Source organism: Triticum aestivum, chromosome 3A (genome assembly GCF_018294505.1).
Source record: "Triticum aestivum cultivar Chinese Spring chromosome 3A, IWGSC CS RefSeq v2.1, whole genome shotgun sequence".
NCBI lineage: Eukaryota > Viridiplantae > Streptophyta > Magnoliopsida > Poales > Poaceae > Triticum > Triticum aestivum.
Genome location: NC_057800.1, coordinates 109421074 through 109493162, shown reverse-complemented (window position 1 = coordinate 109493162; position 72089 = coordinate 109421074). Strand labels below are relative to the sequence as shown.

General features: G+C 46.3%; 3 protein-coding genes across 4 annotated transcripts; 1 reads left to right on the top strand and 2 right to left on the bottom strand.

The window, feature by feature from the left end:
• Positions 1-1127: 1127 nt before the first annotated feature.
• LOC123058074 (acetylajmalan esterase) lies at positions 1128-3003 on the bottom strand. The gene is made up of 5 exons (XM_044480902.1): positions 2649-3003; positions 2343-2549; positions 2106-2254; positions 1747-2020; positions 1128-1652 (listed from the first exon to the last, which is right to left on the bottom strand). The coding sequence occupies exons 1-5, from the start codon at positions 2899-2901 to the stop codon at positions 1417-1419; spliced, it is 1119 nt and encodes a 372-aa protein (XP_044336837.1). The 5' UTR covers positions 2902-3003; the 3' UTR covers positions 1128-1416.
• A 23128-nt stretch (positions 3004-26131) lies between these two features.
• On the top strand, positions 26132-29476 carry LOC123060561 (receptor-like protein kinase HERK 1). Its single transcript, XM_044483324.1, has 2 exons — positions 26132-26480; positions 26607-29476. Exon 2 carries the CDS (start codon positions 26626-26628, stop codon positions 29350-29352), a length of 2727 nt encoding a protein of 908 aa, XP_044339259.1. The 5' UTR covers positions 26132-26480; positions 26607-26625; the 3' UTR covers positions 29353-29476.
• Positions 29477-29499: 23 nt separating this feature from the next.
• Positions 29500-32853, bottom strand: LOC123060562 (serine/arginine-rich splicing factor RS2Z32). 2 transcript variants are annotated; one of them, XM_044483325.1, is made up of 7 exons: positions 32659-32853; positions 32079-32195; positions 31389-31428; positions 31194-31289; positions 30885-31111; positions 30721-30810; positions 29500-30178 (listed from the first exon to the last, which is right to left on the bottom strand). In XM_044483325.1, exons 2-7 carry the CDS (start codon positions 32192-32194, stop codon positions 29746-29748), a joined length of 1002 nt encoding a protein of 333 aa, XP_044339260.1. In that variant the 5' UTR covers position 32195; positions 32659-32853; the 3' UTR covers positions 29500-29745. The 2 variants fall into 2 exon arrangements, with proteins under 2 accessions (XP_044339260.1, XP_044339261.1); XM_044483326.1 differs by lacking the exon at positions 32659-32853 and having other exon boundaries at positions 31389-31666; positions 32079-32191.
• Between the last annotated feature and the right edge of the window lie 39236 nt (positions 32854-72089).

Genomic DNA, 72089 nt, shown 5'->3' with positions numbered 1-72089 from the left:
TCATGGTAAAGACGATCAAAAACATTTTTGTGCATCCGGAAGCTTTGGTAAAAATTGTCAACGAAGAGAACATCGAGGGTAAAGTAGTCGTCCATCAGCGTCAAATGGTCGTGCACCCGGTTGCGGTTGAGCACTCGATGACCCTTGAAATTAAAAACATGCTCCTTTGCACGCTTCACGTTTGCAATCACCGCATGCATCATCACCGTCTCATCCGTTTATCTTCCTCGTCGAACGAGTCAAACGACTCAACATAGTGCTCGCAGATGCACTCCATATCCAAATCCATTGCTTGAAAGAAGAAGGGACAAAAAATGTTGCTCGGACAATTCACTGAACAGTTGCCAGGTATGATGAGCATCGTAGGAGCGGATGGTACCTAAGCGGCGGTCGGAGGAGAGGTGTGGAACGTCGGCGGTGGAGAAGCAGCATGCAGCCTAGGTGTACCGCTAGAGGTGACAAACTCTCGTACCGACAGGGGTGTGGCGTGGCGGCCGGCGTGGTGGAGCGAAGGCGGAGACAAGAGAGAAAAACCGAAGGAGAGAAAATAGGAGGATGGAGACGTAGGGTTCGGGAGGGGCTTTGGGTGGGTCAGGGGTGTTGGAGTCCTACGTGGCTGCTGCCTGGACTACCCCCCCCCCCCCCCCCCCAACCCATCCACACACACACTTTGTCTCGAGTTTGCCGAGAAATATACATCCGGACCACTCGTTGGACCGATACAGCTTCGTGTTGGATGACGAAGCATGTCCGGACCACGCAATCCGGACGGTTTGAGGGAACATGTGAACGATAAAATAAGATTTGAAATTTGGCTAAGATTTAAGATTTGTAACCCGTGCAAATGTCTACAGCTGTGAATGATAAGCAGAATTGCTAATTTTCGTCCGGATGAAATCAATTTGCTTTCATTCGTTTTTCTGTCCGCCTGGTCCTTGTGTCAAGATTCGTGTTTGAGGAAATCAAGAAGAGGGATGCTGCGAGATTGTGTTCAAGAAGAGGGATGTTTGTGATTTGAAATCCTTTTGTTAAGATTCGCGCAGTCCAGAAGTTACGGACGGTTTGAGGGTTCGCTTTGAAGATACCCTAACGGGGGAAACTAAAGAGAAAATAAAGAAGAGGGAACCTGTGAACGATAAATTAAGATTTGAAATTCGTTTAAGATTTAAGATTTGTAACCTGTGCATATGTCTACATCTGTGAATTAAAAATTACATGGCCCTATTTTCAAGGATATCTGGAAGAGGGATGCTGCGAGATTGTGTTCAAGAAGAAAATTGATCGTAACCGAAATTGAAGCTGACATTTGCAAGCCGCAAGCAAACCGAGCGAAGGCAACTCATCGATGACGACGCTAGACAAGTTGTGCTAGATCCTAGAACAACGCGCGCGAGCCGCGAGCTCCATGAGTTATCATCAGCAGCTCCATATGCCCTGCACGCTTTGGGCAGGCTGGGCGAAGCCTTCCATGAGGATCGACAGCGCCATGGCCCTGTAGGCCTGCTGGGTGAGGTGGATGCCGTCCCAGCTCACGTGGCGTGCCGGGTCGGCGCACGTGCTCGCCCCGATCCCGCCGCACATCATGTCCATGTCGAAGTTGTGCTCCCCGCCGGCGCCGCAGCACGCCTTCAGCAGCGACCCCTCGTCGAACCCTGCCATGAAAGAAACACAAGGCGGCACATGCCATGCAGGTCAGCTCCCGGCTCTCGTTGAGGTTCCTGGCGCCTTGGAGCTTTGGTCGATTACCTAGGACGGCGGCGTGGTCGAGGAGGTGCAGGAAGGCGCCGTAGTAGTCGGCGTAGACGACGGAGATGTCGGCGTTGACCTTGCGGAGGTCGCCGATGGCCGCCTGGAGCTGCTCGTTGTGGTACGCGGCGAAGGCGTTGTAGCTCTTGAGGCAGCCCCGCTCGTCGTGGTCCGTGGAGCCGGCGGCGGAGAAGAGGGCGAGGTAGCTCGGCGAGCACCCGATCGGGAAGTTCCCCGGGATGATGATCTGGGTCGCCCCCAGCTCGATCACCTCCTGATTATAACCAATGAAATGCAAATGCCCGTACGGGTTAGATCGATTGATTAATCATTGGTTAATTTTAAGCTTTGCCGCTTGCCTTTGCGACGTCCATGATGCTCTTGACGACCAGTGGCACGTACGCCTTGACGGCCTCGACGGACCTCTTCTGAAAGAATGCGTAGTTGTAGTCGTTCCCGCCGATCTCCCCGACCAAGAACAAGGCTCCGCCCAGCTTCTTCGCGCAATCTGTAAACACGGCGAGTGACACAGCAGGAGTAAGCAGAGCAGAGCAATCTCCATGCTTCTGGTGCGATATGCATGGCGGCCTGCTCACCTTGCTGGCACGTGTCGTTGAGGTGCGATTTGAACCAGTCGAGCTGGGAGCTGAGCGGCGTGTTCCCCGGCGGCATGATGATCGCGTTCTGCAGGAGGTACGTGCGGTCCAGCGCCGTCGCGCCGGCCACCGCGAAGTTGACGCCGCCGCTGAAGTCGGCGCTCTTGTCCAGGTACGGGTTGACCAGCGGCAGGTCGAGCGCCATGGCTGCACGCGCCAGAGAAAAGAAAACTCGTCTCGTCACGCAGAGCATGAATGAATGAGGCTACCTCTGTCCCCCAAGGCAAGGCGAGAAGCTGAGCTCACCGAAGTAGTCGATGATGAGGAGGCCGTCGGAGCAGCGGCCGGTGGGCTTCCGGTACGTCTGGCCGTAGGGGTAGCTGCCGATGGAGGAGAAGAAGCCCACGGGGCCCTCGCGCAGGAGGTTGCCGGTGTCGGCGATGGAGTCCCCGAAGCTGTAGATGGCGTCGATGGAGCAGGCCGGCGCGGCCGAGTCCCACAGAGCCAGCAACAAGACCAAGGCCAGGAGGAGCTTGGCACGAGACGATGCAGCTGCCATGCTTAATTTGGTTGCCAGAACTTCTGAGGAAGATCTGGATGTGTTGTCAGGATTGGGAGATATGGAGATTGTTCTGTGTGATAGGTGGGATGATTTCTTATGTACTCACACGTTACAAGGAAAAAACATGCATGGATCGATGGTTTTTATTTTGCTAGAATATTTCTGCTCGCGGTAGGTTTTGGAGCAGCATGTTTGGTTCTTGTGCTAAGCTTCAGCTGAATCAGGTGGACTGCTTGTCTACTCTGGTTGACTGATGAGGCCAAGAGCTTGCTGGTGAGCAGTGGGTCAACCTAACAAACAAACCATTGAGATTTGCAAATATAGTTGTTGTTTTTTCAGGCGGACAGGGTGACATATATCCCTAGAGCCAAACTGGAATGAGAAAGTCCACAGTGCAACGAATGTGAAGTTGTGTAGTCCGGGCTACATGTAGCCCTTTATTTCAAAAAAATATCAAAAAAGATATTTCCAAGTTTCAAAAAAATATCTATGTAAACTTATACATATTCGTGATGGATCTGTAAATTTTCATTCAAAAATATTATGATTTGCAAGCTACACAAAAAAAAATCCGTCCGAACAACAACAAAAAAGTGGCCCATTTTCATGTACGTATTTGTCTTTTTGTCTACGCCACGTACGAAAGTTTATTGTTATGAATTTTTTTCTGAATGTGTTATACATCTATTTCTGTCTGTAGAAAAAAATTGTTCTCTGGAAAATGGTATTTTCAAAATGGGCTACATGTAGATGTAGCTCTTCCTACACTGGGCATTTTTAACATTACATCCCTGGACTATCAAAACCGCCTAGGATTCAACGCTTCCCTCCCCTGATCCTGGTTTTCTGAGTAGGCCAGGTTTAACTCGTTGATCATCCAGTCAGCTAGTCCACTAAGCACACACGTTAGCCTTTTATTGGCCAAATTTAGTCCAACAAATGAATGTATCTAAAAAATCGAAATAATTTTGCAAAATTAAGGTTAATATACTGATAATTCTGAGAAAGTTTCAGATATTTTTGCTGAACATATTTGAAAATACCCTGAAATTACAATTCCATGCCCTTAACCAGATTCTTTTGAATAAAACTGTAAAATCAATAATAATATAATGATCATTCTAGAAAATTTGAGATATTTTTGCCATAGATTTGAAAATACCTCGAAATTACAGTTCCAGTCCCTTTTTTGTCAAGAAAAGTCAAAAAATAAAAGTGTCCAGAAAAAAATATTGATCATTTTTGCAAATTTTCAGCCATTTTGACTGAATAGATTGAAAATACCCTGAAATTCCATTTTCTGCCCTATTTTACTATTTTTAGTTCATGTGCTAACATGGTTGCTGACTGGACGGTCAACGGGCTGAAATGTGGCATGCACTAGCCAAAACTAGGCTTAGGGAGGGAAGGGTTGAATCTAACCTGTTTTCAGAGTTATGGGTTGATTTTTATCCAGTTTTAGTGTTGAGGCTTGATTCTTAAAGATGTACATGAGTTTACGGTTGTAAAGTGGACTTCTCTCAACTGAAATTACTAGATTCGGAAAGGAAGAAAGGCCAGGTTATAGGTAGTACCAAAATAGTAATGCGAAGAAAATTGTACCTTGTTATTGGGAGGGGGTTAGGTATTTGTGGGCCATCAATTTTAGTGAATGAAGGCCCATATCATCTTGTAATGTGGCAAAAGGAGACCGGTAAGACCCTTCCAAATTCATAGATGTTTATAGCAAATGCAACCGTTCAGAGTGCTTAGGAACTAAACTATATAACGCATAGATACCTAATTTGTTGTAAATAAGTTTCCCTCATTTAATTAGTTGTAGGATCTCGGACGTCTCAGTGTTCAGGAGGAGGAGCTCCGCACGTGCCATGATGGAGAGACGAGGTTGGAGAAGAGACCGAGGGAAATATGCCCTAGAGGCAATAATAAAGTTGTTATTTATATTTCCTTATATCATGATAAATGTTTATTATGCATGCTAGAATTGTATTAACCGGAAACTTAGTACATGTGTGAATACATAGACAAACAGAGTGTCCCTAGTATGCCTCTACTTGACTAGCTCCTTAATCAAAGATGGTTAAGTTTTAACCATAGACATGTGTTGTCATTTGATGAACGGGATCACATCATTAGAGAATGATGTCATGGACACGATCCATCCGTTAGCTTAGCATAATGATCGTTTTTATTGATATTGCTTTTGTTGGGGAACGCAGCAGAATTTTAAAAAAAATTACGCATCACCAAGATCAATCTATGGAGTCATCTAGCAACGAGGGAGAGGGGAGTGCATCTACATACCCTTGTAGATCGCGAGCGGAAGCGTTCAAGAGAACGGGGTTGATGGAGTCGTACTCGTCGTGATCCACATCACCGATGACCGAGCGCCGAGCGGACGACACCTCCGCGTTCAACACACTTATGGTTGGGGAAGACGTCTCCTCCTTCTTGATCCAGCAAGGGAAAGGAGAGGTTGATGGAGATCCAGCAGCACGATGGCGTGGTGGTGGAAGCAAGGGTGATCTCGGCAGGGCTTCGCCAAGCTCCAACGAGAGGGAGAGGTGTTACGAGGGGAGGGGGAGGCGCCAGGGACTTGGGTGCGGCTGCCCTCCCTCCCCTCCACTATATATAGGGCCCCTAGGGGGGCGGCGGCCAAGGGGGGACTTTCCCCCCAAGTCAGGTGGGGCGCCCCACCCCTAGGGTTTCCAACCCTAGGCGCAGGGGGGGCCATGGGGGCGCACCAGCCCACCAGGGGCTGGTTCCCCTCCCACTTCAGCCCATGGGGCCCTCCGGGATAGGTGGCCCCACCCGTTGGACCCCCGGGACCCTTCTGGTGGTCCCGGTACAATACCGGTGACCCCTGAAACTTTCCCGGTGGCCGAAACTGGACTTCCTATATACAATTCTTCACCTCCGGACCATTCCGGAACTTCTCGTGACGTCCGGGATCTCATCCGGGACTCCGAACAACTTTCAGGTTACCGCATACTAATATCTCTACAACCCTAGCGTCACTGAACCTTAAGTGTGTAGACCCTACAGGTTCGGGAGACACGCAGACATGACCGAGCCGACTCTCCGGTCAATAACCAACAGCGGGATCTGGATACCCATGTTGGCTCCCACATGCTCCTCGATGATCTCATCGGATGAACCACGATGTCGAGGATTCAAGTAATCCCGTATATAATTCCCTTTGTCAATCGGTACGTTACTCGCCTGAGATTCGATCGTCGGTATCCCAATACCTCGTTCAATCTCGTTATCGGCAAGTCACTTTACTCGTACCATAATGCATGATCCCGTGACCAAACACTTGGTCACATTGAGCTCATTATGATGATGCATTACCGAGTGGGCCCAGAGATACCTCTCCGTCATACGGAGTGACATATCCCAGTCTCGATCCGTGTCAACCCAACAAATACTTTCGGGGATACCTGTAGTATACCTTTATAGTCACCCAGTTACGTTGTGACATTTGGTACACCCAAAGCACTCTTACGGCATCCGGGAGTTACACGATCTCATGGTCTAAGGAAATGATACTTAACATTGGAAAAGCTCTAGCAAATGAACTACACGATCTTGTGCTATGCTTAGGATTGGGTCTTGTCCATCACATCATTCTCCTAATGATGTGATCCCGTTATCAATGACATCCAATGTCCATAGTCAGGAAACCATGACTATCTGTTGATCAACGAGCTAGTTAACTAGAGGCTCACTAGGGACATGTTATGGTCTATGTATTCACACATGTATTATGATTTCCGGATAACACAATTATAGCATGAATAATAGACAATTATCATGAACAAGGAAATATAATAATAATCATTTTATTATTGCCTCTAGGGCATATTTCCAACAGTCTCCCACTTGCACTAGAGTCAATAATCTAGTTACATTATGATGAATCGAACACCCATAGAGTCCTTGTGTTGATCATGTTTTGCTCGCATAAGAGGTTTAGTCAACGGATCTGCGACATTCAGATCCGTATGTACTTTGCAAATATCTATGTCTCCATCTTGAACATTTTCACGAATGGAGTTGAAGCGACGCTTGATGTGCCTGATCTTCTTGTGAAACCTGGGCTCCTTGGCAAGGGCAATAGCTCCAGTGTTGTCACAGAAGAGAGTGATCAGCCCCGACGCATTGGGTATGACTCCTAGGTCGGTGATGAACTCCTTCATCCAGATTGCTTCATGCGCTGCCTCCGAGGCTGCCATGTACTCCGCTTCACATGTAGATCCCGCCACGACGCTTTGCTTGCAACTGCACCAGCTTACTGCCCCACCATTCAAAATATACACGTATCCGGTTTGTGACTTAGAGTCATCCAGATCTGTGTCGAAGCTAGCGTCGACATAACCCTTTACGACAAGCTCCTCGTCACCTTCATATACGAGAAACATATCCTTAGTCCTTTTCAGGTACTTCAGGACATTCTTGACCGTTGTCCAGTGTTCCATGCCGGGATTCTTTGGTACCTTCCTACCAAACTTACGGCAAGGTTTACATCAGGTCTGGTACACAGCATGGCATACATGATAGACCCTATGGCTGAGGCATAGGGGACGATACTCATCTTTTCTCTATCTTCTGTCGTGGTCGGACATTGAGCTGAGCTCAATTTCACACCTTGCAACACAGGCAAGAACCCCTTCTTGGACTGATCCATATTGAATTTCTTCAATATCTTATCAAGGTATGTGCTTTGTGAAAGACCTATGAGGCGTCTCGGTCTATCTCTGTAGATCTTGATGCCTAATATGTAAGCAGCTTCTCCAAGCTCCTTCATTGAAAAACACTTATTCAAGTAGGCCTTAATACTGTCCAAAAGTTCTATATCATTTCCCATCAAAAGTATGTCATCCACATATAATATGACAAATGCTACAGAGCTCCCACTCACTTTCTTGTAAACGCAGGCTTCTCCATAAGTCTGCATAAACCCAAATGCTTTGATCATTTCATTAAAGCGAATGTTCCAACTCCGAGATGCTTCCACCAGCCCATAGATGGAGCGCTGGAGCTTGCATACCTTGTTAGCATTCTTAGGATCGACAAAACCTTCCGACTGCATCATATACAATTCTTCCTTAAGAAAGCCGTTAAGGAATGCCGTTTTGACGTCCATTTGCCATATCTCATAATCATAGTATGCGGCAATTGCTAACATGATTCAGACGGACTTCAGCTTCGCTACGGGTGAGAAGGTCTCATCGTAGTCAACCCCTTGAACTTGTCGATAACCCTTAGCGACAAGTCAAGCCTTATAGATGGTAACATTGTTGGGGAACGTTGCAGAAAACAAAAATTTTCCCACTCGTTTCACCAAGATCATCTAGGAGTTCATCTAGCAACGAGTGATTAGATGCATCTACATACCTTTGTAGATCGCGAGCGGAAGCGTTCAAAAGAACGGTGATGATGTAGTCGTACTCGACGTGATCCAAATCACCGATGACCAGCGCCGAACGGACGGCACCTCCGCGTTCAACACACGTACGGAACAGCCACGTCTCCTCCTTCTTGATCCAGCAAGGGAGGGAGGAGAGTTTGAGGGAGATGGCACCAGCAGCAGCACGACGGCGTGGTGTTGATGGAGCTGCAGTACTCCGGCAGAGCTTCGCTAAGCACTATGGAGGTTGAGGAGGTGTTGGGGAGGGAGAAGGAGGCAACCAAAGGCCGAGGCGTTCAGGTATGAAGTCCCTCCTCTCCCCCACTATATATAGGGGTGCCAAGGGGGGGGGTGCGCAGCCTAGGAGATCCAATCTCCTATGGCCGGCGGCCAAGGGGAGGTTTCCCTCCCCCCCAAGGCACCTAGGAGGTGCCTTACCCTCCTAGGACTCTTGCCCCCTTAAACCCTAGGCGCATGGGCCTATGTGGGGCTGGTGCCCTTGGCCCATTAGGCCAAGGCGCACCCCCTTACAGCCCATGTGGCCCCCCGGGACAGGTGGACCCACCCGGTGGACCCCCGGGACCCTTCCGGTGGTCCCGGTACAATACCGATAACCCCGAAACTTGTCCCGATGCCCGAAACAGGACTTCCCATATATAAATCTTTACCTCCGGACCATTCCGAAACTCCTCGTGACGTCCGGGATCTCATCCGGGACTCCGAACAACATTCGGGTTACTGCATATACATATCCCTACAACCCTAGCGTAACCGAACCTTAAGTGTGTAGACCCTACGGGTTCGAGAGACAAGCAGACATGACCGAGACGACTCTCCGGTCAATAACCAACAGCGGGATCTGGATACCCATGTTGGCTCCCACATGCTCCACGATGATCTCATCGGATGAACCACGATGTCGAGGATTCAATCAACCCCGTACGCTATTCCCTTTGTCTATCGATATGTTACTTGCCCGAGATTCGATCGTCGGTATCCCAATACCTCGTTCAATCTCGTTACCGGCAAGTCACTTTACTCGTACCGTAATGCATGATCCCGTGACCAGACACTTGGTCACTCTGAGCTCATTATGATGATGCATTACCGAGTGGGCCCAATGATACCTCTCCGTCATACGGAGTGACAAATCCCAGTCTTGATCCATGTCACCCAACAGACACTTTCGGAGATACCCGTAGTCTACCTTTATAGTCACCCAGTTACGTTGTGACGTTTGGCATACCCAAAGCACTCTACGGTATCCGGGAGTTACACGATCTCATGGTCTAAGGAAAAGATACTTGACATTGGAAAACTCTAGCAAACGAACTATACGATCTTGTGCTATGTTTAGGATTGGGTCTTGTCCATCACATCATTCTCCTAATGATGTGATCTCGTTATCAATGACATCTAGTGTCCATAGTCAGGAAACCATGACTATCTGTTGATCAACGAGCTAGTCAACTAGAGGCTCACTAGGGACATGTCGGTGTCTGTTATTCACACATGTATTACGATTTCCGGATAACACAATTATAGCATGAATAAAGACAATTATCATGAACAAGGAAATATAATAATAATGCTTTTATTATTGCCTCTAGGGCATATTTCCAATAGTCTCCCACTTGCACTAGAGTCAATAATCTAGTTACATTGTGATGAATCGAACACCCATGAAATTCTGGTGTTGATCATGTTTTGCTCTAGGGAGAGGTTTAGTCAACGGATCTGCTACATTCAGGTCCGTATGCACTTTACAAATCTCTATGTCTCCATCTTGAACATTTTCACGAATGGAGTTGAAGCGACGCTTGATGTGCCTTGTCTTCTTGTGAAACCTGGGCTCCTTGGCAAGTGCAATAGCGCCAGTGTTGTCACAGAAAAGCTTGATCGGCCCCGACGCATTGGGTATGACTCCTAGGTCGGTGATGAACTCCTTCACCCATATTGCTTCATGTGCTGCCTCCGAGGCTGCCATGTACTCCGCTTCACATGTAGATCCCGCCACGACGCTTTGCTTGCAACTGCACCAGCTTACTGCCCCACCATTCAAAATATACACGTATCCGGTTTGTGACTTAGAGTCATCCAGATCTGTGTCGAAGCTAGCGTCGACGTAACCCTTTACGACGAGCTCTTCGTCACCTCCATAAATGAGAAACATTTCCTTAGTCCTTTTTAGGTACTTCAGGATATTCTTGACCGCTGTCCAGTGTTCCTTGCCGGGATTACTTTGGTACCTTCCTACCAAACTTACGGCAAGGTTTACATCAGGTCTGGTACACAGCATGGCATACATAATAGAACCTATGGCTGAGGCATAGGGGATGACGCTCATCTCTTCTATGTCTTCTGCCATGGTCGGACATTGAGCTGAGCTCAATTTCATACCTTGCAACACAGGCAAGAACCCCTTCTTGGATTGATCCATATTGAACTTCTTCAATATCTTATCAAGGTATGTGCGTTGTGAAAGACCTATGAGGCATCTCGATCTATCTCTATAGATTTTGATGCCTAATATATAAGCAGCTTCTCCAAGGTCCTTCATTGAAAAACTTTTATTCAAGTAGGCCTTGATGCTGTCCAAGAGTTCTATATCATTTCCCATCAAAAGTATGTCATCTACATATAATATGAGAAATGCTACAGAGCTCCCACTCACTTTCTTGTAAACGCAGGCTTCTCCATAAGTCTGTGTAAACCCAAACGCTTTGATCATCTCATCAAAGCGAATGTTCCAACTCCGAGATGCTTGCACCAGCCCATAAATCGAGCATTGGAGCTTGCACACTTTGTCAGCATTCTTAGGATCGACAAAACCTTCCGGCTGCATCATATACAATTCTTCCTTAAGGAAACCATTAAGGAATGCCGTTTTGACGTCCATTTGCCATATTTCGTAATCATAGAATGCGGCAATTGCTAACATGATTCGGACGGACTTCAGCTTCGCTACCGGTGAGAAAGTCTCATCGTAGTCAACCCCTTGAACTTGTCGATAACCCTTAGCGACAAGCCAAGCTTTATAGATGGTCACATTACCATCCGCGTCTGTCTTCCTCTTAAAGATCCATTTATTTTCTATGGCTCGCCGCTCAACGGGCAAGTCAGTCAAAGTCCATACTTTGTTTTCATACATGGATCCTATCTCGGATTTCATGGCTTCCAGCCATTTGTCGGAATCCGGTCCCGCCATCGCTTCTTCATAGTTCGAAGGTTCACCGTTGTCTAACAACATGATTTCCAAGACAGGGTTGCCGTACCACTCTGGTGCGGAACGTGTCCTTGTGGACCTTCGGATTTCAGTAGGGGCTTGATCAGAAGTATCTTGATCATTTTCATTAACTTCCTCTCTAGTCGGTGCAGGCACCTCAGGAACATTTTCTTGAGTTGCGCCATTTTCCGGTTCAAGAGGCAATACTTCATCAAGCTCTACTTTCCTCCCACTTACTTCTTTCGAGAGAAACTCTTTCTCCAGAAAGGACCCATTCTTGGCAACAAAGATCTTGCCTTCGGATCTGAGGTAGAAGGTGTACCCAATAGTTTCTTTTGGGTACCCTATGAAGACGCATTTTTCCGATTTGGGTTCGAGCTTTTCAGGTTGAAGTTTCTTGACATAAGCATCGCATCCCCAAACTTTTAGAAACGACAGCTTAGGTTTCTTCCCAAACCATAATTCATACGGTGTCGTCTCAACAGATTTCGACGGAGCCCTATTTAAAGTGAATGCGGCAGTCTCTAAAGCATAGCCCCAAAAAGAAAGCGGTAAATCGGTAAGAGACATCATAGATCGCACCATATCTAACAGAGTGCGATTATGACGTTCGGACACACCATTACGCTGAGGTGTTCCAGGCGGCGTGAGTTGTGAAACTATTCCACATTTTCTTAAGTGTGCCCCAAACTCGTGACTCAAGTACTCTCCTCCACGATCTGATCGTAGAAACTTGATTTTCCTGTCACGTTGATTTTCAACCTCACTCTGAAATTCCTTGAACTTTTCAAAGGTTTCAGACTTGTGTTTCATTAAGTAGATATACCCATACCTACTTAAATCATCAGTGAGGGTGAGAACATAACGATAGCCACCGCGAGCCTCAACACTCATCGGACCGCACACATCAGTATGTATGATTTCCAATAAGTCGGTTGCTCGCTCCATTGTTCCTGAGAACGGAGTCTTGGTCATTTTACCCATAAGGCATGGTTCGCACGTGTCAAATGATTCATAATCAAGAGACTCTAAAAGTCCATCAGCATGGAGCTTCTTCATGCGTTTAACACCTATGTGACCAAGGCGGCAGTGCCACAAGTATGTGGGACTATCATTATCAACCTTACTTCTTTTGGTACTCACATTATGAATATGTGTAGCATCACGTTCGAGATTCATAAGGAATAAACCATTCACCATAGGAGCATGACCATAAAACATATCTCTCATAAAAATGGAACAACCATTATTCTTAGATTTAAAAGAGTAGCCATCTCGAATTAAACGAGATCCCGATACAATGTTCATGCTCAAAGCTGGCACTAAATAACAATTATTAAGGTTTAAAACTAATCCCGAAGGGAGATGCAGAGGTAGCGTGCCGACGGCGATCACATTGACCTTGGAACCATTCCCGACGCGCATCGTCACCTCGTCCTTTGCCAGTTTCCGCTTATTCCGCAGCCCCTGCTTTGAGTTACAAATGTGAGCAACTGCACCGGTATCAAATACCCAGGAGCTACTACGGGCACTAGTAAGGTACACATCAATTACATGTATATCACATATACCTTTTGTTTTGCCGGCCTTCTTATCCGCTAAGTACTTAGGGCAGTTCCGCTTCCAGTGACCGCTTCCCTTGCAATAAAAGCACTCAGTCTCGGGCTTGGGTCCATTCTTTGGCTTCTTCCCAGCAGCTTGCTTGCCGGGCGCGGCAACCTCCTTGTCGTCCTTCTTGAAGTTCTTTTTACCCTTGCCTTTCTTGAACTTAGTGGTTTTATTGACCATCAACACTTGATGTTCCTTTCTGACTTCTACCTCTGCTGATTTCAGCATAGCAATTACTTCAGGAATGGTCTTTTCCATCCCCTGCATATTGAAGTTCATCACAAAGCTCTTGTAGCTTGGTGAAAGCGACTGGAGGATTCTGTCAATGACCGCATCATCCGGGAGATTAACTCCCAGCTGAGTCAAGCGGTTATGCAACCCAGACATAGTGAGTATGTGCTCACTGACAGAACTGTTTTCCTCCATCTTACAGCTAAAGAATTTGTCGGAGACTTCATATCTCTCGACCCGGCCATGAGCTTGGAAAACCATTTTCAGCTCTTCGAACATCTCATATGCTCCATGTCTCTCAAAACGCTTTTGGAGCCCCGGCTCTAGGCTGTAAAGCATGCCGCACTGAACGAGGGAGTAGTCATCGAAACGTGCCTGCCAAGCGTTCATAACATCTTGTTCTGCAGGGAGAACGGGTGCGTCACCAAGCGGTGCTTGTAGGACATAATCTTTCTTGGCAGCTATGAGGATGATCCTCAGGTTCCGGACCCAGTCTGTATAGTTGCTGCCATCGTCTTTCAGCTTAGTTTTCTCTAGGAACGCGTTGAAGTTGAGGACTACGTTGGCCATTTGATCTACAAGACATATTGCAAAGATTTTAGACTAAGTTCATGATAATTAAGTTCAACTAATCAAATTATTAGTGAACTCCCACTTAGATTAGACATCCCTCTGGTCATCTAAGTATTACATGATCCGAGTTAAACTAGACCGTGTCCGATCATCACGTGAGACGGACTAGTCAACATCGGTGAACATCTTCATGTTGATCGTATCTTCTATACGACTCATGCTCGACCTTTCGGTCTTCTGTGTTCCGAGGCCATGTCTGTACATGCTAGGCTCGTCAAGTCAACCTAAGTGTTTGCATGTGTAAATCTGTCTTACACCCGTTGTATGTGAACGTCTGAATAAAACACCCGATCATCACGTGGTGTTTTGAAACAGCGAACTGTCGCAACGGTGCACAGTTAGGGGGAACACTTCTTGAAATTATTGTGAGGGATCATCTTATTTACTACCGTCGTTCTAAGTAAACAAGATGCAAAACATGATAAACATCACATGCAATCAAACAATAAACGTGACATGATATGGCCAATATCACATAGCTCCTTTGATCTCCATCTTGGGGCTCCATGATCATCTTGTCACCGGCTTGACACCATGATCTCCATCATCATGATCTCCATCATCGTGTCTCCATGAAGTTGCTCGCCAACTATTACTTCTACTACTATGGCTAACGCGTTTAGCAATAAAGTAAAGTAATTTACATGGCGTTTCTTGATGACACGCAGGTCATATAAAAGAATAAAGACAACTCCTATGGCTCCTGCCGGTTGTCATACTCATCAACATGCAAGTCGTGAATCCTATTACAATAGCATGAACATCTCATACATCACATATAGATCATTCATCATTCATCACAACTTTGACCATATCATATCACAAACCACTTGCTGCAAAAACAAGTTAGACGTCCTCTAATTGTTGTTGCAAGTTTTACGTGGCTGAATTAGGGTTCTAGCAAGAACGTTTTCTTACCTACGTTAAAGCCACAACGTGATTTGTCAACTTCTATTTACCCTTCATAAGGACCCTGTTCATCGATTCCGCTCCAACTAAAGTAGGAGAGACAGACACCCGCCAGCCACCTTATGCAACTAGTGCATGTTAGTCGATGGAACCGGTCTCACGTAAGCGTACGTGTAAGGTTGGTCCGGGCCGCTTCATCCCACAATACCGCTGAAGCAAGAAAGGACTAGTAATGGCAAGAAAGTTGACAAATCTACGCCCACAACAAATTGTGTTCTACTCGCGCAAGAAGAACTACGCATAGACCTAGCTCTTGATGCCACTGTTGGGGAACGTTGCAGAAAACAAAAATTTTCCTACTCGTTTCACCAAGATCATCTAGGAGTTCATCTAGCAACGAGTGATTAGATGCATCTACATACCTTTGTAGATCGCGAGCGGAAGCGTTCAAAAGAACGGTGATGATGTAGTCGTACTCGACGTGATCCAAATCACCGATGACCAGCGCCGAACGGACGGCACCTCCGCGTTCAACACACGTACGGAACAGCCACGTCTCCTCCTTCTTGATCCAGCAAGGGAGGGAGGAGAGTTTGAGGGAGATGGCACCAGCAGCAGCACGACGGCGTGGTGTTGATGGAGCTGCAGTACTCCGGCAGAGCTTCGCTAAGCACTATGGAGGTTGAGGAGGTGTTGGGGAGGGAGAAGGAGGCAACCAAAGGCCGAGGCGTTCAGGTATGAAGTCCCTCCTCTCCCCCACTATATATAGGGGTTCCAAGGGGGGTGGTGCGCAGCCTAGGAGATCCAATCTCCTATGGCCGGCGGCCAAGGGGAGGTTTCCCTCCCCCCCAAGGCACCTAGGAGGTGCCTTACCCTCCTAGGACTCTTGCCCCCTTAAACCCTAGGCGCATGGGCCTATGTGGGGCTGGTGCCCTTGGCCCATTAGGCCAAGGCGCACCCCCTTACAGCCCATGTGGCCCCCCGGGACAGGTGGACCCACCCGGTGGACCCCCGGGACCCTTCCGGTGGTCCCGGTACAATACCGATAACCCCGAAACTTGTCCCGATGCCCGAAACAGGACTTCCCATATATAAATCTTTACCTCCGGACCATTCCGGAACTCCTCGTGACGTCCGGGATCTCATCCGGGACTCCGAACAACATTCGGGTTACTGCATATACATATCCCTACAACCCTAGCGTAACCGAACCTTAAGTGTGTAGACCCTACGGGTTCGAGAGACAAGCAGACATGACCGAGACGACTCTCCGGTCAATAACCAACAGCGGGATCTGGATACCCATGTTGGCTCCCACATGCTCCACGATGATCTCATTGGATGAACCACGATGTCGAGGATTCAATCAACCCCGTACGCTATTCCCTTTGTCTATCGATATGTTACTTGCCCAAGATTCGATCGTCGGTATCCCAATACCTCGTTCAATCTCGTTACCGGCAAGTCACTTTACTCGTACCATAATGCATGATCCCGTGACCAGACACTTGGTCACTCTGAGCTCATTATGATGATGCATTACCGAGTGGGCCCAGTGATACCTCTCCGTCATACGGAGTGACAAATCCCAGTCTTGATCCATGTCACCCAACAGACACTTTCGGAGATACCCGTAGTCTACCTTTATAGTCACCCAGTTACGTTGTGACGTTTGGCATACCCAAAGCACTCCTACGGTATCCGGGAGTTACACGATCTCATGGTCTAAGGAAAAGATACTTGACATTGGAAAACTCTAGCAAACGAACTATACGATCTTGTGCTATGTTTAGGATTGGGTCTTGTCCATCACATCATTCTCCTAATGATGTGATCTCGTTATCAATGACATCCAGTGTCCATAGTTAGGAAACCATGACTATCTGTTGATCAACGAGCTAGTCAACTAGAGGCTCACTAGGGACATGTCGGTGTCTGTTATTCACACATGTATTACGATTTCCGGATAACACAATTATAGCATGAATAAAGACAATTATCATGAACAAGGAAATATAATAATAATGCTTTTATTATTGCCTCTAGGGCATATTTCCAACAAACATTACCATCCGCGTCCGTCTTCTTCTTAAAGATCCATTTATTCTCTATCGCTCGCCGATCATCGGGCAAGTCTGTCAAAGTCCATACTTTGTTTTCATACATGGATCCTATCTCGGATTGCATGGCTTCAAGCCATTTGTTGGAATCTGGGCCCGCCATTACTTCTTCATAGTTCGAAGGTTCACCGTTGTCTAACAACATGATTTCCAGGACAGGGTTGCCATACCATTCTGGTGTGGAACGTGTCCTTGTGGACCTTCGAAGTTTAGTAGCAACTTGATCCGAAGTACCTTGATCATTATCATTAACTTCCTCTCTAGTCGGTGCACGCACCACAGGAACATCTTCCTGAGCTGCGCTACTTTCCGGTTCAAGAGGCAGTACTTCATCGAGTTCTACTTTCCTCCCACTTACTTCTCTCGAGAGAAACTCTTTCTCCAGAAAGGACCAATTCTTGGCAACAAAGATCTTGCCTTCGGATCTGAGGTAGAAGGTATACCCAATGGTTTCCTTAGAGTACCCTATGAAGACGCATTTTTCCGACTTGGGTTCGAGCTTTTCAGGTTGAAGTTTCTTGACATAAGCATCGCATCCCTAAACTTTTAGAAACAACAGCTTAGGTTTCTTCCCAAACCATAATTCATACGGTGTCGTCTCAACGGATTTAGATGGTGCCCTATTTAAAGTGAATGTAGCTGTCTCTAGAGCGTATCCCCAAAATGATAGCGGTAAATCAGTGAGTGACATCATAGATCGCACCATATCCAATAGAGTGCGATTACGACGTTCGGACACACCGTTATGCTGAGGTGTTCCAGGCGGCGTGAGTTGTGAAACGATTCCACATTTCCTTAAGTGCGTACAAAATTCATGACTTAAATATTCTCCCCCATGATCTGATCGTAAGAATTTTATCTTTCGGTCACGTTGATTCTCTACCTCATTCTGAAATTCCTTGAACTTTTCAAAGGTCTCAGACTTATGTTTCATCGAATAGACATACCCATATCTACTTAAGTCATCGGTGAGAGTGAGAACATAACGATAGCCACCGCGAGCCTCAACGCTCATTGGACCGCACACATCAGTATGTATAATTTCCAATAAGTTGGTTGCTCGATCCATTGTTCCGGAGAACGGAGTCTTGGTCATTTTACCCATGAGGCATGGTTCGCACGTGTCAAATGATTCGAAATCAAGAGACTCCAAAAGTCCATCTGTATGGAGCTTCTTCATGCGTTTGACACCGATGTGACCAAGGCGGCAGTGCCACAGATATGTGGGACTATCATTATCAATCTTACATCTTTTGGTATTGACACTATGAATATGTGTAACATCACGTTCGAGATTCATTAAGAATAAACCATTGACCAGCAGGGCATGACCATAAAATATATCTCTCATATAAATAGAACAACCATTATTCTCGGATTTAAATGAGTAGCCATCTCGTATTAAACGAGATCCAGATACAATGTTCATGCTCAAAGCTGGCACTAAATAACAATTATTGAGGTTTAAAACTAATCCCGTAGGTAAATATAGAGGTAGTGTGTCGATGGCGATCACATCGACCTTGGAACCATTCCCGACGCGCATCGTCACCTCGTCCTTCGCCAGTCTCCGCTTATTCCGCAGCTCCTGTTTTGAGTTACAAATATGAGCAACCGCACCGGTATCAAATACCTAGGAGCTACTACGAGTACTGGTAAGGTACACATCAATTAGATGTATATCACATATACCTTTAGTGTTGCCGGCCTTCTTGTCCGCTAAGTATTTAGGGCAGTTCCGCTTCCAGTGTCCCTTTCCCTTGCAATAAAAGCACTCAGTCTCAGGTTTGGGTCCATTCTTTGGCTTCTTTCCGGCAACTGATTTACCGGCCGCGGCAACTCCCTTGCCGTCCTTCTTGAAGTTCTTCTTACCCTTGCCTTTCTTGAAACTAGTGGTTTTATTGACCATCAACACTTGATGTTCCTTTTTGATTTTCACCTCCGCTGATTTCAGCATTGAAAATACTTCGGGAATAGTTTTCACCATCCCCTGCATATTGTAGTTCATCACAAACCTCTTGTAGCCAGGTGGGAGCGACTGAAGGATTCTGTCAATGACCGCCTCGTCCGGGAGGTTGATGTCCAGCTGGGACAAGCGGTTGTGCAACCCAAACATTTTAAGTATGTGCTCACTGACAGAACTATTTTCCTCCATCTTACAACTGTAGAACTTGTCGAAGACTTCATATCTCTCGACCCGGGCATGAGCTTGGAAAACCATTTTCAGCTCTTCGAACATCTCATATGCTCCGTGTTGCTCAAAACGCTTTTGGAGCCCCGGTTCTAAGCTGTAAAGCATGCCGCACTGAACGAGGGAGTAATCATCAGCACGCGACTGCCAAGCGTTCATAACGTCTTGGTTCTCTGGGATGGGTGCTTCACCTAGCGGTGCTTCTAGGACATATGCTTTCTTGGCAGCTATGAGGATGATCCTCAGGTTCCGGACCCAGTCTGTATAGTTGCTGCCATCATCTTTCAGCTTGGTTTTCTCTAGGAACGCGTTGAAGTTGAGGTTGACATGAGCGTTGGCCATTTGATCTACAAGACATTTTGCAAAGGTTTTTAGACTAAGTTCATGATAATTAAGTTCATCTAATCAAATTATTTAATGAACTCCCACTCAGACAGACATCCCTCTAGTCATCTAAGTGATACATGATCCGAGTCAACTAGGCCGTGTCCGATCATCACGTGAGACGGACTAGTCATCATCGGTGAACATCTTCATGTTGATCGTATCTTCTATACGACTCATGTTCGACCTTTCGGTCTTCCGTGTTCCGAGGCCATGTCTGTACATGCTAGGCTCATCAAGTCAACCTAAGTGTATTGCGTGTGTAAATCTGGCTTACACCCGTTGTATTCAAACGTTAGAATCTATCACACCCGATCATCATGTGGTGCTTCAAAACAACGAACCTTCGCAACGATGCACAGTTAGGGGGAACACTTTCTTGAAATTATTGTGAGGGATCATCTTATTTAAGCTATCGTCGTTCTAAGCAAATAAGATGTAAAACATGATAAACATCACATGCAATCAAATAGTGACATGATATGGACAATATCATTTTGCTCCTTTTGATCTCCATCTTTGTGGTGCCATGATCATCGTCGTCACCGGCATGACACCATGATCTCCATCATCATGATCTCCATCATCGTGTCTTCATGAAGTTGTCTCGTCAACTATTACTTCTACTACTATGGCTAACGGTTAGCGATAAAGTAAAGTAATTACATGACGTTTATGTTGACACGCAGGTCATAAATAAATTAAGACAACTCCTATGGCTCCTGCCGGTTGTCATACTCATCGACATGCAAGTCGTGATTCCTATTACAAGAACATGATCAATCTCATACATCACATATATCATTCATCACATCCTTTTGGCCATATCATATCACATGGCACATGCTGCAAAAACAAGTTAGACGTCCTCTAATTGTTGTTGCAAGTTTTTATGTGGCTGCTATAGGTTTCTAGCAAGAACGTTTCTTACCTACGCCAAAACCACAACGTGATATGCCAATTTCTATTTACCCTTCATAAGGACCCTTTTCATCGAATTCGATCCGACTAAAGTGGGAGAGACAGACACCCGCTAGCCACCTTATGCAACTAGTGCATGTCAGTCGGTGGAACCAGTCTCACGTAAGCGTACGTGTAAGGTCGGTCTGGGCCGCTTCATCCCACGATGCCGCCGAATCAAGATAAGACTAGTAATGGCAAGTAAATTGACAAAATCAACGCCCACAACAACTTGTGTTCTACTCGTGCATAGAAACTACGCATAGACCTAGCTCCGATACCACTGTTGGGGAACGTAGCAGAATTTTAAAATTTTCTACGCATCACCAAGATCAATCTATGGAGTCATCTAGCAACGAGGGAGAGGGGAGTGCATCTACATACCCTTGTAGATCGCGAGCGGAAGCGTTCAAGAGAACGGGGTTGATGGAGTCGTACTCGTCGTGATCCAAATCACCGATGACCGAGCGCCGAACGGACGACACATCCGCGTTCAACACGCGTACGGTTGGGGAAGACGTCTCCTCCTTCTTGATCCAGCAAGGGGAAGGAGAGGTTGATGGAGATCCAGCAGCACAACGGCGTGGTGGTGGAAGCTGCGGTGATCTCGGCAGGGCTTCGCCAAGCTCCAATGAGAGGGAGAGGTGTTACGAGGGGAGAGGGATGCGCCAAGGACTTGGGTGCGGCTGTCCTCCCTCCCCTCCACTATATATAGGGCCCCTAGGGGGGGCGTCGGCCCTAGGAGATCCCATCTCCAAGGGGGGCGGTGGCCAAGGGGGGACTTGCCCCCCAAGTCAGGTGGGGCGCCCCCACCCCTAGGGTTTCCAACCCTAGGCGCAGGGGGGAGGCCCATGGGGGCACACCAGCCCACCAGGGGCTGGTTTCCCTCCCACTTCAGCCCATGGGGCCTTCCGGGATAGGTGGCCCCATCTGGTGGACCCCCGGGACCCTTCTGGTGGTCCCGGTACAATACCGGTGCCCCCCGAAACTTTCCCGGTGGCCGAAACTGGACTTCCTATATATAATTCTTCACCTCTAGACCATTCTGGAACTCCTCGTGACATTTGGGATCTCATCCGGGACTCCAAACAACTTTCAGGTTACCGCATACTAATATCTCTACAACCCTAGCGTCACTGAACCTTAAGTGTGTAGACCCTACGGGTTCGGGAGACACGCAGACATGACCGAGACGACTCTCCGGTCAATAACCAACAGCAGGATCTGGATACCCATGTTGGCTCCCACATGCTCCTCGATGATCTCATCGGATGAACCACGATGTCGAGGATTCAAGTAATCCCGTATACAATTCCCCTTGTCAATCGGTACGTTACTTGCCCGAGATTCGATCGTCGGTATCCCAATACCTCGTTCAATCTCGTTACCGGCAAGTCACTTTACTCATACCGTAATGCATGATCCCATGACCAAACACTTGGTCACATTGAGCTCATTATGATGATGCATTACCGAGTGGGCCCAGAGATACCTCTCCGTCATACGGAGTGACATATCCCAGTCTCGATCCATGTCAACCCAACAGATACTTTCGGGGATACCTGTAGTATACCTTTATAGTCACCCAGTTACGTTGTGACGTTTGGTACACCCAAAGCACTCCTACGGCATCCGGGAGTTACACGATCTCACGGTCTAAGGAAATGATACTTGACCTTGGAAAAGCTCTACCAAACGAACTACACGATCTTGTGCTATGCTTAGGATTGGGTCTTGTCCATCACATCATTCTCCTAATGATGTGATCCCGTTATCAATGACATCCAATGTCCATAGTCAGGAAACCATGACTATCTGTTGATCAACGAGCTAGTTAACTAGAGGCTCACTAGGGACATGTTATGGTCTATGTATTCACACATGTATTATGATTTCCGGATAACACAATTATAGCATGGATAATAGACAATTATCATGAACAAGGAAATATAACAATAATCATTTTATTATTGCCTCTAGGGCATATTTCCAACAGCTTTCTTCATGACTTATACATATTCCTCTGACTATGAGATTATGCAACTCCCGAATACCGGAGGAACACTTTGTGTGCTATCAAACGTCACAACGTAACTAGTTTCTTTTTCTTGTTTCAACATGTATCAAAATGTTTCATCGTGTATTGTTGTGTACTAGTAAATCCAATCAGACAGAAGTGCACTCTTATTTGTTGGTAGACAACGAAACTTTACCACACACTTTGGAACAATAAAAACACAATAAAACATCGAAAATACTAACGCCCACATGTGCGGCAACATTGCAACTCGCCCACACGCCTGGATCACTGTTCAGTTAAGTTTGCACAAATCTTGACACACCGAGACAGTTTTCGCGTGCCACGTAAGACAAGATCGGTGTGTGGGCATTGGAGAGGTTGCCCACACGCCCCACAACACACGGTTGTCAGCTGCGCTGTGTGGGCGAACTAGTTTCTGGCCACGCAGCCACCACTTAGTCCATGCGCGTGTGGGTGAACTGTTTTTCGCCCACACAACAGTCGTACGTTGTTGGATGGCAACTGCAGTTGCACGTACATGACACCTAGGCAAACACACATGGCAACTATGATTCGTTTGCTAGACGGCAACTGCAGTTGCGTGTACGTGGCAATCGGATAAACATACATGGCAACTGTGATTAACCACACGTGGCAACTAGGTGAACACACATGGCAACTGTTGTTTGACCATATGTGGCAAGTAGTTAATCACACACGACAACTATGATTTGATTACACGCGGCAACTACCATAAATTAGACATGACAACTATGATTAACCAAAACAAAGAGAGTTGTCATGCTTTTACAACCATATTTGCCATCCCGTATAACTACATCTGCCATCCCGGATAACTACATCTGCCGGAACGGGTCTAGATTGGTTTTCGGTGGCTACAGAAGCTTACGGCGGCGGAACTCCCGATCTAGGTTATTTTCTGGAGGTTTCTGTATTTATAGGATTTTTTGGCGTCGGTCTCATGTCAGGGGGGTCTCCGAGTCGTCCACGAGGGTGGAGGGCGCGCCCTACCCCCTGGGCTTGCCCTCCTATCTCGTGGACGGCTCGGGACTCTTCTGGCCCAACTATTTTACTCCGGGGGCTTCTTTTGGTCCATAAAAACTCATCAAAAATTGACACGTCAATTGGACTCCGTTTGGTATTCCTTTTCTGTAAAACTCAAAACAAGGAAAAAAAACAGAAACTGGCACTGGGCTCTAGGTTAATATGCTAGTCCCAAAAATCATATAAAATAGCATATAAATGCATATAAAACATCCTAGATGGATAATATAATAGAATGAAACAGTAAAAAATTATAAATACGTTGGAGACGTATCAGTGATTTGTTTGAAAAAAAATACGACACAAGGGCTTAGTCAGATAATGATGTTGTCATGGACAAAGAAAAGAAAAAGAAAGGCCAGCTACACACGTGTGATGAATTAGGGGTTTGAGCTAGTTAGCTTTGTTGATCTGATTTGGTAATGTTCACACGCGAAGGCTATGTGGACTTTGCTTTGGTTTTCTTTGTTGGTACAATTTGTGCATGGATGACGGTGGTCACGGTGATGGCTTGAGGAGTCTGGAATGTGTCTGCGGTCGGGGAAGTCCGGCTGGGTCAGACTTATCGGTCTGACGGATCGACGCCGGTCGTTTGGTACAGAAGATGGTGGTGGGATCGGCGGCGACGACATAGGAGCGTGATGCTGTTGGTGACCGATTTCTGGGTGTGGAAACACGTGACACAGGCTTGAGGGCTTGTGTGGCTTCGACAAGACTATGGCGCGGGGTTGATTCATGACGGTGCACACGGAGTTTGAAGTCGACGGGGCGCGAGGGTGGACTGATCGTCTACCATGGAGTCATGTTGAATGTGGAGCTGGATTGAGGGGCTACGGTGTAAGGATCCAGAGAATCGAAGCCTATTCAGTGGGGGCAAAGCGAGTGACATGCAGTTTGGACTGGAGCCCAATGGTCCGATGGAAGCATGAAACTCGTCATCGGTCGGTGATGATCGGTGGTACTCTGCAGTGGGTGTTGAGTCGTGTGGGTCGCGACCCTTGAGACTTAACCGGGACAGCGGAGGCTCGACGCGGTAATAGCGGCGAGGCGTGTGGTATGCACGGGGCATGAAGACGGGTCAAGGCTCCGTTGGTCATACATGTGGTGAGACAATTGCGAATTGACTCGGGATGACTAAAAGCAATGGTGAAATTCCTTTAAGTTTCAGACAGACAGTCAAGAAAGGAGCGGTGATGTTGAGTTCAGGTAACTCTTATATGTGACACCAATATGTGAGTTGTTCACTGTCACGCAGGTCAGTGATCAGTGTGTGATGGCGCTGACGGATACTCTGAAAGTTGGGAGCACAAACTAGAGTAACAAGGAACGTAATTTTGCTCGAGTGTTAACTGTGGTCAAGAAAAGGAAGGACTATAAGTTGCAGATGGAGTCACATGGAGTCTTGGAGTAGCAGCGGTGCTCATGGGATAAGCTCAAGTCCAATATACATGGAAGTTTGATGCATTGACGAATTCAATGTGGTGGAGAATATTCGCCAAGGTGGAGTTTGTTAGAGTTGTGTCGAATATTGTGTATAAGATAGGTTACGGTTGGACTCTGAGTTGTATTGTGTGTAGATAAGATATGGAGTCGTGTTCTTGTAGGACACTTGTATTCTAGGCCTCTCATATATAGCGGGGCTAGACACATGATGTAACCTATGCCAACATAATAGCACCGGAACGCAGGAAAAGTCGGCGGCATGTGCCGGTGTCCAGGGCGATTGGGTGCGGTATTGTAGCGATGTCATGGGAAGGAGCGTCCATAGTCAGGCCCTGGGGATGTAGCCATATCGGTGAACCTCGTTAACAAATCTCAGTGTCATGCTCGTGTGATTGTTTTGTCCTCGAATGATCGACGGTGTGCCTCGGATTTATTCCAACAAAATCCACCGTCACCGTTGCTTTGAGATTCATGCTATTTTTTTAGAATTGGTAGATTTTGTCTTGTTCCATAGTGTTACACCGGGTTTTTTCCCTCTTATTTCAACATGTATCGAAATGTTTCATTGTGTATTGTTGTGTACTAGTAAACCCAATCAGAAAGAAATGCACTCTTATTTGTTGGTATACATTAAAACTTCACGAGACACTTTGGGACAAGGAAAAACACAACAAAACATAGTATATAACACTTTGAAGTAAGACAATTTTTTATATAAAAGTAAGAAATGTAGCACAAGTCTTAAAGCAACCATGGTCGATAAATCCACGGTCAAGATGTCTCTTGCAGGGCAGAAAAACCACACTCCTAGTAGCATTTTATTTTTTTGAGAATCACTCCTAGTAGCATTGACGATTCAAAGATAAAACCAGCCTAGCGACAATTTCCCGGGACCAAACAATCGTGTCCCGCACTCTCGTCACGCCTCCCAGCGTTTGCTTTCAGGTGCATTTTTTCCATACGCGTGCCACGGAATTCCCAGCATGCAGCTCGGCCTGTCGCCACTGTCGTCTTCTTCCTGAATATTCAGTGGTAGGGTTAGTACGTTCCAACGAGCTTCCAAGTGCAGCAACATTCCAGTCCAGTCCAGTCCCCTGCTCACAAGTTCGGTAACGGTTGCGACTTGCGTGCCCAATGGCGTGGGGAGGAGGGCGCTACGAGACGAACAAGCCTTCAATTCGGCGGGCCGCCTCTGATGGCGATCCGTCTCTCTGACCGGTCGCCAGTGACCTCTGTGTCCCCTTCTTCCCGCAATCCCTGGCCTCGCACCAACCCAAGGCCTCGCAGATAAGCATGACACCACGGCAGCGCACATCATCCATGGTGGACCTCGACTGCTGCTGAATCAGCTGGCCGGTAGCCGGAGCCTGGAGGTAGCGCCGTTCGTCCCCCTGTCGCTCTTCTTTGGCTCCTTGTAGCTTTTCTGTGGTTCGATGTACTTCCGGCGGACATGTTTCCTTCTCTGCATGTTCTGCGCATGATCTTTTGATCGTGTGTAGGTGGTCCTCGGAGTTTGCCATGGCCGCGACGGCGAGGCTCCGGCGAGCTCGACCTCGCGGCGTGCTCGGGCTCGTGTCGGCGCTGCTCGTCTGCGGCGCTGCGGCGTACGCGCCGGAGGACAACTACCTCGTCAGCTGCGGCTCCTCGCTGGACACGCCCGTGGGCCGGAGGCTCTTCCTCGCCGACGACGGCGGCTCCGGCTCCGGCGCGGTCACCCTGACGTCCCCTCGCAGCGCCGCGGTGAAGGCCTCGCCGGACCTGGTGTCCGGCTTCCGCGACGCCGCGCTGTACCAGAACGCCAGGGTCTTCTCCGCGCCTTCATCATACTCGTTCGCCATCAGGCGCCGCGGCCGGCACTTCCTCCGCCTCCACTTCTTCCCCTTCGTGTACCGGAGCTACGACCTCGCCGCCGCGGCCAGGGCGTTCAAGGTGTCCACGCAGGACGCCGTGCTGCTCGAGGACGGCGTCCCGGCGCCCGAGCCCGGCAACGCGTCGACGTCATCGTCGCCCCAGCCGGCGCGCGTGGAGTTCCTCCTGGACGTCGCGCGCGACACGCTCGTGGTCTCGTTCGTGCCGCTCGTCGACGGGGGCATCGCCTTCGTCAACGCCGTCGAGGTCGTCTCCGCGCCCGACGGCCTCGTCGCCGACGCCGCCGAGTCGTCGACGGGCCGCCCAGAGCCCATCCCCGCCGCGCTGCCGCTGCAGACGGCCTACCGCCTCAACGTGGGCGGCCCGGCCGTCGCGCCCGACGACGACGCGCTCTGGCGAGAGTGGACCACCGACCTGCGATTCCTCTCCCATTCCGTGGCCGACGCGGTGACTCGGGAGGTCCGCTACAACGGGACGCCGAACCGCCTACCCGGGCAAGCGACGGCGACCGACGCGCCGGACGTCGTCTACGCCACGGCGAGGGAGCTCGTGATCAACAGCAGCTCATTCGACGGGCAGAAACAGATGGCGTGGCAGTTCGACGTCGACGCCAGCTCCAGCTACTTCATCAGGTTCCACTTCTGCGACATCGTCGGCAAGGCTCCCCACCAGCTCCACATCAACGCCTACGTCGACGACGCCAGTCACGCCACCGTGCTGACGGACCTTGACCTCGCCGCCGTCGGCGATGGTGCGCTGGCGTTCCCGTACTACAAGGACTTCGTGTTGCCTGCTAGCGAAGCCTCCGGGAAACTCGCCGTCCATGTTGGCCCTCTGGCAAATAAGATCGTGATGCCCGCTGCCATCCTCAATGGGATTGAGATCATGAAGATGCACCTGAGCGCCGGCTCTGTCGTCGTCGTCGAGCCGGCGGCGGGGGCAGCCAAGTCGCGTTTCGCCGTCCTTCTTGGCTCCGTGTGCGGACCGCTCGCTTTCGTGTCCATCGCCGTTGCTCTCGCCATTGTCCTCAGGAAGAAGAGGAAGAAGGAGGGGGAGGAAGAGGAGGAAAGTGATAAGAAGCAGCCGACGCCGACGCAGAGCCAGTCGTCCACGCCATGGATGCCACTCCTCGGCCGCCTCAGCGTTCGCGGCGCCATTGCGTCAGGGTCGTCAAGCTTCACTACTGCCGGTAACACTCCGGGAACCAGCCCCAGGGCTGCCGCCGCGGTGATGCCGAGCTACCGTTTCCCGCTCGCCGTGTTGCAAGACGCGACGCGCAACTTCGACGACAGCCTGATCATCGGAGAGGGAGGGTTCGGCAAGGTGTACGGCGCCGTGCTCCAGGACGGCACTAAGGTCGCCGTGAAGCGCGCGAGCCCGGAGTCGCGGCAGGGCGCGCGGGAGTTCCGCACGGAGATCGAGCTGCTGTCCGGGCTGCGCCACCGCCACCTTGTGTCGCTCGTCGGCTACTGCGACGAGCGGGAGGAGATGATCCTGCTGTACGAGTACATGGAGCACGGCTCGCTGCGGAGCCGGCTGTACGGCCGCGGCGGCGCGGCGCCGCTGAGCTGGGCGCAGCGGCTGGAGGCGTGCGCCGGCGCGGCGAGGGGCCTCCTTTACCTGCACACGGCCGTGGACAAGCCGGTGATCCACCGCGACGTCAAGTCGTCCAACATCCTGCTGGACGGCGACCTCACGGGCAAGGTGGCCGACTTCGGGCTGTCCAAGGCCGGGCCGGTGCTGGACGAGACGCACGTCAGCACGGCGGTGAAGGGCAGCTTCGGGTACGTCGACCCGGAGTACTGCCGGACGAGGCAGCTGACGGCCAAGTCCGACGTGTACTCGCTGGGCGTCGTGCTGCTGGAGGCCGTCTGCGCGCGGCCCGTCGTCGACCCGAGGCTGCCGAAGCCCATGTCGAACCTGGTGGAGTGGGGGCTGCACTGGCAGGGCAGGGGCGAGCTGGAGAAGATCGTGGATCGGCGCATCGCCGCCGCGGCGAGGCCGGCGGCGCTGAGGAAGTACGGCGAGACGGTGGCCAGGTGCCTGGCGGAGCGCGGCGCCGACCGGCCGGCCATGGAGGACGTGGTGTGGAACCTGCAGTTCGTGATGCGGCTGCAGGAGGGTGACGGCCTGGACTTCTCCGACGTGAGCAGCCTCAACATGGTGACAGAGCTCACGCCGCCACCTCGCCGTCAGAGAAGCGCAGTTGATAGCGACGGCCTGGCCCTCTCCGATGTGAGCAGCCTCAACATGGTTACAGAGCTCACGCCGCCACAAACCGGCAGCGTGGAGGGAGACGGCGTAGCCGACGACGATTTCACCGATGCATCCATGAGAGGGACCTTCTGGCAGATGGTCAATGTCCGCAGCAGATGAACCCATATGGCCTTATATGAGAAGATGATGGTGTTTTTTGTACGTCCCTGAGGAGAGTGGATGATGGAAAAGATTGTTTCCCCTACATCTTTCAAAGGACAAATACTACACGCATTTTCGACCATGTAGCACGATAAAGATGAGAAATTAAGCACAAAAAGATTATTTGAAACTGCAAAATGATTCCATGTGCACATAGTACAACAGATATTATGGTCTGACTGGAGTATCAATACCGAAATAGAGTACACAATAAAATCAAACTCGTACAGGCAAGTCTTTGTTCAACATGTTTAGAGAGTTTCGTAGCAGTAGGAAGAATTTGATCCATCTCTCGACCCTCACCAGGTGAACTTCAACTGGGTGAACACCGGAAGGATTTCGATCCATCTCTCAACCACCACCGGGTGATGCACTTCCACTGGGTGCACGGTGGTTGCCATTGTCTTCGCCGTCCCTGGGGCTCGGGCTACGACCATTTGCAGCTGGGCTCATGTTATTAGGGCTGTCAGCCTTCATTGGGCTCCTGCTGTTTTCCCTTGGTGCAGGGCTCCTGCTGCCAGGAGGGGTGGGGCTCCGGGCCCTCCCCTTGGCAGGTGAAGCGCTCCTCCTAGGGCTGCGGCTGTCACGGGGGCTCCTCATAGGGCTGCGACTGCCACGGGGGCTCTTCATAGGGCTGCGACTGTCGCGGGGGCTCCTCCTGGGGCTGCGACTGTCACGGGGGCTCCTCCTTGGGCTGCGACTGTCACGGGGGCTCCTCCTTGGGCTGCGACTGTCACGGGGGCTCCTTGATCGCCTTTCATCCCTCCTTGGGGAAACAGAGCGGCTAAGTAAAGCAAGAGACATACAGTCAGTGTTTCATATACAAAACATGATAGGAAAAAAAAAGAATTAAAGCACAACACGAGTATGTTTAAAAGCAATATCAAGAAATCAACCAATTTTTTACATTGGCATATACTCCCTCCGCCCCGAAACAAGTGTCTCAACTTTGTACTAACTCTAGTACAAAGTTGTACTAAGCTTGAGACACTTATTTTGGGATGGAGGGAGTGTTCATTAGTAGCAAACACGAGTATTTAATTAAAAATTACCACATTAGCGGGTTAGTAAAAATGTATGATGAAGTAAACCTATGCCCACAGAATAGCAGCAGATGGAACTAAACCCATGCATAACAGGAAAACAATATGCAAAAAATGAAATACCATGATAATTGGACAACAAAGGTCTTAAGAGCTTTAGTTTTGCAAGAAAAAAGAATACCAGTACTATGTTCAGAATTCAGACTCCACATACTACCAAAACAACGGAATCATGCCACAGAATAAGCAGAAACGGTGCCCAAATTTTCAAAGCAACATATACCTGTAGCTCCTACTGCGGCTCCTGCTGTAGCTCCTATCACGCACCCTTCCACGGCGAGGAGATGGAGATCTGGAGTAACTCTTTCCACGCCTGTTTTCATCAACACAACTTAAGTCAGATATGCTCTACTTATAAAACAGAAAAGACAAACTCGCAGGGCATACTTGAGGTTCTTAGGGCTGTTCTGGCAATCCCTTTCTATGTGGCCACTATCTCCACAACGATAGCACCTATTTTTCCAGTCGCCAGCTTTGCAGTCACGAGCCCAATGCCCATCAATCCCACAGTTAAAGCAACGGCCAGAACCAGGAGGAGGTCCCCGACCCATATATTCACGGTCACCGCCACGGCCACGGTCACGGTCACCTCCTCCTCCTTGGCCACGCGGAACCTATAATGAAGATCATAATAAGTAAGTGCAAATAACAAAAGCATAAATCAACATAGAAAAAATTATAGTGAGCAATATTTACCCCTTTAGCAAACTCAACAATCATGCGGCTTCCATCAAAGTCACGACCATCAAGATTGTACCTTGCTTCATCAGCATCCCTGGGATCACTAAACTCCTGCAATAAGATTTATACAAGAGAAGGAGGGGCATCAATGTGAACAGTACAAACATGGATTAAGAAGTCAAAACAAGGTGAACAAGAGCGGTTACTTACAACAAATGCAAACTCATGCTTCATATCCACATGTCGCACTCTGTGGAAATGGTTTCCGGAAACAGTAACACCATCAAGACGCAAGTAGAGAAATGTATCACCACGCAGAATGAACTAAACACCAGGCATGATTGTGATTTCCATTAAAACAGGCAATTTATTTTTGAAAACAATCGCCAAAGTCTGCTAGAAACTTTGCGAGAATAGCCACCAATTCCACCAAGGGCACCCTCCCACCAATCCACCATGGACACCGAGGTTGGGTAAGCCCCCAAAACCTTCAACAAGATCATCCAAGTTAAAAAACATGAAGGGCTTGTGGATATATGTGATGGTACAAGAAACAATGGGGGGAGAGAGAACAATGTTGAGAGACCACAGGGTGCTGGCTTAGATATGCCGTATGGAATGCCATTGTCTCAGAGTAACCATGTGGATGACTAACGCCATTGGGTGCAAGAAATTGAACAGGTGTGTCTCAATTTCTGCTCTACATGTCTTCAGACAAGAGAGCAAAGCACAGACCTATTTGACTAAAAGCTAACTCACACATAATTTGCATGGGTGACATGACATGAAACCGGTCAAAATAAATCCGCTGTACAAGAAGGAACTAGTATATTTGTTCCATGAACTTGTCACTCAGAAGGCAAAAAGCAGCTCTGGCTGAGAGGAATTCTGCCCGCTCACCTCCCATATCTGCCGAAGAGGTCTTCAAGGTCCCTTGTGCGGGTGCGCGAGGGAAGACGACCCACGTACAGCCTTGTGTTGCCGCCATAACGATCACGCTCATCGTAGCGAGGCATTCTGCACCGAAACAAGCAGCAAAATGTCACGACCTACAACCACTGACATCATACAAGTAAACAGCCAAGCAGAGCAAACCCCTCCCCATACAAAGCAGCCAATCCAGCACAAATTCAGTTAGAGCAGCATACGGACATCTCGTGACGCAATCTATTACGTAGTATAGCCTAGCTGCGACCATACTGTTCCCCCCTTGCGAATCATCAGCCCCAAAACCGCAACGAATCTAGAAAACCACCGACACCTCTTCAGAATATCTAATCCTAATTCGGATACGGCACGCCATGGATGCGGATCTGTCCGTACAAGCAAGCGAATCACGGGCCGACGGGATTCCCGCGGGCGAATCGAGCGGGAGCCCGGACCCAAGCGCCGGGCACCAGCGCGGCGGGCCGACGAGGCGAGGAATCGAGCGGAAGGACAGACGGGGGCACGAGATCGGATCGGGGGTCGGGGGTCTCACCTGCGAGAGCGAAGCGGAGGAAACCCTAGCCGCGGGAGGGGACAAGACTAGAGGAAGCTGCTCGGATGTGACGGCGGCGAACTTATACTCACGCCCGATTTGGTTTGGACGGCAGGTGTTGGATCGGGGGAGGCATCGACGGCTGACAGGGGGAGGAGCGGGCGCTGCTGGCAGTGCTCAAATCGGCAGCCGGAAAGAAAAGGAAAAAAAAGGACGTGAGGCCTGTGATGGAAGGCGCCTAACAATGGCCCATCATGTTTAGACCCCCGGTAGGGCTCTCATGCAGGCCCAGTTACCCCTAAATGAACTAGTTAGGCCCAAATCTTTTATCTCAAAATAAATTAGTCCCAAATCCGTGTTTGTCACTTTGTTGTGATACTACCAGCACGGTGATATTCAGCTTGCCAATATCCATGGTCTTGCTTCTTATTTTTATTCTTTGTGTACATTTGCCCTTTCTTTTCTGTGTATAGTTCATCTACGGTCATAAAACTTGTGTGGAGATCGCGCTTTAATCAATGAACTAAAGAAAGTGCAAATTACGGAATTTAACATTGTTCCGCCGCACCGTCTACATTTACTTGCTCGTTTTCCATACGCATTCTGCTAGCGTGGCATACTCTGCCCAACTCTGATCGTTCGGCTCAACATGAAGACGAATTCGGATTGAGAGGGGGGGGGCTGAAAAATCATGTGAGATTCGTTCCTCGTCTCATCCCACATTCTGGCTCCATTGTCCCTTCCTCAACTATAGCATCATACAATGACTCCCACAAGGCGACCAGAGAGATGGGTTAGATTGCCACATAGTAGTGACGGTGCCCGGACTACAAACCTCTGATGTCAAACAAAAGTTATCTCTAAATCTTGTATTATTTCTTGAATTTTACACATGGAATTTAATTTCTATGTAAAGCCTTTAGCTCAAAAGTTGTGTAGTCACTCGACTACACAGCCACGATATTGGCTTCACCACTACCACAGAGGTGTTGCAAATGAGCAAACAACAGCATGCATGCTTAGGTAGGTGGTGTCATCAACTTCGCGATTCAGGCGTGGCGCACCAAACCACTTCCACGAGGCATGATTATGATGGGGAACGTAGTATTTCAAAAAAAATTCTACGATCATGCAAGATCTATTTAGGAGAAGCATAGCAATGAGCAGGGAGAGTGTGTCCACGTATCCTCGTAGACCGAAAGCGGAAACGTTTAGTAACGCGATTGATGTAGTCGAACGTCTTCGCGATCCAACCGATCTAAGCACCGAACGTACGGCAACTCCGTGTTCAGCACACGTTCAGCTCGATGATGTCCCTCGATTTCTTGATCTAGTTGAGGACGGGGGAGAGTTCCGTCAGCACGATGGCGTGGCGACGGTGATGATGAAGTTACCGGCGTAGGGCTTTGCCTAAGCACTACAACGATATGACCGAGGTGTGTAACTGTGGAGGGGGGGCACCGCACACGGCTAAGAGAAGACTTGGTGTTCTAGGGTACCCCCTGCCCCGTATATAAAGGAGGGGAGGGGGAGGCCGGCCGGCCCCTGTACGGCGCGCCAAGAGAGGGGAGTCCTACTAGGACTCCAAGTCCTAGTAGGATTCCACCTGGAAAAGTCCAATTCGGACCCAAAGGGGGGGGCGGCCCCTTGTGGCCCTTCTCTCTCCCACTAAGGCCCATGAAGTCCCATTAGTTCCCCCGGGGGGTTCTGATAACCCTCCGGCACTCCGATAATTATCCGATACCTCTCGGAACTCATCCGGTGTCCGAGTAACATCGTCCAATATATCAATCTTTATGTCTCGACCATCTCGAGACTCCTCGTCATGTCCGTGATCTCATACGGAACTCCGAACAAACTTCGGTCATCAAATCACATAACTCATAATACAAATCATCATCAAACGTTAAGCATGCGGACTCTATGGGTTCGAGAACTATGTAGACATGACCGAGACACATCCCCGGTCAATAACCAATAGCGGAACCTGGATGCTCATATTGGATCCTACATATTCTACGAAGATCTTTATCGGTCAAACTACACAACAACATATGTTATTCCCTTTGTCATTGGTATGTTACTTGCCCGAGATTCGATCATCGGTATCATCATACCTAGTTCAATCTCGTTACTGGCAAGTCTCTTTACTCATTCCGTAATGCATCATACCGTGACTAACTCATTAGACGTATTGCTTGCAAGGCTCATAGTGATGTGAATTACTGAGAGGGCCCAAAGATACCTCTCTGATACACGAAGTGACAAATCCTAATCTCGGTCTATGCCAACTCAACAAACACCATCAAAGACACCTGTAGAGCATCTTTATAATCACCCAGTTACGTTGTGATGTTTGATAGTACACAAGGTGTTCCTCCGGTATTCGGGAGTTGCATAATCTCATAGTCAGAGGAACATGTATAAGTCATGAAGAAAGCAATAGCAATAAAACTAAACGATCATTATGCTAAGCTAACGTATGGGTCTTGTCCATCAAATCATTCTCCTAATGATGTGATCTCGTTCATCAAATGACAACACATGTCTATGGTCAGGAAACTTAACCATCTTTGGTTAACGAGCTAGTCAAGTAGAGGCATACTAGGGACACTTTGTTTTGTCTATGTATTCACACATGTACTAAGTTTCCGGTTAATACAATTCTAGCATGAATAATAAACATTTATCATGATATAAGGAAATATAAATAACAACTTTATTATTGCCTCTAGTGCATATTTCCTTCAGTCTCCCACTTGCACTAGAGTCAATAATCTAGTTCACATCGTCATGTGATTTAACACCAATAGTTCACATCTTTATGTGATTAGTTCACATCTTCATGTGACTAACACACAATGGGTTTACTAGAGTCAATAATCTAGTTCACATCGCTATGTGATTAACACCCAAAGAGTACTAAGGTGTGATCATGTTTTGCTTGTGAGAGAAGTTTAGTCAACGGGTCTGCCACATTTAGAGCCGTATGCATTTTGCAAATTTTATATGTCTACAATGCTCTGCACGGAGCTACTCTAGCTAATTGCTCCCACTTTCAATATGTATCCAGACTGAGACTTAGAGTCATCTGGATAGTGTCAAAGCTTGCATCGACGTAACCCTTTCTGACAAACTTTTTGTCGCCTCCATAACCAAGAAACATGTCCTTATTCCACTAAGGATAATTCTGACCGATGTCCAGTGATCCACTCCTGGATCACTATTGTACCCTCTTGCCAAACTCATGGTGAGGTACACAATAGGTCTGGTACACAACATAACATGTTTTATAGAACCTATGACTAAGGCATAGGGAATGACTTTCATTCTCTCTCTATCTTCTGCCGTGGTCAGGTTTTGAGTCTTACTCAACTTCACACCTTACAACTCAGGCAAGAACTCCTTCTTTGACCAATCCATTTTGAACTCCTTCAAAATCTTATCAAGGTATGTCCTCATCGAAGTCTTATCAAGCGTCTTGATCTATCTTTATAGATCTTGATGCCCAATATGTAAGTAGCTTTATTGATGTCTTTCTTCGAAAAACTCCTTTCAAACATCCTTTATGCTTTCCAGAAAATTCTACATCATTCCCGATCAACAATATGTCATTCACATATACTTATTAGAAAGGTTGTAGTGCTCCCACTCACTTTCTTGTAAATATAGGCTTCACTGCAAGTCTGTATAAAACTATATGCTTTGATCAACTCATCAAAGCGTATATTCCAGCTCCGAGATGTTTTCACCAGTCCATAGATGGATCGCTGGAGCTTGCACACTTTGTTAGCACCTTTAGGATTGACAAAACCTTTTTGTTGCAACATATACAACTTCTTCATTAAGAAATCCACTAAGGAATGCAGTTTTGACATCCATTTGCCAGATTTCATAAAATGTGGCAATTGCTAACATGATTCGGACAGACTTAAGCATTGCTACGAGTGAGAAAATCTCATCGTAGTCAACACCTTGAAATTGTCGAAAACCTTTTGCGACAATTCGAGCTTTGTAGATAGTAACACTACTATCAACATCTGTCTTCCTCTTGAAGATCCATTTATTCTCAATGGCTTGCTGATCATCGGGAAAGTTAACCAAAGTCCACACTTTGTTCTTCATACATGGATCCCATCTCAGATTTCATGGCCTCAGGCCATTTTGTGGAATCTGGGCTCATCATCGCTTCCTCATAGTTCACAGGTTCGTCATGGTATAGTAACATGACTTCCAGAACAGGATTACCGTACCACTCTAGCGCGGAACGTACTCTGGTTGACCTACGAGGTTCGGTAGTAACTTGATCTGAAGTTTCATGATCATCATTAACTTCCTCACTAATTGGTGTAGGCATCACTGGAACTGATTTCTGTGATGAACTACTCTCCAACTCGAGAGAAGGTACAACTACCTCATCAAGTTCTACTTTCCTCCCACTCACTTCTTTCGAGAGAAACTCCTTCTCTAGAAAGGATCCATTCTTAGCAACAAAGATCTTGCCTTCGGATCTATGATAGAAGGTGTACCCAATAGTTTCTTTTGGGTATCCTATGAAGACGCACTTCTCTGATTTGGGTTCGAGCTTATCAGGCTGAAACTTTTTCATATAAGCATCGCAACCTCAAATTTTAGGAAACGGCAGTTTAGGTTTCTTGCTAAACCACAGTTCACATGGTGTCGTCTCAACGGATTTAGATGGTGCCCTAGTTAATGTGAATGCAACTGTCTTTAATGCATAACCCCAAAATGATAGTGGTAAATCGTTAAGAGTCATCATAGATCGCACCATATTCAATAAAGTACGGTTACGATATTCGGACACACCATTATGTTGTGGTGTTCCAGGTGGCGTGAGTTGTGAAATTTATTCCACATTGTTTTAAATGAAGGCCAAACTCATAACTCAAATATTCACCTCCATGATCAGATTGTAGAAATTTTATTTTCTTGTTACGATGATTTCCACTTCACTCTGAAATTCTTTAAACTTTTCAAATGTTTCAGACTTGTGTTTCATTAAGTGGATATACCCATATCTGCTCAAATCATCTGTGAAGGTTAGAAAATAATGATACCCGCCGTGAGCCTCAACACTCATCGGACCGCATACATCGTTATGTATTATTTCCAATAAGTTAGTGGCTTGCTCCATTGTTCCGGAGAATGGAGTCTTAGTCATCTTGCCCATGAGGCATGGTTCGCAAGCACCAAGTGATTCATAATCAAGTGATTCCAAAAGCCCATCGGCTTGGAGTTTCTTCATGTGCTTTACACCAATATGACCTAAACGACGGTGCCACAAATAAGTTACATTATCATTATTAACTTTGCATCTTTTGGCATCAATATTATGTGTATCATTGTGATCAAGATTCAGTAAACCATTTACATTGGATGTAAGACTGAGGGAGTCCTGGATTAGGGGGTGTTCGGATAGCCGAACTATACCTTCAAGCCGGACTCCTGGACTATGAAGATACAAGATTGAAGACTCCGTCCCGTGTCCGGAAGGGACTTTCCTTGGCGTGGAAGGCAAGCTTGGCGATACGGATGTTCAAATCTCCTACCATTATAACCAACTCTATGTAACCCTAACCCTATCCAGTGTCTATATAAACCGGAGGGTTTTAGTCCGTAGGACAACATACACATCAACAATCATACCATAGGCTAGCTTCTAGGGTTTAGCTTCTCTAATCTCGTGGTAGATCAACTCTTGTAATACCCATACCGTCAATATTAATCAAGCAGGACGTAGGGTTTTACCTGTTGGGGAACGTAGTAATTTCAAAATTTTCCTATGCACACGCAAGATCATGGTGATGCATAGCAACGAGAGGGGAGAGTGTGATCTACGTACCCTTATAGACCGACAGCGGAAGCGTTAGCACAGCGCGGTTGATGTAGTCGTACGTCTTCACGGCCCGACCGATCAAGCACCAAAACTATGGCACCTCCGAGTTTTAGCACACGTTCAGCTCGATGACGATCCCCGGACTCCGATCCAGCAAAGTGTCGGGGAAGAGTTCCATCAGCACGATGGCGTGGTGACAATCTTGATGTACTACCGCCGCAGGGCTTCGCCTAAGCACCGCTACAATATTATCGAGGATTATGGTGGAAGGGGGCACCGCACACGGCTAAGAATATGATCACGTGGATCAACTTGTGTGTCTAGGGGTGCCCCCGGCCCCCGTATATAAAGGAGCAAGGGGAGGAGGCCGGCCGGCCCCTATTGGCGCGCCAGGAGGAGTCCTCCTCCTAGTAGGAGTAGGACTCCTACTAGGAGGGGGAAGGAAGTGGGGAGGGAGAAGGAAAGGGGGGCGCCGCCCCCCCTCTCCTAGTCCAATTCGGACCAGGGGGGAGGAGGCACGCGGCCCACCCTGGCCGCCCCTCTCTCTCTCCACTAAGGCCCATATGGCCCATTACTTCTCCCGGTAGGGTTCCGGTAACCCTCCAGCTCTCCGGTTTTCTCCGAAATCACCCGGAACACTTCCGGTGTCCGAATATAGCCGTCCAATATATCAATCTTTATGCCTCGACCATTTCGAGACCCCTCGTTATGTCCGTGATCACATCCGGGACTCCGAACTAACTTCGGTACATCAAAACTCATAAACTCATAATATAACTGTCATCGAAACCTTAAGCGTACGGACCCTACGGGTTCGAGAACAATGTAGACATGACCGAGACACGTCTCCGGTCAATAACCAATAGCAGAACCTGGATGCTCATATTGGCTCCTACATATTCTACAAAGATCTTTATCGGTCAGACCGCATAACAACATACGTTGTTCCCTTTGTCATCGGTATTTTACTTGCCTGAGATTCGATCGTCGGTATCTCAATACCTAGTTCAATCTCATTACCGGCAAGTCTCTTTACTCGTTTCGTAATACATCATCTCACAACTAACTCATTAGTTGCAATGCTTGCAAGGCTTATGTGATGTGCATTACCGAGAGGGCCCAGAGATACCTCTTCGACAATCAGAGTGACAAATCCTAATATCGAAATACGCCAACCCAACATGTACCTTTGGAGACACCTGTAGAGCTCCTTTATAATCACCCAGTTACGTTGTGACGTTTGGTAGCACACAAAGTGTTCCTCCGGCAAACGGGAGTTGCATAATCTCATAGTCATAGGAACATGTATAAGTCATGAAGAAAGCAATAGCAACATACTAAATGATCGGGTGCTAAGCTAATGGAATGGGTCAAGTCAATCACATCATTCTCCTAATGATGTGATCCCGTTTAATCAAATAACAACTCTTTGTCTATGGTTAGGAAACATAACCATCTTTGATTAACGAGCTAGTCAAGTAGAGGCATACTAGTGACACTCTGTTTGTCTATGTATTCACACATGTATTATGTTTCCGGTTAATACAATTCTAGCATGAATAATAAACATTTATCATGAAATAAGGAAATAAATAATAACTTTATTGTTGCCTCTAGGGCATATTTCCTTCAGTCTCCCACTTGCACTAGAGTCAATAATCTAGTTCATATCGCCATGTGATCTAACATCAATAGTTCACATCTTTATGTGGTTAACACCCATAGTTCACATCGATATGTGACCAACACCCAAAGGGTTTACTAGAGTCAGTAATCTAGTTCACATTGCTATGTGATTAACACCCAAAGAGTATTAAGGTGTGATCATGTTTTGCTTGTGAGATAATTTTAGTCAACGGGTCTGTCATATTCAGATCCGTAAGTATTTTGCAAATTTCTATGTCTACAATGCTTTGCACAGAGATACTTTAGCTAATTGCTCCCACTTTCAATATGTATCCAGATGAAGACTTAGAGTCATCCGGATCAGTGCCAAAACTTGTATCGACGTAACCCTTTTACGACGAACCTTTTGTCACCTCCATAATCGAGAAACATATCCTTATTCCACTAAGGATAATTTTGACCGCTGTCAAGTGATCTACTCCTAGATCACTATTGTACTCCCTTGCCAGAATCAGTGTAGGGTATACAATAGGTCTGGTACATAGCATGGCATACTTTATAGAACCTATGGCCAAGGCATAGGGAATGACTTTCATTCTCTTTCTATTTTCTGCCGTGGTCGGGCTTTGAGTCTTACTTAATTTCACACCTTGTAACACAGGCAAGAATTCTTTCTTTGACCATTCCATTTTGAACTAATTCAAAATCTTGTCAAGGTATGCACTCATTGAAAAAACTTATCAAGCGTCTTGATCTATCTCTATAGATCTTGATGCTCAATATGTAAGCAGCTTCACCGATGTCTTTCTTTGAAAAACTTATTTCAAACACTCCTTTATGCTTTGCAGAATAATTCTATATTATTTCCGATCAATAATATGTCATTCACATATACCTGTCAGAAATGATGTACTGCTCCCACTCACTTTCTTGTAAATACAGGCTTCACCACATGTCTGTATAAAACTATATACTTTGATCATCTCATCAAAGCGCATATTCCAACTCCGAGATGCTTGCACCAGTCCATAGATGGATCGCTGGAGCTTGCATATTTTGTTAACACTTTTAGGATTGACAAAACCTTCTGATTGCATCATATACAACTCTTCTTTAAGAAATCCATTAAGGAATGCAGCTTTGTTTATCCATTTGCCAGATTTCATAAAATGCGGCAATTGCTAACATGATTCGGACAGACTTAAGCATAGATACGAGTGAGAAACTCTCATCGTAGTCAACATCTTGAACTTGTCGAAAACCTTTTTGCGACAATTCTAGCTTTGTAGATAGTAACACTACTATCAGCGCCCGTCTTCCTCTTGAAGATCCATTTATTTTCAATTGCTTGCCGATCAACGGGCAAGTCAACCAAAGTCCATACTTTGTTTTCATACATGAATCCCATCTCAGATTTCATGGCTTCAAGCCATTTTGCGGAATCTAGGCTCACCATCGCTTCTTCATAGTTCGTAGGTTCATCATGATTTAGTAGCATGATTTCCAGAACAGGATTACCGTACCACTCTGGTGCGGATCTTACTCTGGTTGATCTACGAGGTTCAGTAATAACTTGATCTGAAGTTTCATGATCATCATCATTAATTTCCTCACTAATTGGTGTAGGTGTCACAGAAACCGTTTTCTGTGATGAACTATTTTCCAACAAGGGAGCAGGTACAATTACCTCATCAAGTTCTACTTTCCTCCCACTCACTTCTTTCAAGAGAAACTCCTTCTCCAGAAAGGATCCATTCTTAGCAACGAATGTCTTGCCTTCGGATCTGTGATAGAAGGTGTACCCAACAGTCTCCTTTGAGGTATCCTATGAAGACATATTTCTCCGATTTTGGTTTGAGCTTATCAGGATGAAACTTTTTCATATAAGCATCACAATCCCAAACTTTAAGAAATGACAACTTCGGTTTCTTGCCAAACCATAGTTCAGATTGTGTCATCTCAACAGACTTAGATGGTGCCCCTTTTTAACGTGAATGCAGTTGTCTCTAATGCATGATCCCAAAACGATATTGGTAAATCGGTAAGAAACATCATAGATTGTACTATACCAATAAAGTACGGTTATGACGTTCGGACACACCATTATGTTGTGGTGTTCCAGGTGGCATGAGTTTGTGAAACTATTCCACATTGTTTTAATTGAAGACCAAACTTGTAACTCAAATATTCGTCTCTGCAATCGGATCGTAGAAACTTTATTTTCTTGTCACGATGATTTTCTACTTCACTCTGAAATACTTTGAACTTTTCAGACTTATGTTTCATCAAGTAGATATACTCATATCTGCTTAAATCATCTGTGAAGGTCAGAAAATAATGATACATGTCGCGAGCTTTAATATTCATCGGACCACATACATCAGTATGTATGATTTCCAACAAATCTGTTGCTCGCTCCATTGTTCCGGAGAACGGAGTCTTTAGTCATCTTGCCCATAAGGCATGGTTCGCAAGCATCAAGTGATTCATAATCAAGTGATTCCAAAATCCCATCAGCATGGAGTTTCTTCATGCGCTTTACACCAATATGACCTAAACGGCAGTGCCACAAATAAGTTGCACTATCATTATTAACTTTGCATCTTTTGGCTTCAATATTATGAATATGTGTATCACCACGATCGAGATCCAATGAACCATTTTCATTGGGTGTGTAAACATATAAGGTTTTATTAATGTAAACAAAACAACAACAATTTATTCTCTTACTTAAATGAATAACCGTATTACAATAAACATGATCAAATCATATTCATGCTCAACGCAAACACCAAATAACACTTATTTAGGTTCAACACTAATCCCGAAAGTATAGGGAGTGTGCGATGATGATCATATCAATCTTGGAACCACTTCCAACACACATCGTCACTTAACCCTTAACTAGTCTCTGTTTATTCTGCAACTCCCGTTTTGAGTTACTAATCTTAGCAACTGAACTAGTATCTAATACTAAGGGGTTGCTATAAACACTAGTAAAGTACACATCAATAACATGCATATCAAATATACTTATGTTCACTTTACCATCCTTTCCTATCCGCCAATCACTTGGGGTAGTTCTGCTTCCAGTGACCAGTCCCTTTGCAGTAGAAGCACTTAGTCTCAGGCTTAGGACCAGACTTGGGCTTCTTCACTTGAGCAGCAACTTGCTTGCCGTTCTTCTTGAAGTTCCCCTTCTTCCCTTTGCCCTTTTCTTGAAACTAGTGGTTTCGTCAACCATCAACACTTGATGTTTTTCTTGATTTCTACCTTCGTCGATTTCAGCATCACGAAAAGCTCGGGAATCATTTCTGTTATCCCTTACATATCATAGTTCATCACGAAGTTCTACTAACTTGGTGATGGTGACTAGAGAATTCTGTCAATCACTATCTTATCTGGAAGATTAACTCCCACTTGATTCAAGCGATTGTAGTACCCAGACAATCTGAGCACATGCTCACTGGTTGAGCGATTCTCCTCCATCTTTTAGCTAAAGAACTTGTTGGAGACTTCATATCTCTCAACTCGGGTATTTGCTTGAAATATTAACTTCAACTCCTGGAACATCTCATATGGTCCATGGCGTTCAAAACGTCTTTGAAGTCCCGATTCTAAGCCGTTAAGCATGGTGCACTAAACTATCAAGTAGTCATCATATCGAGCTAGCCAAACATTCATAACGTATGCATCTGCTCCTGCAATAGGTCTGTCACCTAGTGGTGCATCAAGGACATAATTCTTCTGTGCAGCAATGAGGATAAACCTCAGATCACGGATCCAATCCGCATCATTGCTACTAACATCTTTCAACACAATTTTCTCTAGGAACATATCAAAATAAACACAGGGAAGCAACAACGCGAGCTATTGATCTACAACATGATTTGCAAAATACTACCAGGACTAAGTTCATGATAAATTTAAGTTCAATTAATCATATTACTTAAGAACTCCCACTTAGATAGACATCCCTCTAATCCTCTAAGTGATCACGTGATCCAAATCAACTAAACCATGTCCGATCATCACGTGAGATGGAGTAGTTTCAATGGTGAACATCACTATGTTGATCATATCTACTATATGATTCACGCTCGATCTTTCGGTCTCTGTGTTCCGAGGCCATATCTGTATATGCTTGGCTCGTCAAGTATAACCTGAGTATTCCGTGTGTGCAACTGTTTTGCACCCGTTGTATTTGAACGTAGAGCCTATCACACCCGATCATCACGTGGTGTCTCAGCACGAAGAACTTTCGCAACGGTGCATACTCAGGGAGAACACTTCTTGATAATTAGTGAGAGATCATCTTAAAATGCTATCGTCAATCAAAGCAAGATAAGATGCATAAAAGATATGCAATCAATATAAGTGATATGATATGGCCATCATCATCTTGTGCTTGTGATCTCCATCTTCGAAGCACCGTCGTGATCACCATCGTCACCGGCGCGACACCTTGATCACCATCGTAGCATCGTTGTTGTCTCGCCAATCTTATGCTTCCACGACTATCGCTACCGCTTAGTGATAAAGTAAAGCATTACAACGCAATTGCATTGCATACAATAAAGCAACAACCATATGGCTCCTGCTAGTTGCCGATAACTTGGTTACAAAACATGATCATCTCATACAATAAAATTTAGCATCATGTCTTGACCATATCACATCACAACATGCCCTGCAAAAACAAGTTAGACGTCCTCTACTTTGTTGTTGCAAGTTTTACGTGGCTGCTAAGGGCTTAAGCAAGAACCAATCTTACCTACGCATCAAAACCACAACGATAGTTTGTCAAGTTGGTGCTATTTTAACCTTCACAAGGACCGGGCGTAGCCACACTCGGTTCAACTAAAGTTGGAGAAACTGTCACCCGCTAGCCACCTTTGTGCAAAGCACGTCAGGAGAACCGGTCTCGCGTGAGTGTACGCATAATGTTGGTCCGGGCCGCTTCATCCAACAATATCGCCGAACCAAAGTATGACATGCTGGTAAGCAGTATGACTTATATCGCCCACAACTCACTTGTGTTCTAGTCGTGCATATAACATCAACACATAAAACCTAGGCTCGGATGACACTGTTGGGGAACATAGTAATTTCAAAATTTTCCTACGCACACGCAAGATCATGGTGATGCATAGCAACGAGAGGGGAGAGTGTGATTTGCGTACCCTTGTAGACCGACAGCGGAAGCGTTAGCACAACGCGGTTGATGTAGTCGTATGTCTTCATGGCCCGACCGATCAAGCACCGAAACTACGGCACCTCCGAGTTTTAGCACACGTTCAGCTCGATGATGATCCCCGGACTCCGATCCAGCAAAGTGTTGGGGAAGAGTTCCGTCAGCACGATGGCGTGGTGACGATCTTGATGTACTACCATCGCAGGACTTCGCCTAAGCACCGCTACAATATTATCGAGGATTATGGTGGAAGGGGGCACCGCACACGGCTAAGAATATGATCACGTGGATCAACTTGTGTGTCTAGGGGTGCCCCCTGCCCCTGTATATAAAGGAGCAAGGGGAGGAGGCCGGCCGGCCCCTATTGGTGCGCCAGGAGGAGTCCTCCTCCTGGTAGGAGTAGGACTCCTATTAGGAGGGGGAAGGAAGTGGGGAAGGAGAAGGAAAGGGGAGCGCCGCCCCCCCTCTCCTAGTCCAATTCAGACCAGGGGGGAGGAGGCGCGTGGCCCACCCTGGCTGCCCCTCTCTCTCTCCACTAAGGCCCATATGGCCCATTACTTCTCCCGGTAGGGTTCCGGTAACCCTCCGGCTCTCCGGTTTTCTCCGAAATCACCCGGAACACTTCCGGTGTCCGAATATAGCCATCCAATATATCAATCTTTATGTCTCGACCATTTCGAGACCCCTTGTTATGTCCGTGATCACATCCGGGACTCCGAACTAACTTCGGTACATCAAAACTCATAAACTCATAATATAACTGTCATCGAAACCTTAAGCGTGCGGACCCTACGGGTTCGAGAACAATGTAGACATGACCGAGACACGTCTCCGGTCAATAACCAATAGTGGAACCTGGATGCTCATATTGGCTCCTACATATTCTATGAAGATCTTTATCGGTCAGACCGCATAACAACATACGTTGTTCCCTTTGTCATCGGTATTTTACTTGCCCGAGATTCGATCGTCGGTATCTCAATACCTAGTTCAATCTCGTTACTGGCAAGTCTCTTTACTCGTTTCGTAATACATCATCTCGCAACTAACTCATTAGTTGCAATGCTTGCAAGGCTTTTGTGATGTGCATTATCGAGAGGGCCTAGAGATACCTCTCCGACAATCGGAGTGACAAATCCTAATCTCGAAATATGCCAACCCAACATGTACCTTTGGAGACACCTGTAGAGCTCCTTTATAATCACCCAGTTACGTTGTGACGTTTGGTAGCACACAAAGTGTTCCTCCGGCAAACGGGAGTTGCATAATCTCATAGTCATAGGAACATGCATAAGTCATGAAGAAAGCAATAGCAACATACTAAACGATCGGGTGCTAAGCTAATGGAATGGGTCAAGTCAATCACATCATTCTCCTAATGATGTGATCCCGTTTAATCAAATAACAACTCTTTTTCTATGGTTAGGAAACATAACCATCTTTGATTAACGAGCTAGTCAAGTAGAGGCATACTAGTGACACTCTGTTTGTCTATGTATTCACACATGTATTATGTTTCCGGTTAATACAATTCTAGCATGAATAATAAACATTTATCATGAAATAAGGAAATAAATAATAACTTTATTATTGCCTCTAGGGCATATTTCCTTCATTACCTCCGTCGAGAGGGCCCGAACCTGGGTAAAACTTCGTGTCCCGTGCCTCCTGTTACCATCCGGCCTAGACGCACAGTTCAGGACCCCCTACCCGAGATTCGCCGGTTTTGACACCGACATTGGTGCTTTCATTGAGAGTTCCTTTGTGCCGTCGCCGTCAGGCCCGATGGCTCCTACGATCATCAATGGCGATGCAGTCCAGGGTGAGACCTTCCTCCCCGGACAGATCTTCGTCTTCGGCGGCTTCGCACTGCGAGCCGATTCACTTGGCCATCTAGAGCAGATCGAAAGCTACGCCCCTGGCCGTCAGGTCAGATTCGGAAGTTTAAACTACACGGCCGACATCCATGGGGACTTGATCTTCGACGGGTTCGAACCACTGCCGAGCGCACCACACTGTCACGACGAGCATGATCTAGCTCTGCCGCCAAGCAGTGCCATGGAGGCCGCACCCGCGTCGGCTCCGACCCCTAGTTCGGAGCCGGCCGCGCCGATCGAGGACGGGCGGTTGGACGCCGCCTCGGGGGCTGAGATCCCAACGGTGGTTGAGCCGAACACCAGCCCCATACCCTGCAAGACTCGTGACTCCATGGAGCCGGATTCTTCTCCGGACTCTGAACTCTCCGCGCCCCTGCCGAGCGAATCCGATTGGACGCCGATCATGGAGTTCACGGCCGCGGACGTCTTTCAGCACTCGCCTTTCAGCGATATCCTGAAGTCACTAAAGTCTCTCTCTTTATCAGGAGAGCCCTGGCCGGACTACGGTCAGCAAGGTTGGGATTCGTACGATGAAGAAATTCAAAGCCCACCCACCACCCACTTTGTAGCCACTGTCGACAACTTAACCGACATGCTCGACTTTGACTCCGAAGACATCGACGGTATGGATGCCGATGAAGGAGATGATGAAGAACCAGCACCTACTAGGCCTTAGAAAGCCACCTCGTCATATGACATATACATGGTGGACACCCCAAAAGAGGGAGAGGGCGATGGAACGGCGGAGGATGACCCCTCCAAGAAACAGCAAAAGCGCCGGCATCAGCGGCGCCGCTCAAAATCCCGCCAACACAAAAACGACGATTCCAGCACGGGAGATAATAATACCCCGGAAAGCGCCGAAGAACATCCCCCCGAGCAAGATTTAGCACAGGAGGATGGAGAAACCAGCCCTCATGAAAGAGCGGCCGACAGAGAGGTCGAGGACGATAATTGTATGCCTCCCTCCGAAGACGAGGCAAGCCTCGACGACGACGAATTCGCCGTGCCAGAGGATCCCGTCGAACAAGAGCGTTTTCAACGCAGGCTTATGGCCATGGCAAGAAGCCTCAAGAAAAAACAGCAATAGCTTAAAGCTGATCAAGATCGGCTAGTCGATAGATGGACTGAAGTCCTTGCGACCGAAGAGCATAAACCCGAACGCCCCTCCAAGTGCTACCCGAAGCGCAGGTTGCTACCCCGATTAGAGGAGGAAGCACTCGACACGGCCGACAGGCCACCTCGTGGTCGCGACAAAGAGGCCTCATGGCCCTCCACCCAAGCCGCACCCCGTACCAAGGCACGGGAATACGCACCGGACTTACGCGACATGTTGGAGGACAAGACAAGACAAAACAAGATCGATCTACGGATCGCGTAGGCACCCCACGGCTCAAGACGACAACCGTCACGCCGGCCACAAATTTGGCAGGGCCGAACACAGTAGACAAAGCTCATTGGAGCTACGTCATGATATCGCCCAATACAGAGGCGCCGCACACCCATTGTGCTTCACAGACGAAATAATGGATCATCAAATCCCCGAGGGTTTCAAACCCGTAAACATCGAATCATATGATGGCTCAACAGACCCCGCGGTATGGATCGAGGATTATCTCCTTCATATCCACATGGCCCGCGGCGATGATTTCCACGCCATCAAATATATCCCACTCAAGCTTAAAGGACCAGCCCGACAGTGGCTTAATAGCCCGCCAACAGGGTCAATCAGCTGTTGGGAGGACCTGGAAGCCGCATTCCTCGACAATTTCCAGGGCACTTATGTGCGACCCCCAAACGTTGATGACCTAAGCCACGTAATTCAGCAGCCAGACGAATCGGCCAGGCAATTCTGGACACGGTTCCTAACAAAGAAAAATCAAATACTCGACTGTCCGGACGCAGAGGCCTTAGCAGCCTTCAAGCATAATATCCGCGACGAGTGGCTTGCCCGACACCTAGGACAGGAGAAGCAGAAATCTATGGCAGCACTCATGTCACTCATGACCCGCTTTTGCGCGGGAGAAGACAGCTGGCTTGCTCGTAGCAAGAACATGACCAAGAACCCTGGTCGTTCCGACACCAGGGACATTAGTGGCAGGTCGCATCGCAACCAGCAGAAGCGCTGCATCAACAGCGACAATGCTAAGGATACGGCAGTTAATGCCGGATTCAGAGGCTCTAAATCCGGTCAACGGAAAAAGTCATTCAAAAGGAATCCTAGGGGCCCGTCCAGATTGGACCGAATACTCGACTGCTTGTGCCAAATACATGGCACCCCCGAAAAGCCGGCCAATCACACCAACAGGGACTGTTGGGTGTTCAAGCAGGCATGCAGATTAAGCGACAACAATGAAGACAAGGGGTTGCATAGCGATGACGACGAGGAGCCCCGGCCGCCGAACAACAATGGACAGAAGGGTTTTCCCCCACAAGTGCGGACGGTGAACATGATATACACCACCCACGTCCCCAAGAGGGAGCGGAAGCGCGCGTTAAGGGACGTATACGCGGTAGAGCCAGTCGCCCCAAAGCTCAACCCATGGTCCTCCTGCCCGATCACCTTTGATCGAAGAGACCATCCCACTAGCATCCGTCATGGCGGATTCGCCGCATTGGTTCTCGACCCAATTATTGACGGATTTCATCTCACTAGAGTCCTTATGGACGGCGGCAGTAGCCTGAACCTGCTTTACCAGGATACAATGCGGAAAATGGGCATAGATCCCTCGAGGATTAAGCCCACCAAAACGACCTTTAAAGGCGTAATACCAGGTGTAGAGGCCAGCTGCACAGGCTCAGTCACACTTGAAGTGGTCTTCGGATCTCCGGATAATTTCCGAAGCGAGGAGTTAATCTTCGACATAGTCCCGTTCCGCAGTGGTTATCATGCACTACTCGGGCGAACCGCATTTGCCAAGTTCAATGCGGTCCCACACTACGCATACCTTAAGCTCAAGATGCCAGGCCCTCGAGGAGTAATTATGGTCAATGGAAACACCGAACGCTCCCTCCATACGGAGGAGCACACGGCGGCCCTCACAGCGGAAGTACAAAGCAGCCTTTCCAGGCAGTTCTCTAGTCCGGCCATTCAACGACTGGACACCGTCAAGCGCGCCTGGAGTAACCTATAACAAGACCGCTTGGCACGTTCCGAGCAGGCGTAGCAATTCGGCCCCGACCCCAACCCTCGCAAAAAGGCGGCGCTAGTACTTTGCGTCCATAACTTCGCTCTGGAGATACCCTGGGCATAGGGGGAGGGGCACCATCACGGCACGCCCAAAACACGGCTTAAACCGCACCAGGGGCTGCCGATTTTTTACTTTTCTCTTACTTTCAGGACTCTACTCTCCGGAAGGACTGTTCGGCAGTTCAACTACCGCACAAATGATGCAAGAACCAGGAAGCAAACATGCCATGCCGCATACGGAAATCACAGGTGGTCTCTATCACGAGCAGTATACCTGTTTCGCATACTATTCCGCAGCTTGCCCCTGGAGCAGACATGTTAAATAGTCCAACTTTTCGTTTATCACATTACTTGTATCGTTCTACTTTGATCGCAACCATTTTAATGAACAATGCATAGCTTTTGTCTATTTTTTGCATTACCTTTTTTCCTTATTGACATGTTGCACCCGTACACCTTGGTACGGCCAAAATACGCCAGGGGCTTCAGTACCCCTCAACATGGTGTAAGAAGTCTGAACACTTTCACAAGTGCGGCACCCCGAACTTATAGCATTATATGCATCGGCTCCGAATCATGTCTTGGGTCAATAGTTGGGTTTGCCCGGCTCCTATGTTTTGGTGCCTTACGTTCTGCTATATCGGCTAAGGTAGCACTAGGAGAACCACTGCGATTGTGCCCCAGTTGAGCTGGGCCGAGCACCTCAGTGGAGAAAGCTAAAACTGACCGTCATGATGAGGCGAGAGCTGGTCACTGTTCGAGAGGTCTTTTCGAGTCCTTAAAGACTTATGCCGCTTAGGGCGAGGAGTCGGCTCTGTCCGGCCAAGGCGTGGATAGCGCCCCGAACTCGGTCTTCCGAATACTAGGGGCTTCGCCGAAATTTAAAATTACAGAATTCTATGGCTAAGTGAGAGTGTTCACGCATTATAGTTCGATTGCCTCGTTCATTGGGCTGAGCGCCTCCCTCGAAGGACCCAAATATGGGAAAAAGAGCGCCCAGGTTTATCCCCGAACACCCCAGCACTAGTGGCAAGGGGGCAGAAGCCGACGACTCGCCATCTCTCAGTATTGATAAACAGCCGCACAAAAGGTAATATTTTAAATTCAAGCAGCATTGCTTAGCACATATGAACAAGTTTTCAACGCACAAGATAACACGAGCGGGTTTTGTTCAAAAAATACATCCTTGGTACATTCATCCGCAACAAGGCGGGCACCCTTCAGAACATCCTTATAATAATTCTCGGACTTGTGATGCTCTTTCCCCGGCGGTGGCCCATCCTTCACAAGCTTCTCCGCATCCAACTTGCCCCAGTGCACCTTAGCATGGGCAAGGGCCCTACGGGCACCTTCGATGCAGACGGAGCGCTTGATGTCTTCAAGCCTCGGATAGGCCTCCACCAGCCGCCGCACCAGCCCGAAATAGCTCCCAGGCAGGGCCTCTCCAGGCCACAGCCGAACTAGGAGGCCCTTCATGGCCTGTTCGGCCGCCTTGTGGAGCTCGACCAATTGCTTCAGCTGGTCGCTCAGGGGCACGGGGTGTCCGGCCTCAGTGTACTGCTACCAGAACACCTTCTCCGTCGAGCTGCCCTCCTCGGCTCGATAGAATGCGGCGGCATCAGATACACTCCGGGGAAGATCTGCGAACGCTCCTGGAGAGCTCCGGATTCGGGTAAGTAACAAGTAACTCACGTTTGTGTGTTTGCTTTGCATAAAGAATGCCTTACCCGCCGCAATCTTCTTCACCTCATCCAACTCATGGAGGGTCCTCTGGGACTCGGCCTTGGCAGACTTGGCATTCTCTATAGCTGCCGCGAGCTCGTACGCTCGCATCTTCGAGTCAAGCTCCAAACTCTCATGTTTCTTCATGAGAACCTGGAGCTCTTGCCGCACCTTGCCAACCTTAGCCTCGTACCTCTCCCGCTCGGTGCGCTCCACGGCCGCACTCTTCTCGGCCTCAAGCAGCGCTTGCTTAAGGGTCGCCACCTCAGACGTGGCCCCTACAATAGCCATATCAATCCTGTCATTTTTTGCAATTGCACCTTTTTCTATATATATTCAAACAGGGTATTTCATACCTTCCTTCTCCTCGAGCTGCTTCTTGGCACGCCCGAGCTCTTGCTCGGACTTCTCGAGACTCTGCTTCAGCATGTCAACTTCCACAGTCAGTGCGGTGGACGCTAGCAGAGAAGCCTGCATACGCATATTGACTCCTTTTGTTAGACTCCTGCGAATTCTTTGATCCTCTATTCGGCTTTTCTTCCCGAACGCCCAACAGAGCGTCAGGGGCTACTGTCTATGCGGTAACATTATTTGAACATTCTTTACTTACCTCAAAGCCTGTTAAAAGGCTTGTACAAGCTTCAGTCAGTCCACTTTTGGCAGACTGAACCTTCTGGATCACCGCACTCATAATAGTGCGGTGCCCCTCGTCGATGGAGGCACCTTGGAGTGCCTCCAACATATTGTCCGGCGCCTCTAGTTGGACGGAGGTCACCGGCATGGCAGGCTTGCTCCTCTTGGAAGGAGGTCACCCGCCGGACTCTGGAACCCTTGAAGATTCCGAAGCTGTGTCCGGCCTTAAGCCGGACTTGGAGCCCTGGGGGGTTTCATCCCCTTTACTCCTGGAGTCCGGGAGGTCGCATTGCGGCGCCTCCAGGACCACCTCCTCCCGGCTTGGAACCTATTGGGACAACACTTCGGTGTCATCCACAGGGCGGGGGGATGAAGCCGTCGGAAGCGAGTTTACCTCCAACGGATCCAGTGAGCCGCTCGACGATGTGTCGAGCCGGTCTTTAGGTGGGCTGCATAAACACATTCGACATAAGGGAAAGCTGTGCAATAAACAAATACTATGAGTCGCTCTGGTATCCGGATACTTACGATTTCGCCAGGGGCTTGGCCCTGGGCTGCCACTCCTCTTCGTCGTCGTCGACGTCGGTGGAGCAGTCCAGAGGAAGGGTTTTCCCCTTCTTGGACCCTCCGGCCTCCTCAGAGAGGGCGGCCTTCCTTTTCTTCTCTCCTCCCGCTGGAGGGGGAGAGGTCTCTTCTTCTTCCTCCTTGTCTTCACGAGAGGAAGGCGCTTCGGGACCGTCGGATGACGAGTCCGACACCTCCTGGCGCCGGGCACTCTTTCGAGTCCCCGTGGCCCTTTTCGTGGCCTTCTTCTCCAGCACCACATAGGGTGCCGGAACCAGCAGCTTCGCCAAGCGAGCGTCCGCTGGGCCTTCGGGCAAAGGAGCCGGACAGTTGATCTGTCCGGACGTCACCTCCCAATCCTGTCAAAGATAAGGGAGCTTAGATCCCGCATAGAGTCAAACTATGAAAAACTAATACCTTGTAAAAAGACGAAAACAGCTTACCGCCAGAGCGCGGTGCTGAGCACTGAATCCGCGATCCTCGGTAGCGGATGCGGGAGCCTCGGTGCCCTTGAAAAGCATCCTCCAGGCATCTTCGTACGTCGTGTCGAAGAGCCTGTTAAGAGTTTGATGCTGCGCCCGGTCGAACTCCCAAAGGTTGAAGGCCCGTCATTGACACAGGAGGATCAGGCGGATGAGCATAACCTGGACTACGTTGACAAGCTTGAGCTTCTTGTCCACCAGGGTTTGGATGCATGTTTGGAGTCCGATCAGCTCTCCTTTTTTACCCCACGACAGGCCGGTCTCCTTCCAAGAGGTGAGCCGCGTAGGGGGTCCGGACCGAAACTCGGGGGCTGCGACCCATTCGGGGTCGCACGGCTCGGTGATGTAGAACCACCCCGACTGCCACCCCTTCAGGGTCTCCACAAAGGATCCCTCGAGCCACAGGACGTTGGCCATCTTGCCAACCATGGCGCTGCCGCACTCCGCCTGGCTGCCGCGCACCACCTTCGGCTTGACGTTGAAGGTCTTTAGCCATAAGCTGAAATGGGGGCGGATGCGGAGGAAAGCCTCGCACACGACGATAAACGCCGAGATGTTGAGGACGAAGTTTGGGGCCAGATCATCGAAATCCAGGCCGTAGTAGAACATGAGCCCCCGGACAAATGGATGCAGAGGGAAGCCCAGTCCGCGGAGGAAATGGGGGAGAAATACCACCCTCTCATGAGGCCTAGGAGTGGGGATGAGCTGCCCCTTTTCGGGGAGTCGGTGCGTGATGTCGCTGGCCAGATATCCGGCCTTCCTCAGCTTTTTATGTGTCCCTCCGTGACGGAGGAGACCATCCACTTGCCTCCCGCTCCGGACATGACTGGAGAAGGTCGAGGTGGTAGTGCGGACTTGGGCGCTGGAGCTCGAGTGCGCAAGAATGGATAGGCAGAGGAGGAAGAAGGCGTGGGTGAAAAGGTGGATCCTTATCCCCTTATATGGGCGTACGCGATTATGTGTCCCCACCAGCCTGATAAAACTTGCTTATCTCCAAGCGCCGTAATCAAAGGCGCGGTTGGGTTACCCACGCCCGTATTGATGAGAATCCTGAAATGAGGGGGCACGATCTCTGCTTCAACAAGACGTGCCAAGGAAACCGCCTCACACAACACGCTGAGGTGGGATAATTAAATGGATAAAGGCTTGGCCGTGGCGTGTCGCACCACGGAATACGTCAGCAGATTAGATTTGTGTCAATATTATTATCCTCTCTATGGCAATATGTGGAAACTTATTTTGCAGAGCCGGGCACTATCTTTGTGTTCAAGATCTTCTATGAAGTATTTGGAGGAGGAACCCGCCTTGCAATGCCGAAGACAATTTACGCGTCGGACTCGTCGTCATTGAAGCCTGGTTCAGGGGCTACTGAGGGAGTCCTGGATTAGGGGGTGTTCGGATAGCCGAACTATACCTTCAAGCCGGACTCCTGATACAAGATTGAAGACTCCGTCCCGTGTCTGGAAGGGACTTTCCTTGGCGTGGAAGGAAAGCTTGGCGATACAGATGTTCAGATCTCCTACCATTATAACCAACTCTATGTAACCCTAACCCTATCCGGTGTCTATATAAACCGGAGGGTTTTAGTCCGTAGGACAACATACACATCAACAATCATACCATAGGCTAGCTTCTAGGGTTTAGCCTCTCTGATCTCGTGGTAGATCAACTCTTGTAATACCCATACCATCAATATTAATCAAGCAGGACGTAGGGTCTTACCTCCATCGAGAGGGCCCAAACCTGGGTAAAACTTCGTGTCCCCTGCCTCCTGTTACCATCCGGCCTAGACGCACAGTTCGGGACCCCCTACCCGAGATCCACCGGTTTTAACAATGACAAAGACCATAGAAGGTTTTATTCATGTAAACAGAACAACTATTATTCTCTGACTTAAATGAATAACCATATCGCAATAAACATGACCCAATCATATTTATGCTCACCGCAATCACCAAATAACATTTATTTAGTTCCAATACTAATCCTGAAGGTAGAGGGAGGATGTGATGGTGATCTTATCAACCTTGGAATCACTTCCAACACACATCGTCACCTCGCCCTCAACTAGTCTTTGTTCATTTTGTAACTCTTGTTTCAAGTTCCTAATCATAGCAACTGAACTAGTATCAAATACCCAATGGCTACTATGAACACTAGTAAAGTACACATCTAACATGTATATCATATATACTTTTTGTTCACTTTGCCATCCTTCTTATCCACCAAGTATTTGGGGCAGTTATGCTTCCAGTGACCATTTCCTTTGCAGTAGAAGCACTCAGTTTCAGGCTTGGGTCTAGCTTTGGGCTTCTTCATGGGAGTGGCAACTTGCTTGCCATTCTTCTTGAAGTTCCCTTTCTTTCCCTTGCCCTTTTACTTGAAACTAGTAGTCTTGTCAACCATCAACACTTGATGTTTTTCTTGATTTCTACCTTCGCCGATTTTAGCATCGCGAAGAGCTCGGGAATCGTTTTCGTTATCCCTTGCATATTATAGTTCATCACAAAGTTCCAGTAACTTGGTGATAGTGACTAGAGAACTTTGTCAATCACTATCTTATATGGAAGATCAACTCCCACTTGATTCAAGTGATTATAGTACCCAGACATTCTGAGCACATGCTCACTAGCTGAGCTATTCTCCTCCATCTTGTAGGCAAAGTACTTTGTCAGAGGTCTTATACCTCTTGACAAGGGCATGAGTCTGAAATACCAATTTCAGCTCTTGGAACATCTCATATGCTCTGTGGCGTTCCAAACGTTTTTGAAATCCCAGTTCTAAGCCGTAAAGCATGCACTAAACTATCAAGTAGTCATCATACCGAGCTTGTCAAATGTTCATAATGTCTGCATCTGCTCCTGCAATAGGTCTATCACTTAGTGGTGCATCAAGGACATAATTCTTCTGTGCAGCAACGAGGATAATCCTCAGATCACGGATCCAGTCCGCATCATTGCTACTATCATCTTTCAACTTAGTTTTCTCAAGGAACATATGAAAAATAAAACAGGGGAGCTATACGCGAGCTATTGATCTATAACATAGACATGCAAAATACTATCAGGTACTAAGTTCACGATAAATTAAAGTTCAATTAATCATATTACTTAAGAACTCCCACTTAGATAGACATCTCTCTAATCATCTAAATGATCACGTGATCCATATCAACTAAACCATGTCCGATCATCACGTGAGATGGAGTAGTTTTCAATGGTGAACATCACTATGTTGATCATATCTACTATATGATTCATGTTTGACCTTTCGGTCTGAGTGTTCCGAGGCCATATCTGCATATGCTAGGCTCGTCAAGTTTAACCCGAGTATTCTGCGTGTGCAAAACTGGCTTGCACCCATTGTATGTGAACGTAGAGCTTATCACACCCGATCATCACGTGGTGTCTAGGCACGATGAACTGTAGCAACGGTGCATACTCATGGAGAACACTTATACCTTGAAATTTTAGTAAGAGATCATCTTATAATGCTACCGCCATACTAAGCAAAATAAGATGCATAAAAGATAAACATCACATGCAATCAAAATATGTGACATGATATGGCCATCATCATCTTGTGCCTTCGATCTCCATCTCCAAAGCACCGTCATGATCTCCATCGTCACTGGCTTGACACCTTGATCCCCATCGTAGCATCGTCGTCGTCTTGCCAACTATTGCTTCTACGACTATCGCTACCGCTTAGTGATAAAGTAAAGCAATTACATGGCGATTGCATTTCATACAATAAAGCGACAACCATAAGGCTCCTGCTAGTTGCCGATAACAGTTAGAAAACATGATCATCTCATACAACAATTTATATCTCATCACGTCTTGACCATATCACATCACAAGATGCCCTGCAAAAACAAGTTAGACGTCCTCTACTTTGTTGCTGCAAGTTTTACGTGGCTGCTACGGGCTTCTAGCAAGAACCGTTCTTACCTACGCATCAAAACCACAACGATTTTTCGTCAAGTGTGCTGTTTTAACCTTCAACAAGGATTGGGCATAGTCAAACTCGATTCAACTGAAGTTGGAGAAATAGACACCCGCTAGCCATCTATGTGCGAAGCACGTTGGTAGAACCGGTCTCATGAACGCGGTCATGTAACGTCGGTCCGCTTCGCTTCATCCAATAATACCGCCGAATCAAAGTAAGACGTTGCTGGTAAGCAGTCTGACTATTATCACCCACAACTCATTGTGTTCTACTCGTGCATATAACACCTACGCATAGACCTGACTCTGATACCACTAATGGGGAACGTAGTATTTCGAAAAAAAATCCTACGATCACGCAAGATCTATCTAGGTGAAGCATAGCAACGAGCGGGGAGTGTGTGTCCACGTACCCTCATAGACCAAAAGCGCAAGCGTTTAGTAACGCGGTTGATGTAGTCGAACGTCTTCGCGATCCAACCGATCCAAGCACCGAACGTACGGCACCTCGGCGTTCAGCACACGTTCAGCTGCTACCTCTTGAGCACTGTGTTAGTTTTCCCTTGAAGAGGAAAGGGTTATGCAGCAAAGTAGCGTAAGTATTTCCCTCAGTTTTTGAGAACCAAGGTATCAATCTAGTAGGAGACTACACGCAAGTCCCTCGTACCTGCACAAACAAATAAGAACCTCGCAACCAACACGATAATGGGGTTGTCAATCCCTTCACGGTCACTTACGAGAGTGAGATCTGGTAGAGATAACAATAATAAGATAAATATTTTTGGTATTTTTATGATATAGATTGTAATATAAAGATTGTAAAATAAACGACGACAGAAATAGCTAATTGACGGGAAATTAATATAATGGAGAGTAGACCCGGGGGCCATAGGTTTCACTAGTGGCTTCTCTCAAGATAGCATAAGTATTACGGTGGGTGAACAAATTACTGTCGAGCAATTGATAGAAAAGTGCATAATTATGAGAATATCTAGGCATGATCATGTATATAGGCATCACGTCCGCGACAAGTCGACCGAAACGATTCTGCATCTACTACTATTACTCCACACATCGACCGCTATCTAGCATGCATCTAGAGTATTAAGTTCATAAGAACAGAGTAACGCATTAGGCAAGATGAAATGATGTAGAGGGATAAACTCAAGCAATATGATATAAACCCCATCTTTTTATCCTCGATGGCAACAATACAATACGTGCCTTGCTGCCCCTGCTGTCACTGGGAAAGGACACCGCAAGATTGAACCCAAAGCTAAGCACTTCTCCCATTGCAAGAAAGATCAATCTAGTAGGCTAGGCCAAACCAAAATGATAATTCGAAGAGACTTGCATATATAACCAATCATACATAAAAGATTTCAGAGAAGAATCAAATACTGTTCATAGATAAACTTGATCATAAGCCCACAATTCATCGGATCTCGACAAACACACCACAAAAAGAGTTACATCGAATAGATCTCCAAGAAGATCGAGGAGAACATTGTATTGAGATCCAAAGAGAGAGAAGAAGCCATCTAGCTAATAACTATGGACCCGAAGGTCTGTGGTAAACTACTCACACATCATCGGAGAGGCTATGGTGTTGATGTAGAAGCCCATCGTGATCGATTCCCCCTTCGGCAGAGCTCCGGAAAAGGCCCCAAGATGGGATTTCTTGGGTACAGAAGGTTGCGGCGATGGAAATAGGGTTTTGTGGTGCTCCTGGATGTTTTCGGGGTATATGGACATATATAGGAGGAAGAAGTAGGTCGGTGGAGCCACGAGGGGCCCACGAGGGTGGGGGCGCACCCAGGGGGCAGGCGCACCCCCCTGCCTCGTGGCCTCCTCGTTGATTTCTTGACGTCCACTCCAAGTCCTCTGAATCATGTTTGTTCCAAAAATAACTCTCCCGAAGGTTTCATTCCGTTTGATATTCCTTTTCTGTGAAACACTGAAATAGGCAAAAAAACAGCAGTTTGCACTGGGCCTTGGGTTAGTAGGTTAGTCCCAAAAATAGTATAAAAGTGTATAAATAAGCCCATTAACATCCAAAACAGATAATATAATATCATGGAACAATAAAAAATTATAGATACGTTGGAGACATATCAAGCATCCCCAAGCTTAATTCCTGCTCGTCGTCGAGTAGGTAAATGATAAAAACAGAATTTTTGATGTGGAATGCTACCTAGCATAATTCTCAATGTAATTTTCTTTATTGTGGCATGAATGTTCAGATCTGAAAGATTCGAGACAAAAGTTTAATATTGACATAAAAATAATAATATTTCAAGCATACTAACAAAGCAATTATGTCTTCTCAAAATAACAAGGCCAAAGAAAGTTATCCCTACAAAATCATATATTCTGGCTATGCTCTATCTTCACCACACAAAATATTTAAATCATGCACAACCCCGATGACAAGCCAAGCAATTGTTTCCTACTTTTGATGTTCTCAAACATTTTCTATCTTCACGCAATACATGAGCGTGAGCCATAGACATAGCACTATAGGTGGAAAAGAATGGTGGTTGTGGAGAAGACAAAAAGAAGAAGATAGTCTAACATCAACTAGGCGTATCAATGGGCTATGGAGATGCCCATCAATAGATAGCAATGTGAGTGAGTAGGTATTGCCATGCAACTGATGCACTAGAGCTATAAGTGTATGAAAGCTCAAAAACAAACTAAGTGGGTGTGCACCCAACTCGCTTGCTCATGAAGACCAAGGGCATTTTGAGGAAGCCCATCATTGGAATATACAAGCCACGTTCTATAACATAAAATTCCCACTAGTAGATGAAAATGATAACATAGGAGACTCTCTATTATGAAGATCATGGTGCTACTTTGAAGCACAAGTGTGGTAAAAGGATAGTAACATTGCCCCTTCTCTCTTTTTCTCTCATTTTTTTATTTGGCCTTTTCTCTTTTTTATGGCCTCTTTTTTTCTCTTTTTTTTCTTTTTTCGTAGGGAGTCTCATCCTGACTTGTGGGGGAATCATAGTCTCCATCATCCTTTCCTCACATGGGACAATGCTCTAATAATGATGATCATCACACTTTATTTACTTACAACTCAATTGTTAGAACAAAATATGACTCTATGTGAATGCCTCCGGCGGTGTACCGGGATGTGCAATGACTCATGAGTGACATGTATGAAAGAACTATGAATGGTGGCTTTGCCACAAATACGATGTCAACTACATGATCATGCAAAGCAATATGACAATGATGAAGCGTGTCATAATCACGGAACGGTGGAAAGTTGCATGGCAATATACCTCAGAATGGCTATGGAAATGCCATAATAGGTAGGTATGGTGGCTATTTTGAGTAAGGTATATGGTGGGTTTATGGTACCGGCGAAAGTTGTGCGGTACTAGAGAGGCTAGTAATGGTGGAAGGGTGAGAGTGCGTATAATCCATGGACTCAACATTAGTCATAAAGAACTCACATACTTATTGCAAAAAATTATTAGTTACCGAAACAAAGTACTACGCGCATGCTCCTAGGGGGATAGATTGGTAGGAAAAGACCATCGCTCGTCCCCGACCGCCACCCATAAGGAAGACAATCAATAAATAAATCATGCTCCGACTTCATCACATAACGGTTCACCATACGTGCATGCTACGGGAATCACAAACTTTAGAACAAGTATTTCTCAAATTCACAACTACTCAACTAGCATGACTCTAATATCACCATATTCATATCTCAAAACAATCATCAAGTATCAAACTTCTCATAGTATTCCATGCACTTTTTATGATAGTTTTTATTATACCCATCTTGGATGCCTATCATATTAGGACTAATTTCATAACCAAAGCAAATTACCATGCTGTTCTAAAGGAATTTCAAAGTAATATAAGTGAAGCATGAGATATCAATAATTTCTATAAAATAAAACTACCACCGTGCTCTAAAAGATATAAGTGAAGCACTAGAGCAAAATTATCTAGCTCAAAAAGATATAAGTGAAGCACATAGAGTATTCTAATAAATTCCAATTCATGTGTGTCTCTCCCAAAAAGGTGTGTACATCAAGGATGATTGTGGTAAACTAAAAGGCAAATAATCAAATCATACAAGACGCTCCAAGCAAAACACATATCATGTGGTGAATAAAAATATAGCCTCAAGTAAAGTTACCGATAGAAGAAGACGAAAGAGGGGATGCCTTCCGGGGCATCCCCAAGCTTAGGCTTTTGGTTGTCCTTGAATTTGACCTTGGGGTGCCTTGGTCATCCCAAAGCTTAGGCTCTTTCCACTCCTTATTCCATAATCCATCAAATCTTTACCCAAACTTGGAAACTTCACAACACAAAACTTAAACAGAAAATCTCATGAGCTTCGTTAGTATAAGAAAACAAACCACCACTTAAGGTACTGTAATGAACTCATTCTTAATTTATATTGGTGTTAAACCCACTGTATTCCAACTTCTCTATGGTTCATAACCTCCGATACTAGTCATAGATTCATCAAAATAAGCAAACAACACGCGAAAAACAGAGTCTGTCAAAAACAGAACAGTCTGTAGTAACCTGTATGTTTCGAATACTTCTCTAACCCGAAAAATTATAAAATAAATTTCTCAACGTGAGGAATTTGTCTATTAATTATCTGCAAAAATAATCAACCTAATCGCACTCTCCAGTAAAAAATGGCAGCAAATCTCGTGAGCGTTAAAGTTTCTGTTTTTTACAGCAAGATCGCAAAGATTTTCCCCAAGTCTTCCCAAAGGTTCTACTTGGCACAAACACTAATTAAAAGCATAAAACCACATATAAACAGAGGATAGTTGAATTATTTATTACTAAACAGAACCAAAAAGCAAGAAACAAAAATAAAATTAGGTTGCCTCCCAACATGCGCTATCGTTTAACGCCCCTAGCTAGGCAAAGAAGTAAGAATAGGTCTAGGTATTATCATCTTTGGTATGCAATTCTTCAATAGAACACTTATAACCCTTGGGAGTTTCCTTCTTTTTATTAATGATCAAACTCCTAGGCAAGAAATCAAGAAATTCATTTGTAGCAAAAGGTTCTTTAATGATATTGAAGAAGTTGAGGTGAACACTTATAGATTTGAGATCCGCAATTTCCTTACTAGAAATTTCACCCTTATTTTTAGGAACATACATAAATTTGGCAACCTTGGTAGTAGGAGAATTTGGAGTATTTTTAACGGATGAAAAGGCAGTCCTAAATTAGTAATAATATCCTCAAGTTTACCAATTCTTGTGGAATCTAGATCTATTCTTTCGTTAACTATAGGTTCTTTTTCTTTAAAAAAATTCAGAGTAGCTCCTACCTTAGACCCATATTGAGTGATTTTGTTGTGGATCTTTTTATCCAAATTTTCAATCAACTCCACAGAGGCAACTTTATTTTCGATAATTTCAAGCCTTTGCATCACATGTTCCAAAGTTAAAATAGTTCCATTAACCAAGAGAGGTGGTGGGCCAAACAAATCTATCATAGCATTATAAGAATCAAAAGTATGGCTACCCAAGAAATTCCCTCCGGTAACGGTATCAAGAATATATCTGTTCCAAGGGTTGATGCCTACATAAAGATTGTGAAGAAGAACGGAAGTGGACAGCTTCCTAGAGGATCTATTCTGAGCATTGCAAATTCTATACCAAGCATCTTTTAAATTTTCTCCCTCCCTTTGTTTAAAATTGAGAACTTCATGCTCGGGAGTACTAACAACGATAGGAGAATTAGCCATAACGACACACGGTGACACAAGAAGCAAGCAAAAAAGAGGCGAACGGAAAAGAGGGCGAATAAAATGGCAAGGGTGAAGTGGGGGAGAGGAAAACGAGAGGCAAATGGCAAATAATGTAATGAGAGGGATAAGAGTTTGTGATGGGTACTTGTTATGTCTTGACTTGTGAGTAGATCTCCCCAGCAACTGCGCCAGAAATCCTTCTTGCTACCTCTTGAGCACTGCGTTGGTTTTTCCTTGAAGAGGAAAGGGTGATGCAGCAAAGTAGCGTAAGTATTTCCCTCAGTTTTTGAGTACCAAGGTATCAATCCAGTTGGAGACTACACGCAATGCCCTCACAAATAAGAACCCCGCAACCAACGCAATAAAGGGGTTGTCAATCCCTTCACGTTCACTTACGAGAGTGAGATCTGATAGAGATAATAATAATAAGATAAATATTTTTGGTATTTTTATGATATAGATTGTAATATAAAGATTGCAAAATAAACGGCAATAGAAATAGCTAATTGACGGGAAATTAATATAATGGAGAATAGACCCCGTGGCCATAGGTTTCACTAGTGGCTTCTCTCAAGATAGCATAAGTATTATGGTGGGTGAACAAATTACTGTCGAGTAATTGATAGGAAAGTGCATAATTATGAGAATATCTAGGCATGATCATGTATATAGGCATCACATCCGCGACAAGTAGACCGAAACGATTCTGCATCTACTACTATTACTCCACACATCAACCGCTATCTAGCATGCATCTAGAGTATTAAGTTCATAAGAATAGAGTAACGCATTAGGCAAGATGACATGATGTAGAGGGATAAACTCAAGCAATATGATATAAACCCCATCTTTTTATCCTCGATGGCAACAATACAATACGTGCCTTGCTGCCCCTGCTGTCACTGGGAAAGGACACTGCAAGATTGAACCCAAAGCTAAGAACTTCTCCCATTGCAAGAAAGATCAATCTAGTAGGCCAAACCAAACTGATAATTCGAAGAGACTTGCATAGATAACCAATCATACATAAAAGATTTCCGAGAAGAATCAAATATTGTTCATAGATAAACTTGATCATAAACCCACAATTCATCGGATCTCGACAAACACACCACAAAAAGAGTTACATCAAATAGATCTCCAAGAAGATCGAGAAGAACATTGTATTGAGATCCAAAAGAGAGAGAATAAGCCATCTAGCTGATAACTATGGACCTGAAGGTCTGTGGTAAATTACTTACACATCATCGGAGAGGCTATGGTGTTGATGTAGAAGCCCTCCATGATCGATTCCCCCTCCGGCGGAGCTCCAGAAAAGGCCCCAAGATGGGATCTCTTGGGTACAGAAGGTTGCGGCGGTGGAAATAGGGTTTTGTGGTGCTCCTGGATGTTTTCGGGCTATATGTGAAGGAAATATGCCCTAGAGGCAATAATAAAGTTATTTTTTTATTTCCTTATATCATGATAAATGTTTATTATTCATGCTAGAATTGTATTAACCGGAAACATAATACATGTGTGAATACATAGACAAACAGAGTGTCACTAGTATGCCTCTACTTGACTAGCTCGTTGATCAAAGATGGTTATGTTTCCTAACCATAGACATGAGTTGTCATTTGATTAACGAGATCACATCATTAGGAGAATGATGTGATTGACTTGACCCATTCCATTAGCTTAGCACTTGATCGTTTAGTTTGTTGCTATTGCTTTCTTCATGACTTATACATGTTCCTATGACTATGAGATTATGCAACTCCCGTTTACCAGAGGAACACTTTGTGTGCCACCAAACGTCACAACGTAACTGGGTGATTATAAAGGTGCTCTACAGGTGTCTCCGAAGGTACTTGTTGGGTTGGCGTATTTCGAGATTAGGATTTGTCACTCCGATTGTCGGAGAGGTATCTCTGGGCCCTCTTGGTAATGCTCATCACCTAAAGCCTTGCAAGCATTGCAACTAATGAGTTAATTGCAAGATGATGTATTACGGAATGAGTAAAGAGACTTGCCGGTAACGAGATTGAACTAGGTATTGAGATACCGACGATCGAATCTCGGGCAAGTAACATACCGATGACAAAGGGAACAAACGTATGTTGTTATGCGGTCTGACCGATAAAGATCTTCATAGAATATGTAGGAGCCAATATGAGCATCCAGGTTCCGCTATTGGTTATTGACCGGAGACATGTCTCGGTCATGTCTACATTGTTCTCGAACCCGTAGGGTCCGCACGCTTAACGTTACGATGACAGTTTCATTATGAGTTTATATATTTTGATGTACCGAAGGTTGTTCGGAGTCCCGGATGTGATCACGGACTTGACGAGGAGTCTCAAAATGGTCGAGACATAAAGATTGATATATTGGATGACTATATTTGGACACCGGAAAGGTTCCGGGTGAGATTGGGACAATACCGGATCTCCGGGAGGTTATCGGAACCCCCCGGGAGGTATATGGGCCTTATTGGGCCTTAGTGGAAAGGAGGGGAAAGGAGCAAGGGAGGGGGCGCCCCCCCAAGCCCAATCCGAATTGGGAGGGGGGCCGCCCCCCTTTCCTTCCTCCCTCCTTCCTCTTCCCTCCCTCTCCCACTCCTAATAGGAAAAAGGGAGTCCTACTCCCGGTGGGAGTTGGACTCCCCCCTAGGGCGCGCCACCCTCCTTGGCCAGCCCCCTCCTCCACTCCTTTATATACGGGGGCAGGGGGGCACCCCGTAGACACAACAGTTGATCATTGATCTCTTAGCCGTGTGCGGTGCCCCCTCCACCATAGTCCTCGATAATATTGTAGCGGTGCTTAGGCGAAGCCCTACGACGGTAAAACATCAAGATCGTCACCACGCCGTCATGCTGATGGAACTCATCCCCAACACTTTGCTGGATCGGAGTCCGGGGATCGTCATCGTGCTGAACGTGTGCTATAACTCGGAGGTGTCGTAGTTTCGATGCTTGATCGGTCGGGCCGTGAAGACGTACGACTACATCAACCGCGTTGTGCTAACGCTTCCGCTTCCGGTCTACAAGGGTACGTAGACAACACTCTCCCCTCCCGTTGCTATGCATCACCATGATCTTGCGTGTGCGTAGGAAATTTTTTGAAATTACTACGTTCCCCAACAGTGCATCCGGGCCTAGGTTTTATGTGTTGATGTTATATGCATGAGTAGAACACAAGTGAGTTGTGGGCGATATAAGTCATACTGCTTACTAGCATGTCATACTTTGGTTCGGCGGTATTGTTGGATGAAGCGGCCTGGACAGACATTACGCGTACACTTACGCGAGACTGGTTCTACCGACGTGCTTTGCACACAGGTGGCTGGCGGGTGTCAGTTTCTCCAACTTTAGTTGAAGCGAGTGTGACTACGCCCGGTCCTTGCGAAGGTTAAAACAGCACCAACTTGACAAACTATCGTTGTGGTTTTAATGCGTAGGTAAGAACGGTTCTTGCTAAGCCCGTAACAGCCACGTAAAACTTGCAACAACAAAGTAGAGGACGTCTAACTTGTTTTTGCAGGGCATGTTGTGATGTGATATGGTCAAGACATGATGCTAAATTTTATTGTATGAGATGATCATGTTTTGTAACCGAGTTATCGGCAACTGGCAGGAGCCATATGGTTGTCGCTTTATTGTATGCAATGTAATTGCGCTGTAATGCTTTACTTTATCACTAAGCGGTAGCGATAGTCGTGGAAGCATAAGATTGGCGAGACAGCAACGATGCTACGATGGAGATCAAGGTGTCACGCCGGTGACGATGGTGATCATGACGATGCTTCGGAGATGGAGATCACAAGCACAAGATGATGATGGCCATATCATATCACTTATATTGATTGCATGTGATGTTTATCTTTTATGCATCTTATCTTGCTTTGATTGACGGTAGCATTATAAGATGATCTCTCACTAAATTTCAAGATAAAAGTGTTCTCCCTGAGTATGCACCGTTGCCAAAGTTCGTCGTGCCCAGACACCACGTGATGATCGGGTGTGATAAGCTCTACATCCATCTACAACGGGTGCAAGCCAGTTTTGCACACGCAGAATACTCAGGTTAAACTTGACGAGCCTAGCATATGCAGATATGGCCTCGGAACACTGAGACCGAAAGGTCGAGCGTGAATCATATAGTAGATATGATCAACATAATGATGTCACCATTGAAAGCTACTCCATTTCACGTGATGATTGGTTATGGTTTAGTTGATTTGGATCACGTGATCACTTAGATGATTAGAGGGATGTCTATCTAAGTGGGAGTTCTTAAGTAATATGATTAATTGAACTTTAATTTATCATGAACTTAGTCCTGGTAGTATTAGCATATCTATGTTGTAGATCAATAGCTCGCGTTTAGCTCCCCTGTTTTATTTTTATATGTTCCTAGAGAAAACTAAGTTGAAAGGTGTTAGTAGCAATGATGCGGATTGGATCCGTGATCTGAGGTTTATCCTCATTGCTGCACAGAAGAATTATGTCTTTGATGCACCGCTAGGTGACAAACCTATTGCAGGAGCAGATGCAGATGTTATGAACATTTGGCTAGCTCAATATGATGACTACTTGATAGTTTAGTGCACCATGCTTAAACGGCTTAGAATCGGGACTTCAAAGACGTTTTGAACGTCATGGACCATATGAGATGTTCCAGGAGTTGAAGTTAATATTTCAAGCAAATACCCGAGTTGAGAGATATGAAGTCTCCAACAAGTTCTATAGCTAAAAGATGGAGGAGAATAGCTCAAGCAGTGAGCATGTGCTCAGATTGTCTGGGTACTACAATCGCTTGAATCAAGTGGGAGTTAATCTTCCAGATAAAATAGTGATTGACAGAATTCTCTAGTCACCATCACCAAGTTAGTAGAACTTCGTGATGAACTATAATATGCAAGGGATAACGGAAACGATTCCCAAGCTCTTCGTGATGCTGAAATCAACGAAGGTAGAAATCAAGAAAAGCATCAAGTGTTGATGGTAAACAAAACCACTAGTTTCAAGTAAAGGGACAAAGGGAAGAAAGGGGAACTTCAAGAAGAACGGCAAGCAAGTTGCTGCTCAAGTGAAAAACCCAAGTCTGGACCTAAGCCTGAAACTGAGTGCTTCTACTGCAAAGGGACTGGTCACTGGAAGCGGAACTACCCCAAGTAATTGGCGGATAAGAGGATGGCAAAGTGAACATAGGTATATTTGATATACATGTTATTGATGTGTACTTTACTAGTGTTTATAGCAACCCCTCAGTATTTGATACTAGTTCAGTTGCTAAGAGTGGTAACTCGAAACAGGAGTTGCAGAATGAACAGAGACTAGTTAAGGGTGAAGTGACGATGTGTGTTGGAAGTGGTTCCAAGATTGATATGACCATCATCGCACACTCCCTATACTTTTGGGATTAGTGTTGAACCTAAATAAGTGTTATTTGGTGTTTGCGTTGAGCATAAATATGATTGGATCATGTTTATTGCAATACGGTTATTCATGTAAGTTAGAGAATAATTGTTGTTCTGTTTACATGAATAAAACCTTCTATGGTCATACACCCAATGAAAATGGTTTGTTGGATCTCGATCGTGGTGATACACATATTCATAATATTGAAGCCAAAAGATGCAAAGTTAATAATAGTGCAACTTATTTGTGGCACTGCCGTTTAGGTCATATTGGTGTAAAGCGCATGAAGAAAATCCATGCTGATGGGCTTTTGGAATCACTTGATTATGAATCAGTTGATGCTTGCGAACCATGCCTCATGGGCAAGATGACTAAGACTCCGTTCTCCGGAACAATGGAGCGAGCAACAGATTTGTTGGAAATCATACATACTGATGTATGTGGTCCGATGAATATTGAGGCTCGTGGCAGGTATCATTATTTTCTTATCTTCACAGATGATTTGAGCAGATATGAGTATATCTACTTGATGAAACACAAGTCTGAAATATTTGAAAAGTTCAAAGAATTTCAGAGTGAAGTGGAGAATCATCGTAACAAAAATAAAAGTTTCTACGATATGATCGCAGAAGTAAAATATTTGAGTTACGAGTTTGGCCTTTAGTTAAAACAATGTGAAATAGTTTCACTACTCACGCCACCTGGAACACCACAGTGTAATGGTGTGTCCGAACATCATAACCATACTTTATTAGATATGGGGCGATCTATGATGTCTTACCGATCTACCACTATCGTTTTGGGGTTATGCATTAGAGACAGCTGCATTCATGTTAAATAGGGCACCATCTAAATCTGTTGAGACGACACCGTATGAACTATGGTTTGGCAAAAAACCTAAGCCGTCGTTTCTTAAAGTTTGAGGTTGCAATGCCTATGTGAATAAGTTTCAACCTGATAAGCTCTAACCCAAATCGGAGAAGTGCGTCTTCATAGGATACCCAAAAGAAAATGTTGGGTACATCTTCTATAACAGATCCGAAGGCAATATATTCGTTGCTTTGAATGGATCCTTTCTAGAAAAGGAGTTTCTCTCGAAAGAAGTGAGTGGGAGGAAAGTAGAACTTGATGAGGTAACTGTACCTGCTCCCTTATTAGAAAGTGGTTCATCACAGAAATCTGTTCCTGTGACTACTACACTGATTAGTGAGGAAGCTAATGATGATGATCATGTAACTTCAGATCAAGTTACTACCGGACCTCGTAGGTAAACCAGAGTGAGATCTGCACCAGAGTGGTACGGTAATCCTATTCTGGAGGTCATGTAACTTGACCATGATGAGCCTACGAACTATGAGGAAGCGATGATGAGCCCAGATTCTGCGAAATGGCTTGAGGCCATGAAATCTGAGATGAGATCCATGTATGAGAACAAAGTATGGACTTTGATTGACTTGCCCAATGATTGGTGAGCCATTGAGATTAAATGGATCTTCAAGAGGAAGACGGACGTTGATAGTAGTGTTACTATCTACAAAGCTAGAATTGTCGCAAAAGGTTTTCGACAAGTTCAAGGTGTTGACTATGATGAGAGTTTCTCACTTGTATCTATGCTTAAGTCTTTCCGAATCATGTTAGAAATTGCCACATTTTATGAAATCTGGCAAATGGATAAACAAAACTGCATTCCTTAATGGATTTATTAAAGAAGAGTTGTATATGATGCAACCAGAAGGTTTTGTCAATCCTAAAGGTGCTAACAAAATATGCAAGCTCCAGCGATCCATCTATGGACTGGTGCAAGCATCTCGGAGTTGGAATATACGGTTTGATAAGTTGATCAAAGCATATAGTTTTATACAGACTTGCGGTGAAGCCTGTATTTACAAGAAAGTGAGTGGGAGCACTACATCATTTCTGATAAGTATATGTGAATGACATACTGTTGATCGGAGATAATGTAGAATTATTCTGCAAAGCATAAAGGAGTGTTTGAAAGGAGTTCTTCAAAGAAAGACCTCGGTGAAGCTGCTTACATATTGAGCGTCAAGATCTATAGAGATAGATCAAGACGCTTGATAAGTTTTTTTTCAATGAGTACATACCTTGACAAGATTTTGAAGTAGTTCAAAATGGAACAGTCAAAGAAAGAGTTCTTTCCTGTGTTACAAGGTGTGAAACTGAGTAAGACTCAAAGCCTGACCATGGCAGAAGATAGAAAGAGAATGAAACTCATTCCCTATGCCTTGGCCATACGTTCTATAAAATATGCCATGCTGTGTACCAGATCTATTGTATACCCTACACTGTTTTTGGCAAGGGAGTACGATAGTGAACTAGGAGTAGATCATTAGACAGCAGTCAAAATTATCCTTAGTGGAATAAGGATATGTTTCTCGATTATGGAGGTGACAAAGAGGTTCGTCGTAAGGGGTTACGTCGATGCAAATTTTGACACCGATCCAGATGACTCCAAATCTCAATCTGGATACATATTGAAAGTGGGAGCAATTAGCTAGAGTAGCTCCGTGCAGAGCATTGTTGACATAGAAATCTGCAAAATACTTACGGATCTGAATGTGGCAGACCCATTGACTAAACTTCTCTCACAAGCAAAACATGATCACACCTTAGTACCCTTTGGGTGTTAATCACATAGCAATGTGAACTAAATTATTGACTCTAGTAAACCCTTTGGGTGTTGGTCACATGTCGATGTGAACTATGGGTGTTAATCACATGGTGATGTGAACTATTGGTATTAAATCACATGGCGATGTGAACTAGATTATTGACTCTAGTGCAAGTGGGAGACTGAAGGAAATATGCCCTAGAGGCAATAATAAAGTTATTATTTATTTCCTTATATCATGATAAATTTTTATTATTCATGCTAGAATTGTATTAACCGGAAACATAGTACATGTGTGAATACATAGACAAACAGAGTGTCACTAGTATGCCTCTACTTGACTAGCTCGTTGATCAAAGATGGTTATGTTTCCTAACCATAGACATGAGTTGTCATTTGATTAACAGGATCACATCATTAGGAGAATGATGTGATTGACTTGACCCATTCCGTTAGCTTAGCACTTGATCGTTTAGTTTGTTGCTATTGCTTTCTTCATGACTTATACATGTTCCTATGACTAAGAGATTATGCAACTCCC

Bases quoted from the DNA above. Each gene is read 5' to 3' on its own strand.
- LOC123058074 (XM_044480902.1), bottom strand. From the start codon at position 2,901: ATGGCAGCTGCATCGTCTCGTGCCAAGCTCCTCCTGGCCTTGGTCTTG. The intron at 2,550-2,648 runs GTGAGCTCAGCT...TGGCGCGTGCAG, and splicing joins CCTCATCATCGACTACTTCG to CCATGGCGCTCGACCTGCCG. The intron at 1,653-1,746 runs GTAATCGACCAA...CTTTCATGGCAG, and splicing joins CGACCACGCCGCCGTCCTAG to GGTTCGACGAGGGGTCGCTG.
- LOC123060561 (XM_044483324.1), top strand. From the start codon at position 26,626: ATGGCCGCGACGGCGAGGCTCCGGCGAGCTCGACCTCGCGGCGTGCTC.
- LOC123060562 (XM_044483325.1), bottom strand. From the start codon at position 32,194: ATGCCTCGCTACGATGAGCGTGATCGTTATGGCGGCAACACAAGGCTG. The intron at 31,112-31,193 runs GTAAATATTGCT...TCTTCATTATAG, and splicing joins TTGTTGAGTTTGCTAAAGGG to GTTCCGCGTGGCCAAGGAGG. The intron at 30,811-30,884 runs GTATGCCCTGCG...TGATGAAAACAG, and splicing joins AACAGCCCTAAGAACCTCAA to GCGTGGAAAGAGTTACTCCA.